The 52,729-nt window shown below is 45.4% G+C and overlaps 3 protein-coding genes; 1 reads left to right on the top strand and 2 right to left on the bottom strand.

The window, feature by feature from the left end:
* GSTUM_00003558001 (uncharacterized protein) overlaps window positions 1-593 on the top strand; it is a gene marked incomplete at its 5' end in the record, with an annotated part of 1,398 nt that extends 805 nt beyond the window's left edge. The window contains 2 exons of the mRNA XM_002837149.2: window positions 27-76; window positions 109-593. Of these exons, the coding sequence (XP_002837195.1) occupies window positions 27-76; window positions 109-349 (291 nt within the window). The 3' untranslated portion in view covers window positions 350-593.
* A 35,391-nt stretch (window positions 594-35,984) lies between these two features.
* Window positions 35,985-38,274, bottom strand: GSTUM_00003555001 (uncharacterized protein; the record flags this gene model as incomplete). XM_002837148.2 has 2 exons in its annotated part: window positions 35,985-37,120; window positions 37,172-38,274. 2 exons carry the CDS (start codon window positions 38,272-38,274, stop codon window positions 36,202-36,204), a joined length of 2,022 nt encoding a protein of 673 aa, XP_002837194.1. The 3' UTR covers window positions 35,985-36,201.
* A 494-nt stretch (window positions 38,275-38,768) lies between these two features.
* Window positions 38,769-42,629, bottom strand: GSTUM_00003554001 (uncharacterized protein). XM_002837147.2 has 8 exons: window positions 41,973-42,629; window positions 41,700-41,866; window positions 41,471-41,596; window positions 41,269-41,400; window positions 40,653-41,204; window positions 39,688-40,600; window positions 39,037-39,632; window positions 38,769-38,953 (listed from the first exon to the last, which is right to left on the bottom strand). The coding sequence occupies exons 1-8, from the start codon at window positions 42,040-42,042 to the stop codon at window positions 38,906-38,908; spliced, it is 2,604 nt and encodes an 867-aa protein (XP_002837193.1). The 5' UTR covers window positions 42,043-42,629; the 3' UTR covers window positions 38,769-38,905.
* Between the last annotated feature and the right edge of the window lie 10,100 nt (window positions 42,630-52,729).

The raw sequence follows: 52,729 nt of genomic DNA, 5'->3' as shown, positions 1-52,729 counted from the left end.
ACCTTGACAGCGTGGAACAAACTTAGGAGAAGCCCCTGGTATCTCACCGGGGGATACACTGGCGCCTCATCGGGATGTTTCCGAGGCGAGTTCTGCACCATTAGTCAGTGTTTCGTTGGGCTGCGAGGCGCTTTTCATCGCAGGGGTTGGAGAGGGAGAGGGGGTTGTGATTAGGGTGAGGAGTGGGGATGCGATCGTAATGAGCGGAGAAGCGAGGTGGGCGTGGCATTCTGTGCCCACGATTGCTAGTGGGACGTGTCCTGATTGGTTGCAGGAGTGGCCGGAGGAGAGGAGGGGATGGATGAAGGGGAAAAGGGTCAATCTGAATGTGAGACAGATGTGGGATTAGCTGTGAGGGGTATGAAGTGTTTTGCGAGCGAGAATGATGTATGATCGCCTAAGCGCAGAACACCACTATATGATGTCAGGGGTTTGGGAGGTTGTGGTATCATAGTCCGAATCCACCATGACATCGGACCGGGTTCTGCATACTCGGCAATTAGCTAGTGGTTTAAAGTTTCTCCACAACCAAAACCCGAATTAGATAATTTGACCAAGTGCTACAATGCGAATACTAGATAAGCATTTAATACGCTTGGCTGGTCCTCTGCGCTGGTAGCTCCCCTCGTGGGCTGTAACAAGGCTAGGATTGCGCACGAACCCGCATCACCATCTCTTTCTGTCTAAAGATGACCTTCGCTTTACAGATCCTAGGGCCCCACAATTCCAACAAAAACTGTCGATCATACTCGGACAGCGAGCGCCATCTCTCCAAGTTGCCCGGCTACTAGATCTGAAAATTTGGCACCGCACCAGCAATGGCTGCCTCGCCTTGCCTAGCTTACTCTTACCATCTTCTGTACTAGCATATATTTCCGCGGTCCTATACAAATAGTCTCAGATTTACACACTCCCATCGAAATTCAATGCTTGAAAAACTAGCCAAACCCTCTGGACTCCCTCATCAATGGAATTTGGATTCCAGCTTGTGTCCCCTTCTTCCCTCCCGGGGAAAGCTTGGACATTACCATTTCTTTTGGTTCTGCACTCTACCTCCAGCATGAATTTCTCCTAGGATCTTTCCCCCGAGATGCTAATTTAAAATATATATGGGGGGGGTTCGGCAGAGCGTGAAACTAGAGTAAAAGCAATTCTTGAACGCTACTGCCGTCATCGGGGGGACAACCGGTATCGTACTCAGCCCCCAACTTTGTCCAGAGAACGTCGGGCTTTACCCAGTCGTTGGTAGTGGAATTCTGGAACTAGCATCCAATTCCCGGCCAATTCAGAACCGCAAAACACTTTCAGAGATTCACGGTCTAGCGCCCCATTGCAAAATGTCACCGGGCTACCCGTGTTCTACTGCGATTAGCGTAGATTAATTATCCCGGGGTCGGTGTGCATTCACCGCCCACCTATATACTAAGATACCGCCCGATATTCAAACCCCATGAGAAGGCCACACACGCGTGACCTTGGAGCATTCATTTTGAGAGAGTTTAGGTGCTCCTGGCAAAGTCGTTCGGGAAAAATCAAGCGCCCAGCTAAAACTTCAGCGTGAAACACCCCAACGACCGCAGAGACTCCCCGGTTGAGGAGTGTGAGCATTTTGGCATCAGGAGATCAAGCTGGGGGATAATTTGGCGCCTCACTTGTCAGGCAAGCATGTAATTTGTCCAAATCGGGAGCCCAGGGGGAATAAAGTGGTAGCGGGTGCTGGCAGCAGGTACTTCGTAGCCAAGGAGGAAAAGACTTGTGCGGAGGCGAGAATGAATGTGTTCGACAAGTGGTCCATGACCGATTCGTTCCTGCTCAAATATGACACAGGAAGAGTAAACACACACCACCATAGAGGCAAATCCTCATAACAGGGAAAAATTCCTACAACCGCGGTCATAATAGTTCTAGCTAAACAACGCCATGCCTCCCAACCAGCTGCCACATCCCACCGACTACCAATTGGGATTACATGTCCATCATAAAGTTTGGTAGAGGCAAAGTGCAAATCGCCATTCCTGCTACTATGTACTGAACCTGGCCCTCAAGGTGGTTGAATCTTCTTTTGAATATTGGAAAGCGATTCTCGTGCTCACCAGGGATATCCGGGCTTTGTAGCCTCTGCCAGTAATGTATGTGCCCGGCTTGAGAATGTGTATCGAAAGAGGCAGAAGTAATTTCCCTAGTATCCGTGTTGCCCCGGAAATCCTAGAGTGAAAATTGAATGCTGCATAAAGAGCGAAAGCTAAATAAAACAGAGAGCACTAGGTGCCGTTTGGTGGGGGGTAGTTAAGTGGGCTGATACGAAATATCATAGAAAATTCTCTTTGGAACTCATATAGTATAATAGGGTGCTAATACTTGTATCAATCTAGTAAACTCCATTGATAACTGCAATCTACGGGATGAACCAAAGACCACTAACCTAAAATACTGTACGGTAGAAGCAAAAAACTAAGGGTATGATATCGCATTTACTAGCTCAGCTATTCAGAGGCCCGGTAATGATAACAGACGTGGTCTCAGGCTAGTTTGTGGCATGGGAGGGCCAATGTTAGCTGGTTGGTTGAGAGTGCAGATGCCGGTACAGAAATCTATGTCTCAGGATCTTTTTAATACTCTGTTACTGGTCAGATTTGTTAGTACAGGGCATATGTTTCAGGCTCATGCATGTGTTTGGGTAACCTACACACATAAACGAAAGTGAAATTCATTTCTTCGGCTTAACTTACAGTAGTTCAAATATGGTCAAGTAAATACCCCGGTACTTGCAGCTCCGGGCTTATATTTACAGTCCATGATTCGCTATGACTCTCAAAAGCTCAGGTTTATGCATACCGGTGTGGAGAATTGCTTGATTTGGAGATGCCTTTCATGTATTTGATGGGGAGGAGGCTCTGGATATTTTTCATGTGTAAGAGGGGGCTTGGCGTGCAGGATTTTCTTCTTATAGCTTTCCTTTTTTTCTCTTAGCAACAACGAGAACACACACATGCCCACCACTGGGAAATAGAACTTTTCATCTCTACTGAACTGAGCCTACATTTCTTTCTTTGATTCCTCTGCGTTATTTGTGAAATTGATCACTGCTCACCAGTCCCGATTATCAGGCAATTACTTTCTGGTATATTGTGAAGGTAAAGTGAGTTAGCGGGTAGGGCACAGTGCGTAGTCAAACCACCATCCAGGAAAAGGGAAAGAAACCCCCCCCCCTGACACCGGTATATCACATTGTGATACCGTATCTGGGCAACCGACGCAAGAAGGCAAAGTGTAATTCCCCTTGAAAAGAAATTGAAATACCTGCGCTTCCCCCCTCCCTCTCTTGTGCCAAATTTTACATCGTTGACGCTAGCTTTTGCACTTTTAGCTGATTACGTAACATCCCTCCACAACTAAAGGGGTGCAACGGTAGGTTCCTGTTTGCTTTTTTTTTTTAACCCTCATCGCAGAGCCTCATGGAGCCAAGGCCCCCACACTCATTGGTTTACCCCGCGATGATGTCACCGGTATTGCATATCCACTAGTTGGTTTCGACGAACTAGGAAACCCACTGGGATTGCACCCACAACTAGGCGATCTCCCGCTACACCCAGAAGAGGATGACTGGTATTCGGTTCTTGGATCATGGAATAGTACCACCGATAATATCGAGACCGCCGACGGGGTAGGCGAAATCAACCCAGAGAATAACATCGTCACCTCCACTGCTGCCACGAATCCTCCCAGGAATGCCCATGCTGCCCCCCCGCGCGTTTTCTGCCAATACCACAAGTGCTCCGGCGCCAGGTTAGCAATCCCCCCTTACCGAACTCTGTACATGCTCCCACTACATGACACTAACATGTACTGTACCACCCCTGCAGCGGCCCTCATACTTGCGCCCCTGGTAGATTTACCTGCGAAGCCCCAAATTGCTCCTGGCGTGGAAGTTTCAAGACAAAGCAAGCCTTCAACAGACATTACCTCGCAAAACACCTTAGTGACCGTGTGGATTGCCCAGTTGAGGGATGTGCTCATGTTGGAGATAGTGAGATCAAGCGGGCAGATAATCTTCTTGCTCACTTGTTGAACAAGCATGGGATTTCTCGTGCTAGGCCGCCCTATGGGAATTAGGTTCATCGGTGTCAGGTTTCTAGGTGTTAGGGGCACTGATATCATTTGCGGTTACTGCCTTTTGTGTTTGTTTGATTTATGAAATACTCTCTCTTTTATTATCTCCTTTTTCTTCCATTGCCCCTTTCCCATTTCCTACCTGTTCTACTCTCGATCCTGCGCTCATACCCCTTGATTACGATATCCATTCTCATCTCTCTATCGTCTCATATCTTGTAGCCCCCGACACCGCCGTTTTATGACAATATCATAACTCTCTTTTTTTGTTTTTCATCCATTTTTGCACTGCCCCCCTCTCCTCTATCTTCCCTCAAATAGCCATGCTTGGCTCTCCCTTTCCTCGGCCCACTTTTGCTCCCAAGAATGCGCTCTACTATAGGCATCTCGTATACAATCAAGTCTCCCCTCCTACAACCCCCAACCCGTCTGGATATTATTGATCATTAAATATTGATGATACGCGAAATAGTGTGTATGAGTCAGCACTTCTGCGGTCACATGGTGTTTCTGGGGGAGCAGACTCTCGCACGGTATGATCCAATCCCCAAGACCTAGTCTACCTAACCCACGTTTGTCAAAAGCCAGTGGCTTACCACCAGTAGCCCTATAAAAATCTCTGTGCAGACAAAGGCTATGTTTTCCGGTTTTATGGAACACCCGAGGTAGGCGATGGCCTACCGGTAACCCTCGGTACCTTTCGATCCCCCGAATTGTCCATGTCACCAGCCCTGCGCGATAGTGGCTGGGGTCCGAAGCCAACACCGACGGGTACTAGTAACCCATTTTGGCAAAAGAACAGTGCCCCGGAAAACACTGCTATACATGAGTAATCCGAAATCTCCATGTCCCATTAATGATGCTCTGATTGTGAATCGGAAAAGACAGAATTAGTGGGGAGTGTATCCCGAGTACTTATGCGAAGCCATATCTTCCTAAACATGTGATTCTAGTTGAAAGTTTTCATGCCAGTTCCCCCTGCGCAATCGCTTTGTCCCAACGAGCCTACCGGCACTCGAGTAACAGGTGACCAAGTGGACCAGGACTACCAAGCAATGTTGGTGATTTTTCATATCTAGACTATCGGTAGTGAATAAATTCACTGACAGAGGTATTACCCTGGAGCTACGAGAATCTAGTCTGCACCATATAGTACAAGGACCGTTTAGCCTAGAGTAAGTACTATTTTGAGCAACACAAACATAGGAGCTAATAATACCAGCGCTCAATAGATATAATATACTTTAGAGGCACCTTATAGAAACAGGAGTGGGGCGAGAGATCGGACAGGATAATCTTTCCCGAGATTCCCCGTGCGAATTTCACGCCTCCTGTTGCCATCTTTGGCTGGACAAAACTGAAGGACAAATAAATAGAATATCAGGGTTCCATACCCACAGATTTTTCCGACAAAATAGCATAGACCATTATCCATAACGTGAAAGTCTAGGAGCGGAGAGAAATTAGAGGAAACGCGCCCTGAGGCCAACTCTATTCGCAGCAGCTCACACGTTTAGTCTAGGATTTATTATTCTTCCAATGCTCTTACCAAATAGTGAGGCAAACAGTCTACCGCTTTGATACCTGTGAAATCTCACATGCGCAAGGCTGCACGGTACTTGTGCCTTCCGACTTACAAATGCCGCCAATGATTCGTTGCTACTCTAAAAATCTCCGGTTTATGCATATGTCACATTAGGATAATTTTCCTAGTTAACCGGTGTTAAGGAAGAAAAGATCAATTCACCAGGAAAAGAAACTGAGTAGCCCGCCGGCCCCCCCTCCCTCTCCTCTAATCGAGTATGATAATATTATCATACCAAATTTTTTTCATGTCGCAGCCTATCTGTTACACTTTCAGCTGATTACATAACCCAACGTTACCTCAAAAAGATATAGGTCTCCATTTGCTTTTATTTAACACTCTTAGAAACTGTTTTCATTTTTGACAACGCCAGGAAGCTAATGCAAATGCACTAGTTGCTTTTTGGCGAGCGGGGGCAACCCACTTAGATTACTTGTACGGTATCGTACACTCAAGACTTGACGACCTCTCGCTACACCCAGACAAGGAGGGGTGGCAATAGACCACGGAAAGGTACCACCGACAATCCCGAGAGGGCCAACGAGGAAAACAAAGTGAGGTCGGAACCAATATTGTTATCCCAATCACTCCTGTCAACCCTCCTAGGATCGATTCCAAAGAACCAAGAAACCTACTCGGATTACACCCATGACTTGGCGACCTCCTGCTGTACCCAGAGAAGGATTGCTGGTATTCAGTCCTCGACGCATGGAATAGTACCACCGATAATTCCAAGACAGTCAATGAGGGAAACAAAGTAAGCTCGGAGAGCGGTATTGCCATCCCTATCGCTCCCGCGCCTCTCTCCCGAGTATCTTTTGCCAATACCACCGGTTCTCGGGCAATAGGTTAGTGATTTCCCTCACCTCACACGTAACTCGCACCTACAGCGGACACTAACACGCACCGTACCGCTCCTTCAGCGGCCCTCATACTTGCGCCCCGGGCAGATTTACCTGCGAATCCCCAAATTGCTCCTGGCCTGGAACATTCAAGACAAAGCAAGCCTTGAACCGACACTATCTAGTAAAGCACCACGATGGCCGTGTGGATTGCCCGGTCGCCGGATGCGTTTATGTCGGAGACCACGGGATCAAGAGGGTCGAAAATCTTGCTGCTCACTTGTTGAACAAGCACGGGAGATCTCGCGCTAGGCAGCCATATGGGAATTAGGTTCGTTGGTGTCAGGATCCTTGGCATCGATCAGAGTTGTACTCGTCTTATGTGTTTGTCTGAAGTTTTTAATAGTTCCTCTATAATACTCTCCTCTTCGCTTCCTTGGCCTCGTGCTATCACCTATCTGTTCTACTCTCGATTCCGTATTCACCAATACTGAGTTACGTCTTCCCATGTTATTGTCAGCTCATGTCTTGTAGCCTTCCACATCTCTCAGTTTTATCACAAGCTCATCTCAAATGTTTGTTTTTTGTCTTTTCCTTCTTTCTTGGACTGCCCCCCTCCTCTGCCCCACCTCAAATCACTACACTCGGTCCTTCCTTTCCTTCGCCCTCTTCTAATTCTCTATTCACACACTGGCGTCCAGCATACAACCTAGCTTCTCTTGTAGTTTTCTCTCACCTATTGATACCTGCGATTTCTGAGAATCTAAAACCGTTTATCTGGCTAGTTGCAAGTACTCTTCCTTTAGCACAGATATGGTCCTTTGTTTTTGCGAAAACCAAGATACATTTTCTAGCACCTGATTCATCTCCAGCACACTTATAAAATACCGGTAAAATCAGGATCTTGAGGGAATCGCGCTAGCACGAATATGAGGGAGAAAAATGTATGCCTGGTGGTGGACACACCACCGCCACTGTAGATCCTACAGTTCGGTATAGTAACATATTTGATCCTTGGTCGGGCACTCTAGCTCAAAAACTTTGTTCTCGGAGGTTTACAACACCACCAGAGGTTATTCAATTGCAGCCCTATTTTTCCCTTTGAAACATTTCGTCGTTGCTACGAGCGTGTCCGGCTTTAAATTAAGGACAATATTTGAGGTTCTGGAACTTGAGTTGCCCTCTAACGAAAGCTAGGGCTACTTCCGAAAGGAGATGGTGCATTTATATGTAGACTAAACCAGGTTAGGAAATCCGAGTGATAATATGTGAGTATTTCTGGTCTCGGCAAAAGGTCGGGGCCATATACGGCACAAAATAGGCAGTGCTACCAGTGATATCATATGAGTGCCGTGGGCGAAGGGAAGGTGTCTACAATTTTCACAGTGGGAATTTGAATAATAGCTGAACCGTGTGCTATAAAGTCCAAAATTCCCTTCCCCGGGCAAGACACTCCAGAAACTCAGCCCTTCGCCCCTTCTAAGATAGTAGAAAACACTCCGAAATTCCTTAACCTTAGAGAGGAAAGCCCAACGACATACCACATGGTTCAATTATTCGAGTTTCCAAGGTACACAAAAACCAAATCACCGAGATCAATAGTTAGTTGCTCCCCCGCTCAGTATCAAGAATCGCTCCTAAGCACCTATCCGGGCATACTATTATCCCTTGCCAGCTAAGCTAACCTGTTCTGGAGTCTTGTATTTTGGCATTGCGTATCACGAAAGCCGATAATCGCTGCTTTTCAGCGTCGTCAAGTATTGAGCGACCCGAACGGTGAGCATTGGAGCACCATCCTGGAGGGGAATACATATATTCACACCCAGCCAACGATAATTACAAGAGTCTAGAATTCCCAGAAACACTACCACTGAAGCCAATAGACTTCACGCAGTGTTATAACCAGGCCCAGGAATTCATTGTAGTGGTGGGAATGATTCCTAATGCTAAAACTACACTGGAAATCCTGCTACCCTGAGAAACCATGGGTTGCTGGCTGAGGGATTATCTGCCAATCTGGAAGAATAGATACCTACAAATTAATAGGAAGTCATCCAGAAGATATCTGTCAGTCGGATCCTGTAACCGGTATGGCTACTTGGTAATTGGTTTAGTTTTATGTTTCTTTTTAAGTATTGCTTTAATACTTGATTTTGTCTTACGTTTTGTTTTAAGTATTGTTTTGATACTTGGTTTTGTTTTATGTTGTATTTTATGTATTGTTTTGAAACTTAAATAGTTTTACCAAATTGTATTACTTGATATCCTTGATTGGTTTTGTTCTTGCTAGACATGAACAGATTTGTGTATTTAAAGACCGTCTAATTCCACAATGTAAAAGGCAGACTTCGACAGACAGTATTTCAATATACTTGGTTGAATGGGTACTCTTTTGTTTTCTCAGTACACCTTTGAAGTCTCCTTTAGTTACATCTCTTACCTCCTCTCTGGTAGAACAGGCCACCTGTTAAATTATTATACCATACCCTGAAACACAATTAGCACCTTGCAAACACATTACAGATCAGAGATTATAGAGGTTTAAAGTCAGTGACCTAGTAAGGTTGAATTTACGACTACCTCTGCCTATACAACCTACAAATGAAAGTGATCATTTCATTGATAAGGGAGATGATTGGAGCAAACTCTGCTAAATTTAAGAACTAGGCCACAATATCTAAAGACTCTGAAAGTCGAATAATTACTATTGGGAACATAGCTCCTAATTAGCAAAATAAATATTACCGAAAGGAGTGTGGTGGTTTTCAGTGTCTCTCAGTGTTCACACCTTGGAAGAATGCTCGATGTTGAGAGTTATAACAAGTAAGATACATAATTTATATAATAGATAGATTTAGTCCACAAACACTCAGACACAGAATATAAATATCGAAATGCCCCTCAAGCTTTTAGACATCATCACATAATAGAGAAGAGACCTTAACAATAGAATATTGATTTTAGTATTCTATTCCACCTCACCTATTTTACTCTTCGTAGTCATAAACAAAACGAGTATAATTCGAGTCTTCCTCTACGGAGATTGTCGAGGAAGTCTTGGATAACACTCATTGTGTTTATGACTACTATGAGCGAAGGAAAGTAGGCAGAATAAAATAGAATTATAAGAACAATATTATATTGTTAAGGTCTCTTCTCTATTGCTTGGTAATGTCTACAATCTTGGGAGGCACTTCGATATTCAGATTCCATATCTGATTATTCACAGAAGACATCCGATTATCATACAAACTATGTACCTCTATCAATATAATTTGCAACGTTAGGTATTCTTCAAACATGCGAACACCTAGAGGTCCTGAAAACCACCACAACCTTTTCTGTATTTACTATTTTGCTACTTTGGGAGCTATGCTATTCCTAATAGTAGTTATCTGATCTTTGGAGTTATTAGAATAATGGCCTAGTTCTCAAGTCAAATGGTGTTGGCCCAAATCGTCTCTCTTGTCAATGAAATGATCCGTTTGATCTGTGGGTTGTAACTGCAGAGGTAGTCATAAATTGAACTCTCTTAGTTCTCCAACCTTAAACCTCCATAACTCCAGATTTAACTGATAGATATTTTGCGGATCACTTCCTATTAATTTATGGATAGACATTCTGCTATATTGATAGATAATCTTTCGATCTGTAATCCTTGGTTGCTCTGGGTGGCTGGAAATTGCATTCTTCTTTCATGAGAGCTAATCATTGCCACTATGACCACATATTCCTGGGCCTGGTTGGAATACTCCTTGAAGTCCATTGGCTTCTGTCATGATGTCTTCAGGTTCTAGACTCTTCTAGTTATCAGAGGATGCATGCGAATGTATTGGTTTCTAGTAGAGACCTTATAACATTCAATACCAGATCTTTGTATGAATAGGTCACGTTACTTACCATAACATGATCGCAAGTTGCTAATCATGTTATCGAGTCTGAAGTATGATAGATGGCAGGTAGCCTGCTCTACCAGAGAGGAGACGAGAGCTGAGAACTAAAGGAGATTTCGAAGGTGTACTGAGAAACAAAATAGGTAACCATTCAACCAAGTATATTGAAATACTGTCTGTCGAAGTCTGCCTTTTCAATCGTGGAAACAGGCGGTCTTTAAATACATAAATCTTGTTCATATCTAGCATGAACAAAACTAATCAAAGGTATCAAGCAATACCTTTTGGTAAAAACAAATCAAGTATCAAAGCAATAATTAAAACAAAATATAAACAAAACCAAGTATCAAACGATACTTAAAACAAATCAAGTATCAAACAATACTTAAAACAGAACATAAAACAAAACCAAGTATTAAAGCGATACTTAAAACAAAACAGAAAATAAAACCAAGTATCAAACGATATTAAAAACAAACAAAGTATCAAACAATACTTAAAACAAAACATAAAACAAGACTGATAACCGAGTACCTGTAGCGGTTACATTCTGATGAAAATAATAATTGGGGTAGAATCTGATCCTGTATTGCCGCTCACTTTTCTCAAAATATCTGGGGCCATGGCTGCCCTTAAGTACAAATAACCGTACTCACTATCTGTGTCTGTTCTGATACTATTACATTATGTCTACCATTTTATATAACTTCCACGCTGTCCTTTCCAAAATCTTACAACGTCTACTACCACAATTACATCACCAATACATAGTGCTCAGTTCTCACTTTCTCTATTGTCACTTGCCTGCGCACATTCTTTCCCTTTCTGGTGATTGTACCACGTTGCTACAATTCTCACTATTCGCAAACGACCAGACATGTCTCCCTAATGAACAACTTGCTACAAACACCGTAGTTGGATCATCAGTATGCACCGGTGATTAACAATACCTCCCCTCACCGGTGCTACTTCCTCTCTTTCCTTTCACTGCCGCCTGTTCACATCCTGCCCAATTCCGCCATGCCTCATTTCTCGCTCGTTCTCCCACAATATCAACCGAGCATATTAAACCAAGGCTAAGGCTGTGGCAATCAAATATAGGTATCAGCAATGTCTTTGTGAAAATGTCTGCTGTCATTTCGCTAGTAGGGCAGTAATGAAGCTCAATTCTGCCTTCCTCGACCAGCTGTCGAATGAAATGATATTGAATATCGATATGCTTCGTTCTTGCGTGGAATTCCGGGTTTCTGGCTAAGGCCAGTACTCTCTGATTATCGACATTAATCTTATGCAGTCCTTCTGTCTGGTTTCTGGCTCGTAGGTCCCCCAATATCCCTTGTAGCCAAACCGACTCTTTAACTGCCTGGATTAAGGCCATGTACTCTGCTTCCATAGAGGACAGAACCATAGTGGCTTGTTTCTTACTGTTCCAAGAGATCGCTGCCCCATACAGTAGAAACGCATAGCCTCCAATTGACTTATGATCCTTACTGGATCCCTAATTGGCATCTGTAAACCCCATTGTAATTCCTTCTGCATGGTACACCAAACCATACTCAACTGTTCCGGCGAGGTAACGGAAAATTCTCTTGACTGCCGTCCAATGTGTACTACCAGGGTTGCTACTGTACTGGCTAACCTTTGATACTGCATAGGCAATGTCGGGCCGAGTTCCCAACATAGCATACATCAAAGATCCAACTACTGATTGGTATCTCCTTCTATTCTCTGTTTTTGCCTCAAAAAACTTATCACTCTTCTGTAGTCGGATATGTGGGTCCGCTGGTGATGTTACTGGATTGCACGTGTCTATTCCATGCGCTTCTAGTATTCTCTGAATATACCTACTCTGTGATAAATGCAGCGTACCGAGTTCGCAGTTCCGGTGAACTTCAAGACCCAAGAAGGTCCTAAGTTCTCCCAAGTCTGTCATCTCAAATTCTGCCTGTAGCTTAATCTTAATCCAGTCCGTTAACTCCTTAGCTGGTACGGTAAAAACTATGTCATCGACATAAAGCACCAGGACAATGTTGTACTCATAATGGATGAATAGACTATGATCGTGTTCACTTCTCACAAATCTATTCTTCAAGAAGAAACTATGAATCCAACCATACCAGGCTCTAGGAGACTACTTAAGCCCGTATATAGCTTTCACTAACCGGCATGCAATAGGCCTCTCATAATCAAAGATCTTTTCCCTCTGGACTAATACCCCTTCTGGTATTTCCATATAGACTTGCTCTTCCAATTCACTATTCAAGAATGCACTCTTCACATCCATACCTTGAATTTTTCAATTATTCTCGCAACTCATGGCAAGCAGTAATTGAATAGTCGTGAATTTAGCAACTGGGGTGAACATTTCCTGGAAGTCAATGCCAGCTTCCTGACTGTATCCCTTAGCTACTAATCTGGCTTTGAATCGTCCATCATCTTTCTTTTGAAATACCCAATAACAGCCTATTACCTGTCGTCCCTGTAGTAGCGGTTCTACTACCCATGTCTCATTTCTGGATAAAGCCTGAAGTTCTGATTGCCATGCTTCTTCCCACTTCTCTTTATCCTCAGAGTTTAATGCCTCCGCTAAACTCTGTGGCTCCTTCTCACCAGTATAGCTAAGAAAGGCATATCGTGCCTCTTCTCCATAAAACTGGATTTGCTTACGGTTCCATCCTGACCGTCGAAGGCCTAACTGTTCTGCAGGATTTTCAATCCTGTCCTGTACGATACTGATGTTACCCTACTGCTGCAGTCTGATACTTGCATTAGCCTGCGGTGTTCCTACCACGATAGAACTTCCAATGTCGCCATCAACTGGTTCAATATTGCGTACTGGCGTGATCCTTTCTATCTGAATAAAGTCTCTATTTGTGCCCAGATCCAGCAATTCCTCAGTTATGGGTGTTACTAATTTCAACTCTGCTACCGCTTCTTCTGCATGAATACCATTTTGTAATAGTCTGGACTCATCAATGATCACGTTGTGGGAGAGGACAATAGACTTCTTTTCTGGGTCCCACATCCAATATACCTTGGACCCACTATTTTCCTCATATCCAATCAATATACATTTTACTGACTTTGCATCCAGCTTTCGTCTTCTTTCCTTGCGTACGTGCACCCACGTTGTAGAACCAAAAACTTGCAGGTGACCGACACTTGGCTTCATGCCCGTCCAGTGTTCCATGGGAGACAGATTTCCATGACTTCTTGAGGGTAAATGATTGTGAACATTGGCAGCTGTAAGTACAGCCGGACCCCAAAACCTTTTTCCGATCTTAGAATCCTCTAACATGCAATGTGCATTTTCTATTAGAGTCCGATTCATACGCTCTGCAAGGCCATTATGTCTAGGACTATAGGGTGGGCTGACAATATGCTGAATCCCAGCATCTTCCAAGTACTTCTTGAGGCAGATGTTAACATACTCTCTACCCCTATCTGTTTGCAGCACTTTGATTTCCTGCCCACTTTCTTTCTCCGCTCGCCTTCAGTACTTCTCGAAAGCTGCAAGCACTCCATCCTTGGAATGCAAAAGCATGACACTTACATGACTACTGGTCTCATCTGTAAATGTGATCATGTACCGTTCTCCGTTCAAACTGTTCATTTGCATTGGACCGCATATGTCTGAATGGACAATGGTTAGAATTTCTTGTGGCTTGTCTCTCGTGCTTGTTGCTGCCTCCTTATGCTGCCGTCTCAAGGTACAGGTTCCACAAATCTGAGACTCTCTGTGGTCTACATTCTTTTCTTCAACTTTCATATCCTTTACATTCCCCGACATGAAATGGAAAGAATTATCATCGAGCGTGCGATGGCACATTCGTCGATGCCAGACCTCCCTTATCGTACTGCGCGCCTGATTACCAGAAAGGCCTAGCTTGGCTATGATGACTGGAATGTTATCAGGGCTTCGGACTTCCTCTGTCAGGAGATACAAGCTTCCACTCCGAAATCCTAGCTGTGTTCTCCAGTGGCCTTTGGTAATAAAGCAAGCATCCTTTGTGAAGTTAATAACATAGCCTGCGTCAACAATTCGCGAAACCGACATCAGACACCCATGCAAGTTGGGTACATACCAGACCTTAGTTAAGGTCATCATTCCATTCTTTGTCGGTATCTCAACGTTTCCAATCCTGCACACCTCAATTATTTTTCCGTCAGCGATAGTAATTGATCGCTCTCCTTTAAGCTCTTCATAGCTTATATACTAGTCCCGCTCTCCACAAAGATGTTGGCTGACTCCAGAATCAATCACCTAGCCCATTCTAGTCATCTTTGTAAGCGTTGTTGCTAGGAAGGTACATCCACCTTCTCTATTTGAATTCTGTTCTGACTTGCACTTATAGCAGTCCCTTTTCCAATGGCCATCCTTTCCGCAATAGAATCATTTTCCCTTCTGCTGTCCCTGTCCAGATTGAGCCACCCCTCCCTCATTCGCTGGAACATGACTAACTCTTCCAAAAGTCAAACTACTGGGAATACCTCTCCCTGGGGCATGAAATCCTCCCCTGCCACGACGGTTTCTTGAAAACCCTCCCTGAGACTGTCTCAGATGCTGTTCGCTACCTGGGCGGTTTGCTGCAAATGCAGTTTGCGAGACAGTCATATTGTCAGATCCTTCTTGTTTTACCTGTCCTATATGTCAGCGTGCAGATTCTTGTAGGAGCCTTCCAGTCATAAAGTCAAACATGACAACTTCTGTTCGTGACTGGACCGCCATTACCAATGGCTCATAAGATTGTGGCAAGCTTAGCGTCAAGATAGTTACAAGCTCACTATCATCAATCCCCTTTCCATCAACTGACAAATTGTGCAGTTGGTTAACCAAGGATCAGAACTGGTTTAAATGTTCCGCCAGATCTGTGCCTTCGGTCAACTTTAAGGCCCACAATTGCTGTAGCAGAACCATGTGTCCACTGCTACTAATTCTCTGATGGACTTCCTACAATGCCATCTATGCTTCCTTTGTGATTGTTGCACTCTGAATGTGCGCTATTTGTATATCTTTGATATTAAGTGTGAGGATGGTGAACACCTGATCATCCTTCTTACCACTTATCCCTTCTCCCTCTATGGCGGCTAACAAATTCCTTTCCTTCAGAATTCTAACAATTCAGAAATGCCATGCAGTATAGTTGCTCTGGCCCATCGCCATCGATCCTTCCAACTTTTCTATGGACTGAGTGAGAGAAGTCGTCGGCATACTACTATTAGCCTGGGTGGCCATAGTACCACTAGTCACGGCTGACATAGTTGTCCTGATTTCCACGCAATGTGTTTTGCATAATCGAATGACTATTCTAGTGGTTCCCGATTGATCAGTTCCGCTGCGCTCCCCGGGCTTATAACCTGATGAAAATAATAATTGGGGTAGAATCTGATCCTGTATTGCCACTCACTTTTCTCAAAACATCTGGGGCTATGGCTGCCATTAACTACAAATAACCTTACTCACTATCGGTGTCTGTTCTGACGCTATTACATCATGTCTACTATTTTACATAACTTCCATGCTGTCCTTTCCAAAACCTTACAACGTCTACTACCACAATTACATCACCAATACATAGTGCTCAGTTCTCACTTTCTCCATTGTCACTTGCCTGCGCACATTCTTTCCCTTTCTGATAATTGTACCACATTGCCATAATTCTCACTATTCGCAAATGACGAGACATGTCTCCCTAATAAACACCTTGCCACAAACACCGTAGTCGGATCATCGGTATGTACCAGTGATCAACAATACATTCCCCAAAATAAAACAACTGTTTAAGCAAACAAAACCTAATAATTATTACAAGTAGAATCTGAGAAACTAAAAACTTCTGTCTCTGCTATGAGTTCTTTATCATAAGTGTCACATCAGGGGCAAGAAGAAATCCCAAAGAAATAACGAGACTCAAAGAAATGCAAATCACTGTAATCATGAATTCTAGATTGATGCTGTACATCCACCCAAGCATTATTGCAATCAGGTCAGTAGTCTACCAGAGTATAGTGGAGTAGTCTTCAGGTTGGATAACATCGCAGTTCAACAACAGTCTAACAAGCTGTTGTCACAGCCTCCTATTAAGTTCCACATAATTTGATATCGTTATGGTATTCAGATGGTGAATGGTGACTTGGGGAAGTTGTTGAGAACTTATTCCATAGCCTAGTTTTCCTCATCGCTGCTCTTGAATTCCGACTCAAAGCATGGTGCCCAAAATACATCCCAAACTTCTAGTTCAACTTACTATCGCTCAGTTTCCAGCATAGTTGGTGACCAGTACAACATGATATAATTAATTGTGGGTGGTAGGGAATCGTTTGGCATGTTGTCTTTCCACCACTTGTTTAGCATGTCCATAGCGTGCTCGAGCCCTTCCAGCAGTTCTCAGCTGTTCTCACTTGTTGGGTAACCTTTCCATTTGACTAGGAACTGATTATTTCTGTGCCAAAGGTGGTGGTCTCGGATTTCTTCAACTTCCCATTTATCCTTCTTATCGATTATGATAGGTGCAGGTGAAGAATGACTTCTTCCAAGGAACTTAGAGTCGTCATTAGGGTGGTAGCATATGATAGCAAATACGTGGAAAACAGCTGTATTGTGGTAGTACATGCGTCCATCCATCTGGACAATGTAGTTTTCTGTATGCTAATCAAAGGATATGACCTTGAAAGATTCTCTCCCTTGTGGTTGTAGTTTCTTGCTGCTTCCAACATTGGTAATAAACATGTTTCCAGGTTCTATAAGCATGTTACCAGATGGAATAGGTATATGTTTGTGTCGTCGCTTCTGGACAGTAGTGGTACTTCGGAACCATCCAGCTTTAACAGCTGGGAGAGCATCATTCTGGATAGCTTGATGGCGGTTTAAGTGGTTATCAGAGGCGGGAATAGACGAGCTCTTAAATAGAATTGTAGGTAGGAGAGGGTATTGGTGGCTGAAGATTGCCTTGAATGGAGACATTCCTAGGGTGTCGGAATATCCAGCATTGATATATGTGGCAAGTTCAGCAAGGGAAGGTTCCCAGTTGGTCTGTCTTTTAATGATCATGTTCTGAATTCCGGTCTTAACTTCGCTGATCTTTCGCCCAGCTTGGCCATTAGTCTCGTGATGTCCAGGAGCAGCCATAATATGGTTGATTCCTAAGGAAGTCAAGGTTTGTTTCTAAAGACTGGCTATCAAGCGTAGATGAGCATCACTGATGAAAGATAATGGGTATCTATGGGGAGTAAATAGTATCGTTAGAGGTCATTCCTGGTGTCTTTAGAAGAATCGGTGACTTTTATTGGTATAAGCCATATGTATCCAGAAATTCTATAGGCTACTACCAAGATAGTATCATAGCCAGCAGACTTATTGAATAGTCCTGCAAAGTTGATAGTAAATGATTCAAATATCTCACAAGGTAATTGGAGTGTGTGGGCTTTCCCTTCAGGTAATTGTATTCGTTTCTTGTTTACCTGCAGAGTTCAAATTGTTTGACGAAATTGCAGAAATCCTTTCGCATTTCAGGCCAGTAAACATATTCTGAAGTATATTGGAGGTTGCAGTCAGCACTGTGGTGTCCTTTATCATGAATTTGAGTAATAACGTATTGCTTAATAGTCATTCCATTGAACAAGTAGCCCTTTGGGATGTATGAACAATATTCACCATAGTGAGTGCAGGTATAGACCATTCCATTGGAAATGTTGTAAGGGGTGAGATCTCCATATCTGGAGCTGTCTATAGCTTTGAAATAGATTGGATCATGGTGGTATCCTGCTATCATCTGGCTTTGGAAAGAAGAGGTTAATTCCTCCATAGGGGATCTAATATCTCATTTATCCTCAATGAGGAATCCTCTTGTTGGTTTGATAGGGTCATCCTCTTCTTCAAAGATTTCATAGAGTGGTTGGCAATGTTCAGGAATTGCGAGTGGCATGACAGAGACGATAGTTTGATTATTGTATACTTGCAATGGTCTATCAAATAGTCATCATGAATCTATTATGCGAGGTTAAAATGGTGGTGCTAACTGTGGGAGGTGTAGATAGGATGTTACATCCTAGCAGGATGCTGCTTCTTCGAGTTGTTCAAGACCTTGGTGCTGTCTTAAAGCAGCAATATGATTAAGAGTGGGTTCAATCGATCCATCCTTCATGTCATCCATCATTTGTTATTGTTCTTCTTCTTCTTGTTCTGCAGTGTTGAAGCTGGTGCCTTTAGAATCTCCAGCAGAGGTATAGTATGGTCGCTAGTATTTGTTGCCGAATGTAATTTCAGTCTCGTAAAAGGAACAGATATCAAGATACCAGTGGGACCAGTGGAGTCTTCTTTGTTCAAGCTCATGAGGGGAGGTACTGCAGAGGGCGCAATCATCTTTCCATTTATCAATGATTTCTTTTCTACGCTCTTTTTCAGCTGCCCTATAAATGGTATAAGAGAAAGGAACGAAGTGAGGGATAGTACTGGTAGTAACCAATGTTGGTTCTTGTTCATAGGAGATGTCGTGAGAGCTATCTTCGCTTTGTCTTGTATAGTCATAAACAAGAGGGGAGTCCAGGAGTGTCTGGTTCTCATAAATGTGGGACAGTATATCAGCTAAATAGTTGGTTCTTCCAAGGGTGTAGATGATTTTTGCATCGTATTTGCTGATTTCTCCTATCCATCATGTTCTTCTCCGACCACGAATTTTGTTGGTTTTCAGATTTGTGAGAGGTTGGTAGTCAGTAATAATGGTGAAGTTGTTACTCATTAAGCTGTGGTTGAAAGGGATAAGAGCATCGATCACTTCAAGCACTTCCTTGTCTGTTGTTCTATAGTTGATTTGTAAATTAGTGAACTTCTAGCTGTGCATTGCTGCCAGTCTTGCCATTTCATGATAGTCCTTAGCCAACCCATCCAACCCCAAATCTGATTCATCAGTAATCAGCCAGATTGGTTCCGGTTTATTATAATCGATAGGTTGTATAACATTTGTGTTCTGGATTGATTCCTTGATGTTGGTAAAGGCTTGGTTGTAACGGGTTCGCAAGGTGCTAATCACGTTATCGGTAATAAATACAATAGTTGGCAGGTGGCCTGCTCTTCCAGAGAGGAGGCGAGAGCTGAGAACTAAAGGAGGCTTCGAAGGTGTACTGAGGAACAAAGAAGTAACCGTTCAACCAAGTATATTGAAATACTGTCTGTCGAAGTCTGCCTTTTCTATCGTAGAAACAGGCGGTCTTTAAATACACAAATCTGTTCATGTCTAGCATGAACGAAACTAATCAAAGGTATCAATCAATACACTTTGGTAAAACTTCTTAAGTATCAAAGCGATACTTAAAACAAAATATAAAACAAAACCAAGTATCAAACGATACTTAAAACAAACCAAGTATCAAACGATACTTAAAACAAACCAAGTATCAAAGCAATACTTAAAACAAAACATAAAACAAAACCAAATATCAAACGATACTTAAAACAAACCAAGTATCAAAGTGATACTTAAAACAAAACATAAAACAAAACCAAGTATCAAACGATACTTAAAACAAACCAAGTATCAAAGCCATACTTAAAACAAAACATAAAACAAAACCAAGTATCAAAGCCATAGTTAAAACAAAACATAAAACAAAACCAATAACCGAGTACCCATACCGGTTACATTCCTCAAAACAAAACAACTGTTTAAACAAACAAAACCTAATAATCATCAAAAGCAGAGTCCGAGAAACTAAAGGCTTCAGTTTCCACCAGAAACTCTTCATCATAAGTGTCACACCAGGGACAAGAGCAAACTCTGAGGAAACACTTAGACTCAAAGAAATACAATTCCCAGTAGTCACAAATACCAGATTTGCGCTGTACATCAACCCAAGCATGATCGCAATCAGGACAGTAATCTATCCTGAGGATTTCGAAGTAGTCTTCAAGTTGGATAACATCGCGGTTCAACAACAGTCCAACAATCTGTTGTCACAGCCTCACATTGAGTTCCACATAGTTTGACATCGTTATGGCATTCGGATGGTGATTGGGGATCAGATAAGGTTGTCGAGAGCCTGGTCCATAGCTTGATTTTCATCATCGCTGCTTTCGAATTCTGACTCAAAGTATGGTGCCCAAAACCCATCTCTTGCTTGGAGTTCCATCTGCTATCGCTCCATCTCAGGCATCGTTGGAGTCCAGCACATAGTGATGTAATTAATCATTGGAGGGAGGAATTCGTTTGGCATATTGTCTTTCCACCATTCATTCACCATATCCATAGCATGCTCTAGTTTTTCTAGTGGTTCCCTGCTGTTTTCACACATTGGATATCCTGTCCATTTGACTAAGAACTGATTATTTCCATGCCAAAAGTGGTGGTCTCTGATTTCTTCAACTTCCCATTCATCTTTCTTGTTGATGATGATAGGTGCAGGTTGAGAGTGGGTTCCTCCAGGGAACTTGGAGTCGTCATTTGGGTGGAATCGCTTGATAGCAGAGACGTGGAAGACTGCAGTATTACGGCGGTACATGTATCCATCCATCTGGACAGTGTAGCTTTCTGTATGCTTATCAAAAGATAAGACTTGGAAAGGTCCTTGCTATTGGGGTTGTAATTTCTTGCTGTGTCTAACCTTGGTAATGAACATGTTTCCATGTACCATGAGCATATTAACGGGCGAAATAGGGACATGTTTGCGTTGTCACTTCTCAGCAGTTGTGGTGCCTCGGAATCCGGCAGCTTTAACAACTTGGAAGACATTATTCCGAATTGCTTGATGGCAGTTTAGATGGTCATCAGAGGCAGGGACTGAGGAGTTTTTAAATAGAGTTGTGGGCAAGAGAGTTTATTGACGGCCGATGACTGCCTTGTATGGAGACATTCCCTAAGTGTCTGAAAATCCGGAATTGATATATGCAGCGAGCTCAACAAGAGCTGGTTCCCAGTTGGTTTGCAGTTCATGGATCATGTTCCTAATTCCAGTCTTCACTTCGCGGATTTTTCGTTCTGCTTGGCCATTAGTCTCATGATGTCCAGGGGCAGCCATAATGTGATTGATTCTGAGGGAGGTCAAGGTTTGCCTCCAGAATCTGGCGGTGAAACGGGGATCAGCGTCACTGACAATAGATAAGAGGTACCCATGGGGTGTGAATAGGTATCATTGGAGGTTATTTCAGGTGTCTTTGGAGGAATCGGTAACCTTCATTGGTATGAGCCATGTATATCCAGAAAATCGATCCACAGCTACCAAGATGTTGTCACATCCTGCAGATTTGTTGAATGGCCCAACGAAATCGATGGCATAGGATTTGAGTATTTCACATGGTAGTTGGTGGGTCTGCGCTTTCCCTTCAGGTACTTGTATTCACTCCTTATTTGCCTGACAGAGTTCACATTGTTTAAAGAAATCACAAAAGTCCTTTCACATTTCGGGCCAGTAAACATATTCTGAGGCATATTGGAGGTTGCAATCCGCACTATAGTGTTCTTTGTTGTGGATTTCGGTAATAACATATTCCCTAATAGTGATTCCATTGAACATATGGCCTTTCGGAATGTATAGGCAATGTTCACCATAACGGGTGCTGGTATAGACCATTCCATTAGATATGTTGTAGGGGGCGAGATCTCCATGCCTGGAGCTATCCATAGCTTTGAAGTAGATCGGGTCATGCTGATATCCTGCTATCATTTGGCTTCGGAAAGAGGAGGTTAATTCCTCTGTAGTTGATCTAACATATCGTTTATCCTCAATGAGAGATCCTCTTATCGGCTTGATAAGGATTTCGTCTTCCTCAAAGGTTTCATAGAGTTGTCGGCGATGCTCGGGGATTGTGGGAGGCATGACAGAAACAATGGTTTCATTGTTGTATACTCGTAAGGGTCCACCATATAGTGGTCGCGAATCGATTATTGGAGGAGAAGATGGCGGGGCTGACTGTAGGGGGTGTAAGTAAGATACTACATCCACATAGGCTGCTGCTTGTTCGAGTTCTTCAAGATCTTGGTGTCGTGTTGGAACAGGATTGAAGCTATGGGGAGGTTGCATCGATCCATCTTCATTGAGCATTTCTTCTGCTCCTTCTGTGGTGTCGAAGCTGGTGTTTTTGGAATCGTCAGCAAACATATAATATAGTCGCTGGAATCTGTTGCCAAATTTAATTTCAGTCTGGTGATAGGGGCAAGTATCGAGGTAACAGTGGGACCAGTGAAGTCTGCTTTGTTCAAGCTCATGAGGAGGTGTGCTGCGGAGGGTGCAATTGTCTTTCTATTTGTCATCAATGTCTTTTCCTCATTCAGTTCTGACAGCTCTGTACATGGTGTAAGAGAAAGCATTGGAGGGAGCGGCAGAACTAGCTGTAGCTATCAATGGTTCTTGTTCATAGGTGGTGTCGTCAGGACTGTCTTCGCTTTGTCTTGTATGGTTATGAACGAGAGGAGGATCTGTGAGGTCTTGATTCTCATATAGGCGGGAGAGAGCATCAGCTAAATAGTTTGTTCTTCCAGGAGTATAGATGATTTTTGCATCGTATTTGCTGATCTCGCCTATCCATCTTGTTCTTCTCCTACCAGGTACTCTTTCTGTTTTAAGATTAGTGAGAGGTTGGTGGTCAGTAATAATGGTGAAAGTATTGCCCATCAGGATGTGGTTGAAAGCGGCAAGAGCGTCAATCACAGCAAGGGCTTCTTTGTCAGTTCTTCTATAGTTCATTTGTGAATTAGTAAACTTCCTGCTGTGTAATGCCGCCAGTCTTGCCGTTTCATGGGAGGCTCCTTGCCTAACCCATGCTCCAACTCCAACATCTGATGCATCAGTAATCAGCCATATCGGTTCTGGTTTGCTGTAGTTGATAGGTTGTATGACCTTGGCATTTTTAATCAATTCTTTGATGTTGGTAAAGGCTTAGTCATGAGTGTGGGTCCAGACAAATTCTACATTGCCAGTAAGGTCCGTGAGTGGTGCTGTCACAGTGGCATGGTGTGGTAGGAACTGGGAGATATAGTTGACTAATCCTAGGAATCGCATGAGCTCCTTTTGATTCCGGGGTAATGTCTATTCTGATAAACAGGATATTTTTCCAGGGGCTGTATGTATCCCTTTATCATCTATTAAATGTCCTAGGATATCGAGCTTATTGGCAAATAGGATTGATTTGTTTCTGCTAGCGTAGAATTTAGCTTCCCTTAGTTTGGTACAAACCAAACCTATATGGTAGGCATGTTCTATTTTGGTGTTTGAGAAGATGAGAATATCATCAATGTAGATCCAAACAAAATGATGGAGGTATTTGCTTAGGAGGTTTTCCATAATTCGCATAAAGGTGGTAGATGCATTCATATCACCTTGCAACATAACATGGCTAATGAAACTTCCGAAGGGTGTTTTGAAACTGTTGTAGCATTCAGATTCTGGATCTAACCTTGTTTGGAAGTAGGCATCGCTTAGGTCAATCTTGCTTCAGAATCTAGCCCGTCTAACTGCATTCAGAATTTGGGTTTGGTTTGGGATAGCCGAGCTGGCCATAACGGAGTTTTCATTCCATAGTTTGAGGTCAACCAAGGGGCATATTCTTTTTCCATCTGCTTTGAGTTGAACAAACATAGGAGTGGCACCCGGGGTTTCTGCTTGGTAGATGACTCCTCTTCTTTGTTGTTGGTTGATCCAATCACAAAGTGGGCTTTTGTATACGTCAGGAATAGAGTACGTGGGTTGGTTCTTAAGATTAGAGGGGTCTCGGAGGCGCATGTGGTGGTTTACCTCTCTCATAGGTGGTAGTTCTTCGGGAATCTGATCAGGGAAACCATCAGAGTATTCATGACAATAGTCGTTCGGCAGTTGCTTCACAGACTGCGGCTCGGCACTCTCCGCTTGTTGGTTTGCATGAGACTCAGACCCTCTGATCTGGGAAATCGATGGTTGAGTCCCCACACCTGATTATAGCTTTGTGGCAGTTCAGGAATAGCATTCCTATGAGGGCATCGTATTTGGCTAGGTTTCTAACTAGCATCTCCTGGGGAGGTAGGATGGCAGAACCAAGTCGAATAGTTGCGCTACAGGTTTTCTGGCTGGTTGATTGTGATCCCTTCACTGCCATATTGACTGGTATGGGTTGGTTAAGGTCTCGAGTAGGAAGTTCATGGACAGAGACAAAGGCATTGCTGATCATGTCTCTTCCGATCGCACCAGTGTCAAATAGGACTCGAGCCTTTTTGCCATTGATCAGAATAGTATCTTCCAAGGCAGTGTATGCTTTAAATGTGGCTGGAGGTCAGACACTGTGGTATTCCACATCGACATACCTGATATGGATTTCTTCGTATTCACTGGATTGGGCATCATCACTATCATTCTCAAAATTCTTGGCCGATGCTTCTTGTTTAATTGCCTTTCCTTTCCGTTTCTTTATAGGGCAGTTCTTTGCCATGTGTCCTGTTTTTCCACATTCAAAACATTCTCCTTTCTGCTGTCTCGATTCTTTGGAGCGTTTGGTTTTCTTCTTGAAAACCCTTGGGATATTGTCTTCAGAGTTGCTGGAGGGTTTGTGTCGTGGTTGGCTATTCCTGCTAGAGGATGTCTGTGTCTTATATGCCTTGGTCTCATGGAGGATGGCGACCTTACGTTCTGCTCTTGCAATTATTATTGCAATATCGTTATCGTCTTCCTCGAGTGGTTCTACTTCTCGCCAAAGGGTACGATGCATAGTATCATAGAATCGTCGCTCAAGGATGTATTTGGAGATGCTTCCTTTCTTCATCCGATCCTGATACATCAATAGATCCGTGGCTACATCTGTAATTCTCTTGACATGTGTTCCATTCACTTGCTGGAACTGGTTGAATTTGTTGTATAGGAGGTTGTTGGTGATAGAAGATTGGAATCGTCCTTTCAGATAATCGAGGACTGTAGATCCTCTTAATCTCACATTTCCGCCATAATCCTTTTAGCATTGGTGGTCTGCGTCGGTTGCCTTTCCTTCGTAGAATGATCCTATGTATAGTATAGTTGTAGGGTCTTCCACGTCTTTCCCTTGCAGGAGAAGATAATGTGTAAGTTCCATCGCCCATCGGTCAAAAGCTTCAGGTTTGAGGTCTTTTCCTTCTCCTGTAAACTTCACTGGGAGGTAGAGTTTAAACTTAGGAGGTTCAAATGCTGTAGGTACCTTCTCTTCTTCAGGCCTAGCCCGAGATTTTCCTCCTCCAGAAGGCCCTCCTCCTGTACTAGCCATATCTGATTCGCTACTGGATTCGGGGTCAATTGGATGTTCAAAGGAAGGCTTCTTTGCTGGAGTAGAAGGGAATTCTCCTGGAGGTTGTGTATCTTCCATGTTTGCTGGTTTGCCCAGCTCCTTAGAAGAGCACGGGGGTTGTTTCTTTCTTGTAAGGTCTTGTTGTGGGATTTGCTTCCCACTCTTGGTCATCAAAGACTCTATCTTGGATTTGAGACAACCCCGAATGTGCCGTGATTCTGCCACTTCTCTCCGCTAGTGTTCTGAGGTGGATATCGATAGGTTGATCAGGCCTAAATCTGGGGACAGGTTCTTAACCACTTGCTGAGGTTAAAAAAATGTAACATGTTTGTAAGGTGCTAATCACGTTATCGGTAATAAATACAATAGTTGGCAGGTGGCCTGCTCTTCCAGAGAGGAGGTGAGAGCTGAGAACTAAAGGAGACTTTGAAGGTGTACTGAGGAACAAAGAAGTAACTGTTCAACCAAGTATATTGAAATACTGTCTGTCGAAGTCTGTCTTTTCTATCATAGAAATAGGCGGTCTTTAAATACACAAATCTGTTCATGTTTAGCATGAACGAAACTAATCAAAGGTATCAATCGATACACTTTGGTAAAACTCCTTAAGTATCAACACGATACTTAAAACAAAACATAAAACAAAACCAAGTATCAAAGCCATACTTAAAACAAAACATAAAACAAAACCAAGTATCAAACGATACTTAAAACAAACCAAGTATCAAAGCCATACTTAAAACAAAACATAAAACAAAACCAAGTATCAAAGCCATACTTAAAACAAAACATAAAACAATACCAAGTATCAAACAATACGTAAAACAAACCAAGTATCAAAGCAATTCTTAAAACAAAACATAAAACAAAACCAATAACCGAGTACCCATACCGGTTACATTGGTCATAGATATGGTTCTAAATAAATTCTGCATTTCCAGTAAGGTCTGTGAGGGGTGCAGTCACTGTGGCGTTATGTAGTAGAAACTGAGAGATGTAATTGACAGGTCCTAGGAATTGGATTAGTTCTTTTTGATTTCCGGGGGTTGTCCATTCTGTTAAACAGGTAATCTTTCCAGGGGCTGTATGTATTCCTTCGTCATCTATTACATGTCCCAGGATGTCAAGCCTGTCGGCAAACAGAGTTGATGTATTTTGGCTAGTGTAGAATTTAGCTTCTCTTAGTTTAGTACATACTAAACCTATTTGGTAAGCATGTTCTTTCTTGGAGTTTGAAAAGATAAGGATATTATCAATATAAATCCAAACAAAATGGTAGAGGTATTAACTTAGCAGGTTTTTCATAATATGTATGAAGGTGGTGGCGGGGGCATTCATGTCTCCTGGTAGCATGACTTGGCTAATGAAAGTTCCGAAAGGTGTCTTGTAACTGTTATAGTGTTCGCTTTCTGGGTCTAATATTGTCTGAAAATAAGCATCGCTTAGGTCAATCTTGCTTCTGAATCTTGCCCATCCTACTTCATTTAGGATCTGGGTCCGGTTTGGAATAGCAGAACTGTCCATAACCATATTTTCATTCCTTAATTTTACATTAACCAGGTGGCGAATTCTTTTGCCATCAGCTTTGAGCTGGACAAATACAGGTGTGGCACCTGGTACTTCTGCTCAGTACAGCATTCCTCTTCTTTAGTTTTGGTTTATCCAATCGCACAGTTGGTATTTATATGCATCAGGAATAAAGTAGGTTGGTTGGTTCTTAAGATTAGAGGGGTCCCTTAGACGAATATGGCAGTTTATTTCTCTCATATATGCTAGTTCTTCTGAGATCTGATTGGGGAAAACATCAGAGTATTTGTCCAATAGGAGTCAGGCTGTTGCTTCACAAACTGCAGCATGATATTCTCTACTTGTTGGTTTACATGAGACTCTGACCTTCTGTTCTGGGAAGTCGATAGTAGATTTTTCACATCTGATTATAGCCTTTTAGCAGTTTAGGAATGGCATTCTAATTAGGACATTGTATTGGGCCAGGTTTCCTACCAGCATCTCCTGAGGGGGAAGGGTAGTGGAACTAAGTCAGATAATAGCGCTATTTGTTTTATGGCTTGTAGATCATGATCCTTTTACTGCCATATTGACTGATATGGACTGATTAAGTTCTCAAGTTGGGAGTCCATAGACTGAGACAAAGGTATTACTGATGATGTCTCTTCCAATTGCGCCAGTGTCGAATAGAACTCAAGCCCTTTTACGGTTAATCAGGATAGTACCTTTTAGAGCAGTGTGTATCTTGAATGTGGTGGAAGGTCAAATACTGTTGTATTCCACATCAACATCTCCAATATAGATTTCCTCATATTCACTGGATTGGGCCTCATCACAATGGCTCTCAATGTTATGGGCTGATGCCTCTTGTTCAATTGCCTTTTTTTTGCTCTTTTTTATAGGACAATCCTTTGCCATATGTCCAGTTTTTCCACATTCAAAGCATTCTCCCTTGTGTAGTCTCAATTCTTTGCTGGATTTCGTTTTCTTTTTGAACACTCATACTGTATCTTCTTTAGAGTTTTTTGAGGCTTGTGTCAGGGTTGCCTATTACTGCTAGAGAATGCCGATATCTTGTATGTCTTAGTTTCAGGGAGGATGGCATCCTTTCACTCTGTCCTCGTGATTATTGCTGACATATCATCATCATCTTCCTCGAGTAGCGCTACCTCTCCCCGAATGATAGGGTGTATGTCATTGTAGAATCCTCACTTAAGTATATAACTAGAGATGCTTCCTTTCTTTATTTGGTCCCTATACATCCAAAGATATGTTGCCATATCTCTGATTCTTTTGACATGTGCCCCATTGACTTGGTGAAGCTGGTTGAACTTGTTGTATAGGAAGTAGTTTGTAATAAAGGATTGGAATTGATTCTTGAGGTAATTGAGTAAAGTAAATCCTCTCAATCTTATATTTCTGTTATATTCCTTATAGCATTGGTGGTATGTATCAGTTGCCTTTCCTTCGCAGAATTATGCAATGTATAGTCCAGATGTAGGGTTTACCACATCCACCCCTTGTAAGAGAAGGTAGTGTGTAAGTCCAGTTGCCCATCGGTCAAAGGCTTCAGGCTTGAGGTCTTTTTCTACTTCTGTGAACTCCACTGCGAGGTGGAACTTGAACTTATAGGTTCAGATACTTCGGCTTCCTCCTCTTCTTCAGGCCATGGCCGTGACTTTCCTGAAGGTCCTCCTCTGGTGCTAGCTATATCTGATTTACTACTAGTTTCTGGGTCTTTTAGAGGATTAAAGATAGGCTTCTTTGCTGGAGTAGGTGGGAATTCTCCTGGAAGTTATGGGACTTCCATATTTGCAGGTTCTTCCAGCTCCATAGCAGAGCCTCGGGGTTGTTTCTTTCTTGTAAGGTCTAGCCTTGGGATCTGCTTCCAACTCCTGGTCATCAATGACTCTATGTGTTAGGAATACCAGAACTCAATACCTAGAAACCACCCTAAGTAGGGTAACTCCACTTGGAATCGGAATCTCTGGTCTCCAACACCCCCCTCCGGCTCCCTTATGGGGCCCGCGCATCATCACATATATCAATCTCAGTTGCGTCCTGTGACTACATTACCACAGAATTGAAGGTGTTAGAATAATACCGTATACGTCGCCGCCGTCCGTCCGACTGGATCCCGTTCGCAAGATATATGAGAGGAGACCTTCGGCTAGGCCTGGGAAGTGGAACGGAGTAATTACATCAATTACTCAGAGAGTTACTACGCTTCAAAGGTATGAGACCTTTGGCATGGGCCGTAAGTAACGGGACGATTTCGCACAAAGAGATGGTATCAAATAGTAAAGGATCTCTACTAGAGACCAATACAATTGCATATACCAGAAGAGTCTAGAACTCCAAAAAACACTACCAAAGAAGCCAACGAACTTCACGGAGTGTTGCAACTGGGTTTCGGAACATGTTGTAGTCATGGGGTGATTCTCAAATACTACAATGGTTACTGAAACCTACTACCCAGAGAGCAACAAAAGGTTGCCGACCAAGGGATTAATTACCAGTCTAGTGGAGTGGCTTCCTACGAGTGAATAGGAAGTCATCCGAAGAAAATCTATTGATTGGGTATGGAGTTACAAAGGGTTGGAATCAAATGACCTACGATGGTTGTAATGATGACCACCTTTGCAGACATAGCTGTGGATAAGACTGATCATTTTATCAATGGTGAAGACAATTGGAGCCAACTCAGTTCGACTTAAGAACTAGGCTATAAGTCTAAAGACTCCACTAATCGGGATATTACTATTGGGGACAGTACATTTCCTCAGAAGAAATATCGGAATTACCGAAGAGGGTGTGATTGTTTTCAGGGCCCACAGGTGTTCGCACCTTGGAAGAAAACTCGACGTTGCGAATTACAATTAATGAAGTACATAGTTGTATGATAAATAGATGTAGTCTGCGAACACTCAGATGCGGAATATAAATATCGAAGTGCCTCCCAAGCTTTTGACATCATCAAGCAATGGAGAAGCGACCTTAACAATATAATATTGTTCTTATGATTCTACCCTACTTTACCTACTTTACTTCGCTCTTGGTAGTCATAAACGAAACGAGCCAAGTCCGAGCCTTCCTAGACAATCTCCGTCTACAAAATGAATCTCGATTGGTCTAGACAATCTTGAAGTCTATCAAGTTGTCTCCGCCTAACACTACGTTAGTTTTGAGACAAAGCCAAATGTACCATGATTCTGCCGCTTCTCTCCACTAGTGTTCAGAGGTGGATGTCAATAGGTTGATCAGGCCTAAATCCGGAGACAGGTTCTTAACTACTTGCTGAAGTTAAAAAAATGTAAGGTATTCGCAAGGTGCTAATCACGTTATCAATTATGAAGTACTATAGTTGGCAGGTGGCCTGCTCTACCAAAAAGGAGGCGAGAGCTGAGAACTAAATGAGATTTCAAAGGGGTACTGAGAAACAAAGAGGTAACTGTTCAACCAAGTATATTGAAATACTATCTGTTGAAGTCTGCCTTTTCCATCGTGAAAACAGGCGGTCTTTAAATACACAAATCTTATTCATATCTAGCATAAACAAAACTAATCAAAGGTATCAAGCAATACCTTTTGGTAAAAACAAATCAAGTATCAAAGCGATACTTAAAACAAAACTTAAAACAAAACCAAGTATCAAATAATACTTAAAACAAAACATAAAACAAAACTAATAGCCAAGTACTCGTACCGGTTACACTTACAGCTCATACCAAAGATGTCACATCTTTGAAGCCTAGTTATCCTCGGAGTCATTGACTGATTTACTCCGTTCTACTTCTCAGACTTAGCCAAAGGTATGCTCTCATATATCCCGCGAACAGGATCTGGTCAGACAGACAGCAGTATTGTATACAGTATTATTCTGATACCTTCAATTCTCTGGCCATATAGTCACAGGACGCAACAAAGATAAATATGTGTAATAACATGCGGGCCCCATAATGCAGCCGGAGGGGGGTGTTGAATACCAGAGATTCCAATTCTGAGTGGGGTTATCCTACTTAGAGTGGTTCCTAGGTATTGGATCACGGTATTCCTAACACCACCTAACACTTTCTCCACATCTCTCTAGTCCAATCCCTATAAGTTAAAGCCTACTCTAATCTCTTTCCTGAAATTTCCTCATTCAAATGCTCTCTGTTCTTTGCAATCTATTTATATAAATGCTTTTCTGCAAAACTCCTCCTCACAGTATGCCCGATCACTTAAGGTGCAACATTTTCAGCAATTTCTTCATAAGTTATTGTTCTCTCATGAAGAGCTGCCTCCAATCTTACATCATCCTACTCTTTAGTAGACTCCATTAGTCTACCTGAAGTCTTTTCCCCTCTCCAGTAGGTTATATTTTATGCACAGTATTAAAAACAGTTGATAAATAGATTTTAAGTTCTTTGGAAATTTTGCGAAAAGGGACACCAGTATCTCACTGGCCAATGATTTGGCCTTTTTGAAATGTGTTATAATATTGGGTAGCAATTGGCTTGTGCTTATGGCTTCTGCAAGGATTTATTATTGACAATATTTTATTATAGTAAAAGTACAGTGGGATTTGAAAGTATAGGAGAGGGGTTGCAATCTTGCACAATCAAGCATTACTATACTAAATGTTCGAGTACTTTTGCTAATGCGCGATAGCAATCAGTAAAAATCAATCTTGAAATAACTCTATTTTTATCTTTCTCTGTTATAGTAAAAATACTCCTCTATGAAAAAAAAAAAATTAAGAAATAAAGAAATTAAGATAAAATTTGATTTTATATGCAGGCTGTATATTTATAAATTTAAATCTGTAAATATATGTTATTTATATTGACTTCCTACTATATTGATTCTTGGAATCTAAAGGTCAACCATGTTTTTTGGAGTTTTGGTAATTCTTCTCTAATTGATTAATCCTCTGGTAGTCCATCCATCATCTGATTCATTTGACTCCCTTCTCTTGAACCTGCAGCAAGAATATTTCTATTAGTTGTGGAAGAACTGATATCTTGACAGAGGCGTTTATTGCTTTTGCTTGGAGTGTCTGAACAGTTGCTGTACTTGAGCCAGCTGCCCTGAAAATGCTGATGGTATATTACACCTATCTTTAATTCTTCCAATTTTGGCTTCTTTTGCATTCTGAACAAGCATGGCATTGCCCGCGCTGGGCTGCCATTTGGGAATTAGGTTTGTCGGTGTCGGGATCGTGATATCACTCAAAGTGGTTGTCGTCCTTTGCGTTTCCCTGAAGATGGAACAGCCCTCCCCCCCATGATCTCCTTTGTCTTCCCCAGACCCCATCGTCTCACCTATCTATGCTACTCTTGGTTCCCCGCTTATACCCACCTCGATTAGCACACCGTCCCATCTTTTTGTCATCTCATATCTTGTAGCCTTCAACGTCCGCCTATTTTGTCACAAGCTCCTACCTTAGCTTTTCTTCTTTTTTCTTTCTTCTTGCTTTATCCGGTACTCTGCCTCTATCTTCCCACAAATTTCCATGCTCGCCCCCTGTTTCCCCGATCCTCTTTTGATTCCCCATATATGCCCAGTTATAGGTGTCCAATGCACGACCGAGCCTCTCCTTTTGCAAATTTCATATATTATTGCTTTCGATCGTTAAGAAACAATAACCGTTCCAAGTTCTATCCCATTCGCACCTAATCACGTAGTTTATTGTGTTTGCCAAAACAAAAAACCCAAGATTTCATTCCGGGCACTCCATCCATCGCAGCTACCATTCGTGAAACAAAACTACTGCATGATATAGGATCGCGTAAATGCAATTACGAGGAAAACGTACCTAGTATTGGACGAGAGATACCATTCATCCGACATACAAGGGATACCGCGACAACCGGTGATACTCGCCTACGGCGAGCACATTGAAATAAAGTATGGGTGGAGACCGAAGCGAAACAACCAAAATACCCGCAACGCTGCGCCAATAAAGGGTTAAGTGAAACCGATGTGTCGCAAACCCAAAACAGGTTACCTGGAAAACTCTTATTGCAAGTTCCGGAAGAAGGCGAACCTCGCAAGTTCCAGTACGCGAGCAGTGTAACGCGGGAGGTCGCGTCAGCCCGGATAAGGCAGCGGGACACCCCCGCGGCTATTGTAGTGGCGCATATTCTATGATATGCCAATCATTGGTGAGTTGGAATTGTGCCCCTCCAAGCACGCCACGCTAAACTGCAGCCGATAGTGGTGTGATATGTATCATAAATCCTTCTTCCCTCCACGACATAACCCTGCCCACCCATCCAGTGCGTGAGTGGACCACTTCCATTGTGTCCCATAAAGTGCCCCGTATGACTTCCAATCTCTAGATCACCGATAAAGAATACTTCCTCGGGAAAAACCCCTCCCCCCCATCGTCCGGGCTATATCATTTTCTCACCTTCAGTTGCACCAGGAATACCGTGATCTCACTCAATTTATCCCATCGCCCCGTTTCATATAGACTTACACTACGAATCACTCGCTTTCGTACAACTCTTACTCCCTCTTTTGCCGGTCACCTGCTCTTGGAAATATCCTCACACCGGCATACCGAACAAGTCCGGGATGAGATGGTGTCATACTTTAATTCAAAGTCCCTTGCAAAAATAACAAAAAACCTTGACCGGAGAGGGAACTGAAACTTCGGCCCCGGTAAACGATACCCTTTGTCAGGGTTGGAATGCACTGTGAGGTGAGTAAGGTGAGTTGATATGATATCATAAAACACTTGTCACGTTAGGGCTAGGCGATGGATATGATATCATTCCTTATGATACGATATTATAGAAATTCACTTCTACACATGGGTATGGGGGGCTAGCATAGTGGGTATCTGATCCAGATTCTAACTTATCCTATAGCCAACCAGCCAACTGCAACACCCAGCGCAAGACAACAGCCTTCTATGGTACAGATCCATCAAGCAACCCTAAAAGAAAAAAAGGCCAAATTCCACCCCACGGCAAAGCATTGCGCCACCTCCCGTCAGACCCCCTCGAGCAGCTTTCTCCAAAGTCAGGGGACAACGAAGGAAGCTCGACAGTAATTTCCCCGGAACCAATTTAGTCACCCACATCACACCAAACGTGCCGCGCTACAGGACCGGAAACACACACAACACCCAGACGAGTGCATGATAAAAACCAGAAATTCCTGCACCTCACGCTGAGGTTGTTGGAACTCCCCGGCAAGATAAAGCCCGTAACCGCGCCGGAGTGGGGGGGGGGTGAAATTTAAATATTCGGTTCAGGCAAAAGGTTACGATAAATGTAGGAACCCTCCGTACAGCGGTCTGGACTCAGCGTGTCCGGCCGGGCGTTCGCCTACTGCGTGTGCCTGAGTATTTTTGTACGGGCTATGCAAGGTCCAATGCTCGTACTCTTGCCAATCCGAGGGAGTAGTTCCCCCTCATTCATTCCACCAACCTCCCTTCGATCGACAAGCAAACCACGGATTCCCGGCACCCAGATACCCACGAAACCACTTTCCCGGCGGGGAAGAAAAAACAGTGCTCTAGGGTACTGATACGCCCGCCGACGAGGACAGCAGTCCATCCACTGTGGAAAAAAAAGACCTACCAGAGCGGAGGAAATTGTATATTTCGGCAGATTCAGAGATTTGAATATTTTGGGTAGTCAGCATGGGCAGAAGGCGTTCAAGTTCGCATTACATTTTTTTCACCATGATACATGATCAGGTCTTTCTTAATCGGATCTATATCCTCTAATGTCGGGCCTGCGTGGGTGAAAGTTTCCATCCCTGGCAAGAGGGGAGAAAGTTCATCTCCCACTCGAAGAAAAGAATTTCCCAGTAAGGGGCAAGGAGTTTCGAACGAATGAATGAAACTAACTCGCAGATATCCTGATCTCCAGGTCCGTGAAAATGAAACAGTACATCAACCTATCCCACGCCGGACAGCACACCACAGTAATCCCAAACAACCCACCAATATAGAAAAAGCACAGTACCCACCCAATCACCAAGTATCATCCAGTACCCAGAAGCTCCGGATGTGCATCAACGAACCTTTGGCAATCACAACACGTCACTCACATTTCCCCAGCAGGCAACTAAGGTGACAAATAGGATTTTTCATGTAATGTTATATAGATTTTCCGCACACGGAAGAGAGAGCGTTACTGACTCTTCCAAGGACTTAATCCTCCCATCGCTAACACCAGAGTAGACCATAATTACATACTGCAAAGAACACAACCTGACCGATACCCGTGGAACCCCAAGCTTCATTCCATCCAAAACACCGGCACAAGCTTATGTGTGTAGGGACGACCCTCAGAATCCCCTACATACCGCGATAGCAATTCCGGATATGATGCAGGCATCAGGCACTCCGCCCTCCGCCCCTCCGGGAAAAACCGCACGGCACGAACAGGGTAGGGGAAAATATGGCGAATGTGGCTATCATAACAGAATATCACTGTGCTTTGGCAGCCAAGTCTTCGCCATACTCTTTCCTACCCCCCTCGTACACAGCACGTCCGGCGCAACCTACCCGCTACCACCACCAAAACAGCTATGATACCTACCACCGGCAGACAAGCACGCCTTTTGGCGCAGGAAAATTGCGCTACCCACAAACGTAGAGAATCGCGCAAGTGGTGGGTAATCATCGCATCTACGCACAAGTGCGGGAACTATCGTGGCAAGGAAGAGTAGTGAATTAGACTAGACCCCCCGTTACCTTCCCAGCAACCTTTTTTCCAAAAAAAGAAAAGAAAAGGAAAGAAAGAAAGAAAACATCCACCCATCAAATCCGATATGAACATTGCATAGGGAGAAAAGAGGAAGAAGAAAGATGGAAATTTTGATCTGATCGTGGTGTAGAAGTAGTGCAGTAGACTAACAGGGTTATAATGTGATGTTGTAGTATCATAGCAAACCGTAAATAATAGAGCGAATAACCGACCGCGACCGCGATAACCAACTAACCAGCCATAATAAACATAAAAGAAAACAAGAGCAAGAAGCGAGCGGTAGAGGAATATTTAAAAGTTACAATTATTTCTTTTACATCGCTTCTATTCCCAAAAACTACTACTTACTACACTTGCCGCCCCACCCGCCTAACAACGGTGTGGTTTCTCCATTATCCGCTTCACCCCCCTTCTTCGCCCCCCTCTTCTTCTTCTCCCGCCCATTTTTTTCTTTCCCATTACTCTCGCTGCCGCTGCCACCCCCATCGCTACCGCTACTGGTAGTTTCAATTATAGTCTTCGGCACGCCACTAACGTGCTCTACGCGCTCGACAAGACTCCCGCTTCTAGCGATACGCTTATTGAGTTTCTTGATGCGGGAAGCGTTCTCCGTGCAGGGGGGCCCCTCGTACTCATCCCCGGGGTTTGGCTTTTTCAGGAGGAGCGCTGGGTCGGAGGTTGTGGCCCCAGGGTTAGTGGATAATAAGGCGCCGTTGCCGTCGGCCCGAGAGTTCCCGTCGCAGGGGGGCTCGTGCGCTCGAATCACGTGAACGATGCCCCCGCTAGTTGATAGGGGCGCGCGGGCGTGCTCATCGTGGTTTCCGGCGGGTTTGATCTTGACGGCTTTGTATTTCGTAGACTTGGGGTTTCCGGCCAGGTTTGCGGGCCCGAGGAATTTTAGCTGTGGGAGGACGTTTTCCGGGATACCGGTGAGGGAAGTTTGTTGGCTTGAGCGACGGACGGTGGCTGGTGGGTGAGGGTGGCTAGGATCGTTATCGTTGTGTGGTGTCGAGTTTGTGCTTCGCGGATCACCGTCGAGGATTAGGAGATTCTCGAGCTGTTTGTCGATATGGCCGGTGGGATGGGTTATTGATTCAGGAACGGCGAACGAGGCGGCAATGTTGGCCGTGGAGGAGACGGCTACTTCGCCCAGACAAGGGAAATGGGTAGATATTGAGCGGCGGGACAGTGGGGAAGGGTTGATGCGACGGATAGCTTTGTGAACGTCGATAAATACGTCTGACTCGTCAATAATTTCTCTATCTCAAATTAGCCGCACACCAAATCAATTTATTCGCAGGGTAGCCCACTCTCCAATCAATTCCTCAATAACATCCTCCAAGGTGACAACCCCGAGTGCGCCGTGATTCTCGCCGGGAGAGTCGCTGACGAGAACCATGTGACTCTTGCCCTCCTGAAAGAAATTGACGATATCCAAACAGCTAGTCTCCTCTCTAGTCTCCGGCAACGTGGCTAGAGGGAATTCCCCCACCCGCTTCTCATCCTCTGGATCATAAGTGATCAAGATCTTGACCAACAGCATACCAACGAAATTGGCCGGTTCCCCGGGGGCGTGGATGGGAATTCTGGAATAGCCAGCCGAGAGTATCCCATTCATAGTCACTTCGTCAAGAACTGTATCCGAAGACATCGTAAAGACATCCTTGATGGGCGTCATGATGGAACCGACCGGTTTATCCTTCAAGTCCAGGACCGCTGAAATGATCGTAACCTCGTCCTGATTCAGCCTCTCCGAAGGCGACGGGCCAAGGTTCTTGTGCAGCGTAACTAGCGTCTTCAATCCCGCCTTCTTGTAAACCGTCCCATGATCCTTCCCAAGAATGTAATCCAGCAAAAGTGCAGTCGGGTACGCAACCGGGTACATGAGGTACATCAACCCGAGCACGAACGGCGACAAGTAAGCTCCAATACTCAACCCATACCTCACACACACGGACTGAGGAATGATCTCTCCAAAAATGACGATAAGAACGGTAGAGGACAAGACAGCAGGCCACCCTCCGCCAAGACTCCTATCCAGAACGATGGGTAAGGTCTCGTTGGTGATGACATTGCTCAGCAGGAGAGTGACAAGAACCCAATGCTTCCCGCGTTTCAGTAAGCTGAGGACCTTGTGTGCGTGATTCTTCTCCGCGCCTTCCCCGGATTGCTCAATCACTTGTAGGTAGATCTCGTCCTGGCCCATTAGACCCAGGGTCAGTCCAGCAAAGATACCGCCCAGGACGACGAGGAAGAAGGCTATGCCGACATTGACCCAGAACCCGCTCGATTCGGTATCGCCTTCCTCGCTCCGCTTGAATAGTGGGTGAGAGTGTAGACGCGGTAAGGATGTCGTAAGGAGCAGGGCGACTCGGGCTAGACCCGCTAAGGGTGATCTGGCTGGTGTCGCCATTGCTGGGCGAGTGCTGTTGTGACAAGGAAAGAGGAGAAAGAGGAAAAGAAAAGGGAAAGAGAAGAAAGCGGAACCTGGGCCTTGATGGTCAGGATCCTATGCCTGGGTTCCGAGTGTGGCTGCGGTGGCAAATTCTTATCTGCTGTGGCTTTGAATTGAATTCGCTAATCAGATTATTTCCGGTGTGGTAACATCAGCCCCTATCCTATGTTTCGGTTAGATAGGAAACCAGCTCACCCACCGCCACGGTCCCAGCATCGGTGGCCTTCTGCCAGTACTCGAGTACTCGTACTCGTATAGTACCGTACAGTAACCCAACCTAATGACCAAAGACATGGCTCTCCGCAAAAACGTGTTCCCACAATACACGGCGACCGCCGAACTACTCAATTGCAAAACCAACCGATGAGAAATTTATTCGGGTGATACAGCACCGAGAGTCTGCCGGACGGAAAGACACAGTGCAGTACCCCACTACAACTATTTTCACAAGCTTATAAACATTCAACCACCGTGCAGGCATACCCGGTCTTCTAGTAGGGTATTGCGAGAAAACCTCTCTCCCCCCCCTAACCACTGCAACCCACCACAACGCTATAGCAGTAGGATGAAAATAAAAATAAAAAAGAGTCTACTTTCTCGGCAACTCCTTAAACACTCTTTTCAAGATCGCCTTGCTCTAAAGTACCCCACCAAATTCAGCACAGCGACCTTCAGACGCATAGAAACCCTCCGGTAACAAGCGGAAAGAAAGAAACACACCTTATAAAGATTAACAAGCCTCAGCCGTTCATCATCCAAGTGCGCTTGATCGCTCGCTTGTCCACACGGAAGATGCGCCGCCGGAGCTCCAAACTCTTTTTCTAAAAACCTTGCAGTGGGGATACTCCCTCCCTCACGAATGTACAGCGGTCTAACCCGGTCCAAGTTACCCTCGGACCACACATCCATGACCGCCTCTTCCAATGTTCTGAAGGCGTCATTTTCGGGATCGCCTAGCCAGGGCTCTGCTTCGTGGTCTATTTTTATGTCGAGCTTGTTGTTGCTGTTGAAGGAGGAGTACTCGCTGCGCAGGTACGAGACCAGCTTGTCTTTTATCACAGATAGCTCCTGGTCTGGGACTATGCGGAGGGATATCGAAGCCGATGCTACGCGTGGGATGATGGCCGCGTTTGATGGACCTGAGACGGAGACATTGTGGATTGTTAGCGATGGGAAGCGCCATTTTGACATTAAATGGTCTTTTATCTGGACTGCAGTTAGATGGGACCAATCCGGTTTGTTGACAATGGTGTTGGTGATGGCGGTGTACATTTCTTCTTCGGCGGGGGTGATAGGGCGGACGGGCTCCGAGAATCCTGCAGTTGACACAATCAACAAATACCTCGGCATGCCCGCAGGATGAAATCTCACCAGGAATCAAAACCTTCCCGTCCGGGGAGGTCAATCTTGCCAACAGGTTTACCAGGTCGATCGTAGGCTCTCGGTTAAGTCTACTACCCTCAACACCCGAATGTAGATCCGGCTTATCGCTCCCTACTACCACGGTAGCATGGATTACTCCTCTAAGGCCATAGGTTAAGCATGGAACATCATCATCGAGCCAGTAGCTGTTGGCTATCAGAATCCAGTCCACATCACCGATAATTTCCTTATTTCTCCTAACGGCATCAGCAAATCCTCTGCTCCCAGATTCTTCCTCCCCTTCAATTAGGAACGTAATGTCGGCGCCTAGTTCTTGCTCCTGCACCAATTCGCCGGCGGCAAATAGCGCAGCGAGACAAGGACCTTTGTTATCTGATACTCCGCGACCGTATAGATATCCGTTCATCCCTGTTAGTTCAAACGGCCGCGTTTGCCATCCAGCCTCAGCAGACTCGGAAGCAGGTATCACGTCATAATGGCCGTAGAACAGTATCGTTTTCCCTTTGCTCCTGCCCTTCGTTCCGCAGCCGCCGAACCTCGCATGGACAATCGGGTTTCTGCCCTCCTCCGAGGGCAAGAGCGTGGCTGTAGCACCATACCGCTTGAATAGCTGCTTGAGATAGGTTGCTCCCCGACGGCAGTCTTCGGCATAGCTAGGATCGCTGGAAACTGTACGGAAGGAGACTAGTTTGCTCAGCGAGCAAAGGAGCTGGTCATTCTGAGATTTCAGAATCTGGGATTCCGATTGTTCAAGGGCGGAAGTGTCCCAGATTGCCACACAGTCGTCATTACCGCCGGTGATGTAAATCAGCCTCCCATGGCGCTTGGTCGCGGCAGAAGCCAATATCAATCCAGAGTGAGACTGCCAGCGACTCATATGTTCGAAGCGTTGGTTCCATTTCTGTCGACGCTGTTGTCAGCGCGTATCGTCTATAGGTGAGGTGGGATAATACCCTCGAATACCCACTAGCACTCCCGCTAAAGATGTAATTCCCCATAACAGACATGGTCAAGACATCGTCGCAATGGGTTTTGAGACTGCGAATCAATTGCAAAGTGTCCAAATCCCAAATGCATATTTCGCCATCGGTCAATCCGCAGTAAAGCATCGTGTCGTTGACCGCCATACTCAGTACTCCAGAATCACCCGCGCTCAAGTTCGCAGCGCTTGTGATCGCGCTCGTCACCGGATTAATGGTCCATAGTTTGACCACCCCGTCCCCACCCCCAGATAGCAGCATCTCCCCTCCGTCACCCTTGATTTCCCACCCGGATGGAAGGGTAATGAGAAGCATGCAGTAAACGTATCCGTAGTGAGCATACTGCACAATATTCTCTGGATCAACCTCCAACAGCCTCGAGCTGGGCGGCACAACCTTCGACGCCGGCCTGGGTGTAGTCCTCCCACCGGGACCTTTGGAATCGAAGAATCGGTGGTTACGGTGTGAAGGGTGCGAAGTCAAAGTAGGCCTGGGTCGCGAATCTTTCACTTTAAGGTCATACCACTAGGCCGCAATCAGCCAATTGCTGCTCACCCTGCCCCTGCCGGGCAACGAGGGTGCCAGTTACCTGAATACTAGTATTTTGGGCGCCAAAGTACGCAGTTTGCAGCGCTGAGGAATAGACGACGCAGAATACATCCCCGACGTCGAAAGTAGAGTAGATACTGTAAAGGTTCTCGAAGGTTTTCGCATTCCACACCTGGAAACACGGTCAGTGCTCCAATGTTGACCCGCGCCTCCGGTGTGAACACCCAACTCGGTCGGCCTACATTGATAATTGCATCTCCAGCACTGGAGAACAAAACCGACTGATCGTCTGAGAGGTGAAGACACAAAACGCTCCCCTGATGTGCATGTACACTCTTGACAAGTTGAAAAGTTTCAATGGACCACACCTATCATCCATTCAATGTTAGCTCATCACCACGCTCGACAACGCCAAGGGAAGGGGGAAAACAAAAAAACAGAAAAAACAGAAAAAAACAGAAAAAAGCCAACCAAAATCTCCCCGCTCTGACTGCCTGCATAAATCAACTCATCAGATACACAAAATGATAAAATGCTCCCATTATGCTTGACCCGATGCAACAGCGATGGGACTTCCACCTCAATAGCTCCCTCCTTCTCTTTCTTAGCGGAAGGATTAATTGGGAAGCCAGAGCTATCTGTTTGCAAGGATTCAGGCTTGTATTAGCTTAAGCGAAGCCCCAAAATAAGCGAGGGACGGGGAACCGATAAGGAAAGAGCGAGCAAATCAGTGGACAAGCTTACCGAGGAAGCGGGGCAACGGGGTGCCTACTCGGCTCCCATTATTCGGGGATAATACTCGTAGGCCGTCCATAATGGATGTATCGATGAGCACTGGTGGTGATTCTTGTAAGGGTCTCTCTGTTGCCAACGCTGCGTGGGCAGGCAGGTGTTGTTGCTGCGTGCCTTGGGCGGCTTGGGCCAACCGGGATGTTGGAAGACGCCACGAAAAGCACGTTATCGGTTGGGGGGTTTTTCCGGAGGGAACGAGCGGGCAACTGTGATACTGTAGCTTTTCGGGATGGTGACCCGGAGGCCAAGTACGGCACGGTCGAGCAGGGCAACCAAGCAAAGCAGAGGGCAGAAGCGGAAAGGAGAGGGAGCTGGATGGACAGGATAGGTACAGGTAGACAAAATAAAGAGGAGCATCGGTATCATCCACGTACCGCAGAAAGGGGATTCTGCCGGGGTGCGTTTGTTCTTCCCCAGCAGTTAGAATTTGGTTAACCTCCTGTCAACACTGCCGTCGTATGAGATGATCAGACGACGGCACATGATTTCCGAGCCATTCGCTCGCTCAGCCGGGGGTCATCTCCTCCATCCTCTCCATCTTCTCCCCTTTTTTCCACCGTTTCTCCCCCTTTCCGTTTTTTCTTCTCCGTGCATGTCTCGCTTGCCCCGCCCGGGAACGACCCCGGAGGAACGCACTTTGTAGCTGAAGGACAAGCCACACGTAAATTGGAACCGCAAACGAGTGACGTACTGTGTTTTTTATAGGTTGCCCGGGACCTTTCGCAGACGGGGTTAGACCTTGGTGGCCAAATGGAGTTGAATCAAAGTTTGGCGTAGGAAAGATCAGGGATCGGGGGGATCGGTTGGCTCAGGTGCTGAGACGGAGCCGGTACCGGTACTTGGCAGTTGATTGGGTTAATCGGTGCGGTGCTGGTACTGATACAAGTACCGGTACATGAGTTAGGCAGGTTACACGAGACGAGTGAGACTTGGGTGGGAGTCACGGGAGAAGCAGGAACCTGCAACTGCCCGAGTACGAGCACAGTGCGCCGGTACCGTACCGTAGCTTGGCTTACCGGTACTCGTAATGTCGAAGCGTTTTTAGAAAAGACTGCTCTTGCATACCCCCAAAAATTGGCCATTCTGCTTGGATCTTGGTGGTATGCAGTAGCAGTCCTTTTTAAAAACGCTTCGACACTACGAGTACTCGAGTACCGGTACATGTTGGGCCCCGCCCGGATCAACATCTAGCCAAGCCTGCAGCGTCCGTGTTGCTAGGTCCCGCGTTTAGTCGTTCCGGCAAAATGTTACTCGAGTGCCGTGCAGCAACTTTGCCTTGATTAGCATGCAATTCCACTGGCTATTACCCGGGGGATCTCGCTGCCTGCATGCGTCCCGCTGCGAGCTAGTTTACCAGATACCCGTACCGGCATCGGACTGACAATGCATGAAGCAGTCATCTTGCATCTACCTAGGGGGCTATGCTACAAGGAGCGAGAGCCTCAAACAGTACTAGAGTGAGAGTAGAGGGAATCACGTGACATAACATTTCCTGTTGGCATGGTTGATATTATGTGGAAACCCCAGACAAACCTCCCCTCTTGGCAATGTCTTGGGCTTGTCATCTAGAACTCCTGCCCTTGGACTTTTTAGAATGGTTTCTGCAACATGTATCGCACTTGTACTCGTACCATCAGGAACATCTGCTGCTCTTCCGAATCCCCTCTTGTGTTGAGCGTCAGCCGAGACCTTCAGGTTTCGTTTCCTTTTTTTTTGCGCGCTTTTATTTTTTCGCTGCCATGATGCCCAATCGGTCAATTGTGGGATCAATTTGGATAATTTCCTACCTTGTTGAGGCACCGATGGTCGGTGGAGGGAGAGAAGGGGTGGATGTTCCACTAGATCCTGAGGATAGCAAACATCCCCGAGTTATAGACCGCAATAAGCACCCTCGAATCGCAGCCTCGTAATATACGTGGGCGGAAGAGAGACGCCTAAGGACTCTACTCCGTACAATAATAGCTGTAAATTTAAACGGTCAGAGCCGACAAATTCTAGTCCCTCCGCCTGACATTACCCGGCTATTACCGAAAGAACCCGAAAACAATAAGCCATGTAGAATTCAGCTCTCAGTTTCCACTGTACGTGCGATAAATTATCGGCGGGCCGCCGGTATCGCAATTCACTACCTTTTTTATGGTGCGAAGAGATGAGAGGGGTGAGCTCATCACCATGCTTGGGGCATATCTTCATCCGCTAACCACAATTTGCATCAACAACTTTCTAAATCCTGTTGTTCCTTATAAGTAGTAGCGGTTTTTGATATTTTCGCTTAGTGGCTTGCTCATGATTGTGAACATGGATGGCGAACAAACGCTCCTCGTCTTCGCGCAATAACTGTGACGTGGCGGTAATGTTTGTGCGGTACGCCTTTTAAGCTCCCAACACACACTGTACTGTACATTACCACCCCACACTACCAAAAGAGCCAGCTGCCCTCACCGAATACTGAGTATCGTATACAGTGGCGCAATCCCGATTACGCTCCCTCCGAGTCTTGTGGCCGGGGTATGGTACAAGTAATGTCATATCACATCGGACCGGATCGGAGGGGTATGAGTACGATACCGTGCTATTGTGGGGGGGCGGGGGGGGGGGTGAGTGGATATCATAAATTAATACTTGTATCATACCCACGAAAATATTTACCTTGTTCTGGTATGATACCGGTATTTCAAGATGTCGGAAAGTTAGCGGGCCCGTGAATCCATTAATAAGGAAGCCCTCCAAACCTACATTATGGATATGTACAGTACCTGTAGTTTTATGTTAGCCCACGCCGGAACCGGTATCTTACTGTACTCGTGCGACTCCGCGTGCTGTACCATACACGTACAGGAAATCACAAACATACACGCCTCCGAAAACTAAAGAAAAAATCCACCTCCCCAATCAGCACTTGAAAAGGGCTCCCTCCACCCAGGTACCGCCTATGCTGCTAACCCAGACATCAAAATCCTGAGCCTCAATAGATATGCACAAAACCGGCGGCCTGAACATATTCGGGGGGGGGTCGTTGCTATCATCTAAGGGAGCAGGCTGAACCCCAGGCCTCCAGCAAGCCACAGCCAACGAGAACCGGCTGGTTCGGGGCTAGGGTACTGCACCGGCGCGGACCCGATAAGGCAGGATAGACTGGGGTGCGTTTATTCACGCGTAACTTACGGACTATTCCGCGAAAAAATAAGGTTGCGAAAAAAAGTTGCCTGCTTGTTAAAGCGCGCACTGGTCGCCGCGGTATACAGTTAATTGCGCAGTGCTGTAGAGTTCATGAGGGGAAGAAAGTATCATATCGTAAGTGGTAGTTGGGGTTGGATGGTCTGAGAGGCACGGCGGGAATAAAGCACACCTGAGCGTGATAACCTATCGTCGCAGAAATGATGACATTATCCATGAGCGAGTGCGCAAAGCTCAGGCCAGCAGTGTAAGAACGAATCATATAATCCGGCCGGCGGAGGCACAGCATCATATGTAAGGCCCTCCGAGCAAGGTGCAAGTAATACGAGTGATCATGTATGACTATCGGAAGGTTAGAACCGGCTGGTGGGAGTTTCACTCAGGATCTTAGAGCTATGATACTCGAAAACACTACCTCACCAGCCGAGACTCTTTGGACAACCCCAGTGCCAAAGCGCAGCTGGTATATCGATGGCTAGTACGGCACATAACGCCAACCCGTAAATTCCAAGTTATCGTACTTCGACTTCGCTTGCACGCACGGAAATTAATCTCGGGGAGATTGATACTGCTCCGGTCCTGCGAACCGCAATTGTTTTTAGTGTACAGTACCCCAAAGCCCACCCACTCAATACCTCCGACTTTGACGAAAGTGCTGAACAAGTAATTGCCCATGATGGCTTAGAAAGTGATGCTGGCGGCCCGACATGATTTATATAGATAGGAAAAGGCTAGGCGAGGTATCCTAGTGTTCATTTTGGTGTCTTCCTTCCTTCCTTCCTTTTTTTCCCTTTTGAAGAGTTCAGGCTCACGCTGAGGATGTTAGGCCGACACCGGATATTACAAGAAGCGTGGATTTCCATTTGCTTGGTTGGCTAGTGGGTGGTTTTATACGGCCTTCCTCTCTCTTTTATTCTGACTTGTTTCTCGCTCCCTGTTGTGTTTTGCCACTTGTTTTTTTTCCCTCCGATCTGCTTCGCCGCGTGAAAACTGGGTAGATTGGTGGGGTGGATGAGAAGCTAGTATCAATATCGTACAAGGTGCGTTGCTTTGTGATCCGTAATTGTTGTGTGGATTTCCTCATCTTGAACTGACAAGCTAGATCACAAAGAATCACTCTCGTCTGGGATTTGACCTGCCGGGTACGTTACTCTGCTCTGGACGCTCTGCGCTCGCATGGTGCATCTAGTATACGCGATACACTCATAAACCTTGTCAAACTTGCAGCTCTGCTGCCACCGATCCATCTTCCTACTTTCTCCTGGCGACCTTCTTTCCCCCGTTCACAACTACTACCTTCCCATCACCGCAGCAATGAACGGAGTAGAAACCTCACCACCCCCTGGCAATTTCGGGCTCAACTACTTCACCGGGGCAATCTCGGAATTTATAAAAATCCCACGGCTGGGAAATCTCATCCTCACGGGAGATTCGTCGTCACTCGCATGCGGCGCTCGCCAAGAGTACTCAGCTTGTCCACCCCAGGACTCTTCCCGGGCCTCTATAGTAGGCTTCATCAACAGGGTTTCTAAAATATGGGACTCCTCGCGGGAGATGGACTCTGCCGTGCCCATACCGCAAAAGCTGCATTGTTGCATAGTCGGGCTACTGGTGTCGGGTTTGCTATTCCTATACGTAAGGCTTGTGCTTGGTGCTTGGAGGCGTAGGAAGATGCGTGGGAAGAAGATAGACAGGGTGGAGAATAGGGAGGAGAGCGATGTGGGTGTGGGCAGAGGAAAGAGAAGTGCGCCGGCGGGGAGGGAAGATTACAGTGATTGCCGGTGGGAGAGTGATGAAGAGAGTGGGTGTGGGGATATGCCGAATGATTTTTTGGAGAATAGTGCAGAAGACGTTGCCAAAGTGGCTTCGGGGAGCTGTTCGGGCGAGAATGTGGGTGTGAGAATTGATGGCGCCATAGAGGCGGAGGAGGGAGAGGGGTCGGTGTTGGTGGAGGTATGTGAAGAAGAAAGGAGAGGGAAAGAGGAACTTGAGGAAGGGATGGCAGAGGAAGAAGATAGGAAACAAGGTGGTAATGGGGGGGGAGGACCCGGTGGGGGGAAGTTGCAAGAAACCGAGGCTGTAGAGGAGGATGAGAGAGCATATGAGGAGGCGGGATATGAGAGGGGATGTGAGAATAAGGAGAAAAGTAAGAATGAGAAAGGGGATGGGGGTGAGGAGAATGGGGAGGACAAGGAGAAATATGGAAACAAGCAGGAAGATAAGGATAAGGGTGATGAGTATGAGAAGAAAGAGGGCAGGGAAGAGGGTGGGGGTAGAGAGGAAGGCGGGAGTGGTGAGGAAGCTGGGGATAAGGAATATGGGAATGGAGAGAAAGGTGGGCCCGAGGAGGGTGAGGCCAAAAGGGGTAATGAGACGCCTGGGGTGGGGGGTAGCCAGGGGGAACCTGGGGATAATGTTATCAAAAGGAGAGAAAATCCCGAGGAAAAAAGGTCTACGCTTAGGCCGATTTTGTGTGAGAACATAATTGGGGAGGAGAGGGAGGAGGGAGGAGGTGTGGAATTACCCTTATAAACCGTGCACGTTGGCTGGTATGATAGCTAAACTGGGTGGTATGGGCTGAGATTGTCGACCATGGTGTATAGTTGATTATGGATTGGGGTGTGGTTATCACGTCAGAATACATGCCAGTTATTACATAAACCCAGTTTCTGTTCAGATTCCACTTGTGAGGTGAGGTGGGCCCGGAGCACAATATTTGGTTTAGGAAGTGAAATCTCCCGCAATTAGCGAGCGCATACTATACGGCTGCGGAAAAGGGGCTAACTTATGTGAAGTGAAAGGGATAAGGGCCTTGATATTTCACAAGGTGCCTTCACCCGCATATATGCTTTTGGGAGGACCCCGGGGCTAAAACTAATGCGAGCGGGAGAGAAAACCCCGAAGTAAAAGGAGGGTGTGGAAGGAGGAGGGTTAAAGAAAAGGGCAGGGCGAGGAGAATGAGTACAGTTTGATATGGCTGGTGGGCTTTAGATGTGTCTAGTGGGATTGCCGAAGTGCTAGACTAGTAAGGGAGGTTTCCGTAAGCTTGAGTGCAGGTATTGATTGGGATTGACTTGCCTGCATGGCCCAATGGATGTATGGATGGGTGAAGAAGGTTGAAGAGCTGGCGGGTGGTATGATAAGTCGTAGCTTGGATTACAGCGGGTAATTATAAGGGTCTCGTATAAGTGCTATTTTCGTGTCTGGTTTGCTGTGTGATCTGGGCATGAGCTTAACCCGACGTGAGGCTTCCAATGATGAGACCATAAGCTCCATTGGCTCAGTCGGTGTAAGAATCACGGGGGTGGGGCTGGGAGGTTACCTCTTCAGAAATCAGGGACAGGGTAGGGGATTTTTCAGGGTAGTTATAGCACATGTATAGCGGGGAGGAGAGAAGAGTGATTTTGGGGCGTTGGAAGATTAGGGAGAGTCGGAATATATAGGCAGGAAACATTGGGTGGTCTAGACCTAAATGTTTTGATGTCGAGTGGAAGAAATAAAACTAAAATGGGAATGTTGGGTAGAAATTCTCGTTAGAACTACAACTGTAGTATATTACATCTACGCCCGTGCGCCTAACAGGTCAGGATTGAATCTGGGATCAGGAAGGAGCGGAGAGGAAAGATAGCAAGTTCACAAAGTTGTAATCCCCGGAGGCAGATGAAAACAATTTGGAGGGTAGGGAAGTGGCTAGTGGGAGTATGAATGGGGAATGTCCAGGTGCGCGTGGGGCTTTTTGAGGGCGGAGGGAAATATTTTGCTTGATTTGGATTAAGCCGAGCTAGGATTCGTTGGTTTGTGTGCTTGTATCATAGAAGCTTCACGGTGCCTTAGTGCTTGTTCTAAGTAGCCCACAAGGCTGGTGTTTTGCCGTACGTATCTGGTATACCGAGGTCGACATCTTTATGTTGGAAAGTTGCGGAAAGGGAGAGCCTCATGCAGTGATGAGGAGAGCTTCCTTTGTGTTTTCAATTTAGATTTGCCTTTTCCGCCGATGTGGTGAGATTTGTTTTTGTTCAGATCATTATCATCGAAGTTCACCGTTTTCCCCGCTACGCACGAAAGTATCCCAAGAATTCACTGGCGCGATTCTCATTCCATTTCTTTGATGCCGCATCGGGAAGGATCTTTTCGATCCGTATATATTCATTGCGTATCGGTTACCTTGTGGGGACGGAAATGATCGAGTGGGTCGTTTCTAGATTTAGAGACGCTTTCGTAACCACGCAATCCGATAATCGAGTCGGCGGAAAGTCTCTGACTTCTCCTGGGGTCCAGGTGAAACTTGGGCTCTGGAATCTAGTGTTCCCAACCGTCCGGGGCACCGTACAGGGCCCTGGCGGGCTGTAGACACGGGCGCCCCGGGCAGGGTGGGTGAGGACGGCAGGGCATGGCGTCCGTCTTTCATAGAGACGGCCGTCCAGAGGGTTGACGCCCGGGCCCCGCTATCTTAGAACAAATGGTATCTTCCGGCAATTACCTGCAGGGCCAGGCCGTCGTCCGCCGTCACCTGCAGAAACCTGGCACATACCACCCTCTGGGAAACCTGCAGAGCCCGCCAGTCCGTCCCGGGCACCCATTCATGCACTGCTGTCCGTCCGGTCCGCACCCGAGGAGGGGCGGACTGGACGCTTGGGTTCACTGCTGGAATCTGATTCTTGAACCTCCTAATTCCAGGGTACGAGCTCTTCCCCCACAGTTCGTTGTAAATTTGACTCATCATGTGTATAGCCCAACGAAAACGAGCCTAGAGGGATCCTGCGAGGTATTGGGTGATCGGCCTGGATTATTGAAGGAGCAAATTTAGAGATTACTGGTGCAGAGATTGAGTGATGCAGGATTCCCCGCAAATGGGGGAGTGTTGTGGCGTGTTTTGAGTAAGTGGAGGGTGTGGGATGAGATCAGAGGTTGTGGTACGGTGCAAATCAGTAATGCGCTAGTGGGAGTAAAAATGGGGCGCTGGAATCGGGAGCGAAGGCAAGAAGTGTATAATATATATATATATATATCGCATCAGACAATTCCAAAACACTCTCGTCTCTTCCAAACGTTTCGCAGTAACCTAGTTCTACACAAACCGTAGCACAATTCAAGCAGGCTGAACACTAACGCCCTAGTGCTCTCCATCTCCTTGCTCATGCAACATCCGATACCACTCCGACAATCCTGCAACAACTAACTCCTGCCCCAAATATCTAGCGTTCCTTCACATTCCTTCCTAAAACACACTAACCCTGGTTCAAACATCTTTCCAACTAAACTAATGCATTACCGTCTTTATACCGGGACACAGACCAGGTAACCCAGACCAAAAAGGCTTCGTGAATTTCAACACAGATTTCCGGGTCACCATTACGGCTGTCCAAGATTTTTTCCGTCTTAGTTTTTCCGGGGGGCTGGGGTGTAGCCTCGCTTGGGTATTCATTATTGTATGGAGTCCATCTGGGCATGGACCGGATGCACCTTTCATGGTCCTACGAAGAGGACATAGGTAGAGGAGGAGGTGGGCGCGGTCCATCATGATCCAGCCTCCGCCACCTCGCATAGCTGCGCCTAGAGCTATGCCTCGTACTATCTATAGGCCATTCAGCTGATTGCTCCACCTCCCCCAGGGGTCGAGGTCCGCGTCAGCCTTGATCTTGGTTCTGAACAGGCAGACTGTTTGTACTCAAGTAGAGTACGAGAAATTTACGGTTGGATCGATAAATGGCCCGGGAATTACATATCAGCAATTATCCCGACACTCCCCTAGTATTTATTTCTGTGCAGTATTTACTACTGTATGAGCCACCTGCACTAGCAACAGGCTTGATCCATAATTCCTTAATTAGGAATAACCTCTTGTAAGCATATAATAGGGTTCCCTCTGGTAAAGTTATTCAAATCGATTTTTTCTTCGATTTTTTTTTGTTTTCAACTAAGGGTCACGCAGGAAGTTGTGATGTTTGGAGTCAGGATTGGAGATGTTGCGCCACTTTATCGTGTGACATACCGCAACATCATTCCGATTGTTGTTTTTGGGGGTGTTGATAAAATATGGATAAAGAACGGTCATTGAAAAGAGACCATTAAATTTACCTGGCAGCCTGGGGAATCACTTTTAAGCTAACAATGATTCATTTTCCATGAACATTTGCGTGGAGTGTATGTTGGAAATCATGGGTGTTTCTGGACATGCTCCTCTCCATTCACGCCCGCTCAAAGAGGTTCGTCCTCACCTGTCCACCCGTTTATCTATCCTTCCACCCGTCCAGCTATCCACCTGCCGGCCTCTTTATCTTCCGCCTGCCTAGCATCTGTGTTTGTCTGTTTGGTCGTTGATTGTTCCTAGTTCGTGCGGAGGCTCTCCCGGGTGTGCTTTGGCATCGCGCACCCCCGAAATGAAATGCCTGTGGATAGCGGGAGTCTTTGTGGAGTTTATCTGTGGTGTTTCATTTGTTAGCACAGGAGTAGACGGGGGAAAGGGAGACGTGCGTGGACGAGCGAGAATGACAGCGGACGAGTGTAGTGTTTCGTGGAATGATTGGAGGCTTTGTCGTACTTTACCTAAGTTCCTGTTTTTCCAGGTTTGGCAGACTGGCAGGGAGTTCGTGGAAGGCGATAAAATTTGTTGGAATACGTGTCCCCTCGTTCTTCATTTCTTTGTGTGCTATTCTCTTTTAGATTTGCCTGATCTTGATAGAGAAACACACTACTGCACTTACTGTGTTGGGTAAGTCATGTGGTAAGAGAGAAATCATGGTAACGAAGAATACTGTAATGGTGTACGTATATCAGAAGTCAAGTTTATAGCGCATTTGGTTTCTATAAGTAGTGGCGGATTTCCCCCCATTGGCAGGAAACTAAGGAATATACTTTGTGCAATTTCAACAAAATTGAGTGTGAACTTCCCCACTGTTGGTTGTGAAGGGTTTTCACAGTGTCTTTAGCCATGGGGGTATTTCTTTTCGTTTCAGTCTTGCCACCGGTTGGCTGATGCTCTCTAAAAGTGCAGGTTTCGGTTGACTGGCACCATACGCTAGTTGATAGCCAATGAGCTTTCAGGGCAAGGCTGGGGAAGCATTGGGGGTTTTCCATCTCCGGACAGAAATGATGCCTGTGTGGGAGTACAGGTATAGTACTCGATCACGATACCACAATCATGTCCACCGGCGCACTAGAATGGGGCCCAAGAGCGGTTAATAAAACAAGCGGTCTAAGAATTCCGAGTGATTGTCCAAGTAACGAGTACGGCAATGCTTCCACCGACATGCACTGTACTTTTGGTACTGTATCTAGGTCTATTCCTATGACACCATAGGTCGCTAGGGGCGAGGGCCTGGTCTCCATACGTAGGTCGCCAGGAAAGCTGAGCCGAGAACCGCATATACTGGTAGTATTCTCCTGGGCGAATTGATGGAGGTAGACGAATCGTGCAGTCTCAATCGTGGTTATTGTTAATCACCTGCGCATACCGATAAGCTAGTTGCAGAGTTTGTGGCAAGGTATTTGAGATGCGGGGAGGTAGCAATTCGTATCATAGATGATGAGTT

Source organism: Tuber melanosporum, assembly GCF_000151645.1.
Source record: "Tuber melanosporum whole genome shotgun sequence assembly, scaffold_178, strain Mel28".
NCBI lineage: Eukaryota > Fungi > Ascomycota > Pezizomycetes > Pezizales > Tuberaceae > Tuber > Tuber melanosporum.
This window is presented reverse-complemented; position numbering and strand designations above follow the sequence as displayed.

Excerpts from the sequence above, each read along its gene's own strand:
- GSTUM_00003554001 (XM_002837147.2), bottom strand. The coding sequence starts at position 42,042 with ATGGACGGCCTACGAGTATTATCCCCGAATAATGGGAGCCGAGTAGGC. Across the intron at positions 41,867-41,972 it reads CCCGTTGCCCCGCTTCCTCG|ATAGCTCTGGCTTCCCAATT; the intron begins GTAAGCTTGTCC and ends CCTTGCAAACAG. Across the intron at positions 41,401-41,470 it reads CTGGAGATGCAATTATCAAT|GTGTGGAATGCGAAAACCTT; the intron begins GTAGGCCGACCG and ends CCGTGTTTCCAG.